Genomic DNA, 72,089 nt, shown 5'->3' with positions numbered 1-72,089 from the left:
ATAAATCAATTGTAATGAAACACAAAATGAATTGTCTAAGATCAGAAAATCATGAGATGTACATTAATGAAGTTGAAAAAACTAGTTTAAATCCATTTGATGATAAAAGGCATATTTCAGATGATGGTATAAAAACATTACCTTATGGCTATTAAAACATAAAATCAATATCATCATACTCGAAATCACTATTGGCTTCTTCATTTTCATTTAATTGTTCAGGTTCTTCTTCCATTCCATTTTTCTCATTTAAATAAAGTTCTATCTTGTTCCACATTTCATCTCGCTCTCTTTGTTTCTTTTTGTTTGTTAATTCATCAAATGGAATTATAATATCTAGGTTTAAATAATTTACAATCTTATTTAAAAAGAATTCATAATTTATTGAATCTGTTATTCTATTTTCCAAATGATACATTAATATTTGTTTAAATATTTTTTTTATATTTTCCATATCTTCTTCTGTTAATTTAGGTTTTTCATAATAATCGTTAAATAATAAATATAAATACATTTTCTTTTGTTTTGTGTTAAATGTTGGTGGAATAATTGTTTTTATAATATCTTTTTTAGTTATTTCACCATTTTTATTTTCTATTATTTTCATTTTTTCAAGCCATTGCATATATTCTGGTGTATGATCTTCTATAGAAAATATTTTAAAAATTTCATCTAGATAATTTAATTTTGGTTCTATGAGAAAATCTCTAGTTTTTTCTTCACCCCATAAATTCTTTTGCCATCCACATTCAACACAAAATAACACAGTACCTTCTTGTCTTAAGGTCGCATAACTACATTGTGGGCATTTTCGTTTATAATTTATTGGTAATAGATCTTCATTAAGCTCTTGGTATTTTCTTACGTTTTCTTTATGTTTTATTGTTCTATTATGTAGATTTGAATTACTTGTTGTAATAATCAATTTACAATATTTACAATAATATGTTTTTCTTGTTAATTCATTATATTGTTTTTCTAACTTTTCAACTGTTTCTTTATTATCTGGTAACGTTTTCTCATATTTTATTTTTTCTAATAAATTATTTTTTCTTTCATTGAATTCAGTTTCAAATTTATTAGAAATTTTATCTATATGTGCTTTACGAAATTGATGATTCTCCCAATCTTCTATATTTTCAGGGCTATATTTTACTTGACAAGGCTCACAGAAATGATCTTTTATATTATCCTTATCATAGAATAAGAAAGGTCTTTTCCAAATAACTTCAGGTTCAACTTCAGCAGAATTACTATCAACATTAGCCGTTGCGCCATTAATTCTACACTTCTCTGAATGTTTTTTAACATAATTTCTTGAGAATAATTTATTACATTTTGGACAGTTTATTTTAGGGGGTTTATAATTTTCATCATGTTTTTTCATATGTCGAGCCATATTACTTTTTCTTAGAAGTTCACCACAAATTTCGCATGCTATCTTCTCATCCATTTATTAAGGAAAAATTTTATTAAAATTAATTTTTAGTGATGAGCGGTAATTTTTTTGTGTTATAAATAATGGTAGAATTAAAAGAATACAGAATATTTGTTGATTCTAGAAAACTTACAAATTATAAATCTCATAATTTACTAGTACAATTAGATAGAGAATTTAAGAATTGTGTAGATTTAAAATTAGTTAATATAAGTTTATGTAATTCTTTTTACAATGTATCGGATAAGTCTATTGAACATAGAGTCATTTTAATTAATATTAGAAATAAAAATGAATGGGTCTATATATATTTAAAACCAGGGTTATATAATTTAGATACATTAGCACAAGAAATTAATAGAAAAGCCTGGCACAAATTAGGTAGTAGTTCTGGGTTTAGTATTAGATTTTTAAAAAGTGAGAGTTCTGATAGAATAAAGATAAGGTTGTCTAATAGTGAAAAACATAAACTTATGGTAAAAAAACCTATAGCTAAACTGTTAGGAATTCTTCCAGATAGATCTTTTACAAATATTGACGCTACTACACCAAACTTAATACCTTACACACATTTTTATATTTATTGCAATTTAATCGATCCTACAAAAACATTCGAAGCAACTAAAGATATAACTTGTAATTCTGGTTTACTAAACATTTTACCATGGAAGAATGTTAAAGAATTTGGAACGCAAATAAATTATAATTTAACAGATTGTGATTTCAAACCATGCATTCCTAGTTTTAATAATTTTAGATTAGAAATTAGAAATCATAATGGATACTTAATTGATTTGAATAACTTTCCTGTAATTTATGAATTAGTTATAAGATGTAAAGAGTAATTTTTCACCTATATAAATGAATATAACTGTTGGACCGAGTATATGTTTTGGGTTTGATTTTAAACATGGTAAAGAAATGAGAATTAAACTAAATGATGTAATTACTGATATAAAAAGTAAATCATTTAACAATGCATCAATGATTGATGAAGAAAAGTATAATATAGAAAAAGTAATTGATTTAATTAAATCACCTTTAGAATATTATGAATTAAATGAAGATGGAATTATTGAAGATATTAAAAACATATTATCCAAAATATATGATAATCATAAAACTAGTAATGAAATAAATGTTGAATTAATCATAAATAAGTTAACTAAATATTTTGATGATAGTAATTTTTTTGATAAATAAATGAATGATAATAAGTGGATAATAACTGGATTATATAATGGTGCCTTACTATCAGTTGGAACTGTTGGTTATTCAATGGTATTAAAAAAAGTATTCAAAATGGGAAGTGTTAATGTTGATAGATTTGATATAAATGATATTTTAAAGTTAACATTAGCAGTTACTTTATCTAATTTAACTATTGATTATTTGGAAAAACAAAAATATATTCCTCCCATATAAATGCATAATTTTTTTGTTAAATAAATGGCTTCTGCAATTATAACTATTATAGGATCGGCAATTGTTAACGCTTTAGCATTTACTGGTGGTGGTTATTTATTTAAACATATTGATAAAAATAGTTCATTAGGAGAACAAAGAAGACATAACTTAGCGTTAGAGAAATACAATAAAGCTGCAGAAGAATATAGAGAAAAGAGACAAAACTATATGGATTACATCAATAAAGAATTATATGATCAGAAGATTTCACATAGAGATTTTCAATCAGTTGATGATGCAATGAGTTTATATAACGCAGTAACAAATAAAGAAAAATTACATCTATACAAACCTAAATTATCAGATTATTATACCCCAAGTAAAGAACAACAGAAATATGAAATAATATGGATTTTAGGTGGAACAAGTTATTGTTATATTTGTTGCTTATAAATTTACTAATAAGTAATTTTTATTCTAAATAAATGGAAGATAAAGTTGATAGTATTGATATTATTCCTCATGATATAAATAAAACTAAATTAAAAAAATATTTAGAAAAACAAATATTAGAATTTGAAAGTGACTTAAAAGTTAAAAAGAAAAAATATTTAAAAAGTAAAATTATATATTATTTGATTATAAGTGGTTCGGTTACAATTAGTTCTGTAATAACATTTTTAGCAATATTCAGTCCATTAACACCTTTAGCTATATCAATTGGTGTATTAGGATTAAGTTCAAGTGTTTTAACTGGTATAAGTTCAAAATTAAATATAAAAAGTAATAAAGAAAAAATTAAAACTAATATAAAAGAAATTAATAAATTAAAGAACACACTAGATTATATAATAAGTTTAAATGGTCATATAACAGTTGAAGAACAAGATAAATTATTAAAAGAATTAATAAATTATTAATTTTTTAGTTATATAAATGGGGTTTCCAAAAGCTTTCCAATATAATAAATCAATTAAATATAATATTCCGGCAATAGATTTTAAGAAAAATATTACATATAAAAATATAGTTTTAAATTCATTAACTAATTTAGAAATTTATGTTAATGAATCACAGTTTTTTATTTCTAAAATGGAAAATATATTTAATACATATGAAGTTACTTTTACTCGAGATGAATATCATATATATAAAGTAAAATCTAATATGAAATATTGGCAGAATCAATTAAATTTTGCTGTTTATTGTGCAACAACAGGATGTGGAATTAGTTGGAATGATCATTTAAATAACTTAGATAAAAATTTGAAGTATTCTGATTTAAAATTAATTCACACAATATTTAGATTTCACACATATTTTCAAATCAGAATAATATTAAATGAATTAGAATGTCCTTTACCCGGGTCTAAATATTTTAAAGAATTGGATAATAATATTAATATATCCAAGTTTTATAAAATATGTAATGAATTTAATATAAATATTAATTCCGATTTTAGAGCGCATGGTAAATTGCAAGGTGTTGGTGAAGAGTATGAAATAAAAAGAATTGATTATATGCATAGAATTGGAGCTTATCATAATTATAAAATTGATAATAATAATAGTTGGGTTAATTTCATTTTAGAAAATGGTGAAGGTTTTACAAAATCAGGTATACAAAGAATAAATCAATCTATTAGAATTTATTTGATATGTATTTTAGGCGCTCAAGTTGAAACAAGATCCCCAATAATTGGAAATGATAACACTTCATTCGATGCGCAGAAACAGTTTAAAGTTTTATTTGAAGATTCAATTCATAATGATAAAAATAGATCGATTCCAGAAAACATTATAAGATATCAAAATTATTTAGATAAATCTCATGTAAGACTTAATTATTGTATAGGCCCTAATCTATTAATTATTTCTAAGGATTTAGTATTGAAGATGGGAAATATAATTGGTTATAATAATCTAATTAAAACTGCAACAATAAATAATTCATTTGGGTTAAATGATATAAATAAAAAGATTATCACTGCTCCAAAATTAATGGAAGGTGAAAAAAATAAAAAACATATTCAATCAACAGAAACTAAAACTAAGAATATTAAATTAAATAATGATTCTAAAATAAAAGATTACAATACATCAGAAGATATAAAAACTGATAAAATTCAACATGATATAATTAAACTAAATGATGATAATAAATCCCATGAAAATACTAAATTAGCTATAACTTGTATAGGAATTGTAATCGGAGGAATATTATATTTTAAATTTTAATTTTTTTATTATATAAATGGAAGTAGAAGGTGGAGAAGATATTGGAATGGATCCTTTTGATGAACCTGGTATAACTGATGAACAACCACCTGATTTTGATGAAACAAGTTTCAGTAACGAAAATGAAACAGCATATAATTCTAATTTAGCAAGACCTGATACCAATGAATATGTTAATAAAGCACGTTCAAGATTGGACATTGAAAATGAAAATCCAGATTTAATGAAAAAAGAACTAGAATATGACGAATTAACAGATAAATTCAAACCAATATTAGAAAAATCTGGATTCAATATAACAAATAAAGGTGTGAATTATTTAGTAAAAGATTTGAAATATTTAAATGGTGATTATTATTGGCATTTGAAAGATGACTATTATTTTAAGATTTCTTCTAATAAAAGTCTTGATAAAATAATAACAAAATCAACTTTTATTAAATTAGAACAATCTAGAATTAAAAAAATCAATAATGATGTTATAACTGATGTTACAGAAGAAGAGATAAATCAAAATAGAAGAGAATTTAATCGAAGAAATAATGATTTTTTGAAGATAATTAATGAAAATTTAGAACCAGAAACAATTCCTAAAGAAGATAAAACTTCCAAAACTAGTAGACCTAATTCAAGAGAAGTTCAAACTGAAAAACTTTTACCGAAGGGATTACTTGATGCAACAGATCAAGAATTAGAAGATTTAGATATATTTTCTGATAAAGCAATTAGAGATTAGTATAAGACTTGCATCTGATAAAATTGCACATAATAAAAGTATAAGAGATTTTAAAATTAGAACTTTAGAAAAAGAATTAACTGATAAAAATAAAGAAATAGAACAATTAAAGTCTGATTTAGATCATCAAGTAATTGATGAAATAGAATATAGGCAAAAAGAGTTACGTTTAGAAAAAGAAAAAGATGATTTAGAATATAACATAGAATTACAAAAAGAAGAAATTAAATTATCGTTAAAATCGTATGATTATAATATAAATAGATTAAAAGTTATTTTTAAAGATTTGTTGATAAAACCAAATTCTGAAATATCATTGAAAGATAGAATAAAGTTATTATTTAAATTAGAAGGAATAACAATTCTTTCAATTCTAACAGCTGTAACTATGTTATTCACAACAATTGGTTTAGCAATATCAAATGCTTTGAAATCTACTCCTACTCCAAATAAACCAGATAAACCTCCAGGCAATAATTCTATACAAGATAAAGTTAAGGATGGTTTAAAGAAATTAGCAAAATATTTAGCATTGCCAGGAGTTATTGCTTCAATTGTTGGTTTTATATTGAAATCTGCTGGGAATATTCTTAACTTTGCTGCTGAACATATTATTTTATTTTTAATCACAGTTGTTAGTGCTATTATTTTTGGGTTAGTGAATATGATATCAAAAAATATCAAGTAAACCATGATATCAAAAAATATCAAGTAAACCATGATATCAAAAAATAAATAATTAATTTTTTTGTTAAATAAATGAGTGGGAGTTATATAAGTCCTTCGAAGAATCATAGAATATCTAATGCTATTAAAGCAGAAAGATCACATCATATAATTACTCATAACCCTTCAAATATTAATCCCGATGAAACTTTATACGTTAAAATCCCTAGATTAACACAAAATACTTTTTATGTTCCAAATAGTATTTATTTATCAGCCGATATAAAAGTAATCGGTAATAATAATAATTATGTCGTTGATAATGTTGGAAGATATTTGATTAAAAAGTTAACAATAAAGATTGGTCCGGAAACAGTTTTCTCATTAGATGATTATAATTTATTTATGCATTATAAAGATTTATGGTTAACTAAAGAAAATAGAAATAATATGATATTTCAGGGTATTCAATCAGAAAACCAAAATAAATTAAGATCAGAAGCTAATAGCGCAATATTAACAAATGATGTAGATAAATTGATAAAAAGTATATATGGAAGCAAATATAAAATTCCATTAGACTTTGAATTGATAAATAATAATGCACCTTTATATAAATACGCAATTCAAGAAGATATTATATTTGAGATAACATTTGCTCCTGTAAATGAAATCGTAATATCTAGCGTTAATAAAGATATGAGTTATAAATTATCGAATATATGTTTAGAATATGATATAGTAACTGATGAAAATATTTCAAGTATAATTCAAACTAAATATAATCAAGGGTTTTCATTATTATATGATTATATTGATAAATTTAAAACTGTAACTATTAATGCAAATGATGAAATAATTAATGTGAATATTAACTTCCCTAGAAGATCTATTAAAGGTATATTAATATTTTTTACCATTGGAACGTATACTAATGGCGCAATAAATGTTGATAATTATTATAATCCTGAAATAACAAAAGTAGAAATAACTATCGAAGGAATAGCGAATAAAATATTTTGTCAAGGAATGAGAATGATTGATCAATGGGTAGAAATTAAAAAACATTTTATGAATGAAAAAATAAAATCATTTGAAAATTGTAATATTAATCAAATTGATTATTATACCGGTAATAAATATGCATTATGGTTAGATTTTAGAACAACTGAAGATAATTCATTACATGGTTCTGGAAAAAAACTACAAAATACAAAAGATGGAATACAATTATTCATGAAAAAGAATAAAGGAATCAAAAATTTTAAAATGCATATTTATATTATATCTGACGCACAATTAAATATTGTAAATTCACAATTAGATAGTATTCAATATTAGAAATATAAAGTTAAAATTAAGGATATATAAATGAGTGGTAAAAAAACTCCTAATATTAAAGAACAATATTTAAGAAATTTATATTACAACCCTGAGAGTTCGGTTGCTTATTCTTCTACTAAAAATATATGGCGTAAAGTAAAACAAGATAAATTAGATAAGATAATCCCACAAAATTTAGTTAAATATAAAGATATAAATGAATTTATGTTAGAACAACCAACATATACAACACATAAAAAAATTGTTAGAAAATATAAAACTCGTAAAACTATGGTAAGTTATGTAGATCAACAGTGGCAAGGAGATTTAATTGATATGAAAAATGTTAAGAAAGATAATGATGATTATTGGTGGTTATTGAATATAATTGATATTTTTAGTCGTTATGTATGGAGTTTCCCACTTTATAGAAAAGATGCTGTACAAACATCAAATGTTTTAAGAAAATTTCTTTCGGATGATAAACTAAAACCAGAAAAAATACAATTTGATGATGGAAAAGAATTTGATAATTCACTTGTTCATGGACTTTTAGATTTTCATAATATTAAATATTTTTCAACAAAATCGGATAAAAAAGCAGCAGTTGTTGAACGATTTAATAGAACATTAAGAACAAGAATGTGGAAATATTTTACAGCAAATAATACTTTTAAATGGATTGATGTTTTACCAAAATTGATAGAAGGATATAATAATTCTTATCATTCTTCTATTGGAATGAAACCTATTGATGCTAGAAAACCTGAAAATGCTGAAATTGTTTGGAATAATTTATATGGAGCATTTCTTGTAGATGATTTTGGTGAACCTAAATTTAAAGTTGGTCAAAATGTTAGAATTTCTAAGTATAAAAAGATATTTGATAAAGGATACGATCGAAATTTTACTAGAGAAATATATAAAATAAAAAAGGTAATAACAACTAAACCATATGTCTATAAATTAGAAGATTTAGATGGTGAAGAAGTTGATGGATATTTTTATGAAGAAGAATTAAGTTTAACTACTGAAAATATAGAACAAGAATATAAAATTGAAAAAGTACTAAAAACAAAAACTATTAAAAGAAAAAAATATTCTTTAGTAAAATGGGTTGGATGGCCAGATAAATTCAATGAATGGATATTATCAAGTAAAATTAAAAATATATAAATGAATAAGGAATTATTCATATTTGAGCCTCATAATATGTTAATTTCTGGCGTAACAAATTGTGGAAAAACTTATTTCATATTAAATTTATTAGAAACTGTTTACAAAAACTATTTTGATAATATAGTATTATTTTGTCCAACATATGAATTTAATCAAACTTATGATAGAAATATTACTAGGAATAATAAATTTATTATATTAGATCCTAAAACAGTAAAAGAAAATTTAGATAATTGTATAAAAATAGCAATTGATATTTATAAAGGATCAAATACATTATTTATCATAGATGATTGTGCAAATTTACATGATTCAAAAATTAGAGAAAGTGAGTTATGCTATTTAGCTTTCTCTGGGAGACATTTTGGGATAACAACTTGGGTTTTAAATCAAAAATATAATTCAATTGTGAAAGATTTTAGAGAGAATATAAGATTTCTAGTTTTATTCTACAATAAAGATAGAAAATCAATGAAAAATGCACTTGAGGAAAATGATATTATTCCACATGATTTACATAATGAATATATGGATAAGTTGAAAAATATTAAAAGATCAAAATTACTATTTAGATTACAACACCCATTTAAATATGAATTTATTTAAATTCAACTAGCTTGTTAATCTAATTGAATTCTAGTTGAATTCTAGTTATTGGTAGTTGTAACAAAAATCAACTAGATTTAACAATATTTTAACTAGCTTGTCAATCTAGTCTAATTCTAGTTACATTCTAGTTGAATTCTAGTTGTTAGTAGTTGAAACAAAAATCAACTAGATTTAACAAGAAATAAACAAAAACAACAATATTTCAACTAGCTTGTTAATCTAGTTGAATTCTAGTTACATTCTAGTTGAATTCTAGTTGAATTCTAGTTGCAACAACACAACTAATTTATTTGTTTTATAAATGGGAGGTGAAAAGAAAATAAAATCTAAAAATGGTGATGTTCCAATTGAAAAAACTTTAGATAATTTAGGAATAACAGAAACAAAATTAACTCCAGATGATGGTGCTTTAAATAATGTTACAACAAATAATAATTATGAATATTATCTTTATTGCAAACATCAATTAGAAATATTAATAGCATCTGGAAAATGTAAAAAATTTGTTGATAAAAATTTAACTTATAATGAATTAGATACAATGAAATCAGTTGAAATTATTAGATTATTTAAGATTTATGAAGCCGCGAGAACAGCTAAAATTAATGACGCGATATCAGAAAATGTAGTAAAAGGTTATAGTAAATTATGTAATTATATACTACCAATTGTAGATGAAAATAGATTATATTCCGATTTAAAAAATGATTATTTAGTTATGACTGAATTAAATAAATGGATTGGATATTTATCATTTCAATTAGGTGGATTTATGACATTATTATCAACTGGGGTTATAACATTTTCAAATATTGAAAGTAAAAAATATTTCTATAATAAATGAGCGAAGTGAAAGAAGTGAAGGAATTAACTGTGAAGAAAAAACCGAGAACTCAGAAACAAATTGAATGGTCTCGACAATTAGGAATTAAATCACAAGAATATAAAAAAGCTGTAAAAGAAAAAATAAGTAATAAAAATGTTAATAAAAATGGTGAAAATATTGTTATTTCTACTCCTTCTGATAGTAGAATATTTGATAAATATTTATATTTTACAGTTGGATTTGTAATTGTATTCATTTTGATTGGGTGTAATTGGTATAAGAAATCAAATAAAATTCATGATATTAGTAATTCTGAACCAACTGCTATCAAAAATGAAAGTACTTCTGAAATTCCAAAATTGATAATAAAAAAATGGATTAATATTTTAGAAAAAAAGCAAAAAAAAAATAATTTTTTTTAATTAATTGAATATTAATTGAATATCTCACTACTTTTGTCTATCTATGTGGAGCAATTAAATTGTCCAGATAAGTCATTTCGGATTCTAGATATTCATTATTTTTATTAATTTATTTTTTTTTAAATTTAATCAACAATTTCTAAATCATGATGACCGTCTTCATTTTTCCCATGATATATTATTTTAAATCCTACTAAATCTTTCAATTCCTCCGTACTCAATGAAACCCATTTATCAGGTAAAAACACTTTAAATTCTCGTGATGTACTAACATTACAGTAGCTTAAATTAGCTGATACTTTCTCTCCATATTTAGTTTTTATCTTTTCTAATTTCAATATTTTATGTTCAATTTCTTTTGTAACATCAACTAACTTTTTTATTTCAAATTGTTTTTTTGCTGGTTTTATTCTGTTATTTATTGTTGCTAAGAATGCTTTTCTATCTCCCATTTATTAGGAAAAAAAATTACTTGTGGTGATGAGTAGGAAAAAAAAAATTACTTGTGGTGATGAGTGGTGTCTCGCCCTCTCGCCCTCTGATCTGAAACCCCACTTTTCTAATTACTCATATACCATATACAAAAACTAATGACCTTGAAACTCACCACAATCATAGAACGTGTCAGCAGATTTTGTAATTGATTGTGATAAAAAATATGCCTCGTTACCATTTTAATATGGAAATACTAAGTAATTCTACTATTCAACGCCCCGTGGTGACCATATGCGAAACCCAATGACCTTGAAACTAACCACAATCATAGAACATGTCATAAGCAACAAATTTGTAATCGATCATGGTAACAAAATATGCCTAGGTACCAATCTAATAAGGAAATACTAAATTATTCTACTATTCAACGCGCCCTGGTGACCATATAAAATATAATAATGTCCTTAAAACCAGTGGTAACAAAATATGCTTAGGTATCAATATAATGTCAAAAAACGTTTTTCCACCTACGAAAGAGTACTGACAACACCAAGATGGCCGCCAATGGCGTCATGATTGGCTGATCAAAAATACGTACCTGTCTCTCAGGTATAAAACATCCCTTTCCAAAGAGTACCAATGACAAATTGCAATGAGAAATGGCAAACCAGTAGGAAGCTTCAGGACTCAGAATTCGGGCCAAAATCGACAATTTTGGCCACTAAAAATGTCATAGGACGGCCATCTTGAGTCCGATCGACCCAATTTTTCTTACGCTGGAATGGGCTTTTGGAAGATTCAAATATATACGACAGATCAAGCTAATTGATCAATGCGTCTACAAAATTTTCCTCAAAAAGTTCAAAACTGTGTAAAAAGTGCTGATGTTGACGAACAACAATGGCTGCCAGTCGGCCATCTTGATTCTGACAGGGCCAGTTTTTGGGTTGAAGATGTGTCTAGTGTAGATACATGTTTAACCCAAATATCAAGACATTACCTTGAAGCGTCTTCAAAACTTCCCAAAATAACTGGATTCCGTCTACGGACAGACGGACGAAAAGTGAACGCAATAGGCTTAAGTCGCAAGTGGGCTAAAAATGATTATAAATATTGTGATCAATGTAAGCAGTTATTGCCTTTAATTCGTTATATAATTCAATATAAAATATCAAGAATTGTAAATGTTGTATTGAATTTGATAAATCTAATTCGATTAAAATATATTTAGGTAGATATGCATGAGGTACGGTAGGTAAAATACGTAGAAATGAGGTAGGGTAGGTTAATTTCTTTCTTTATAAATGCAGAGGAAACAAACCAAAGGGAAAAGCAATGAAATCAAAGAAATTGAATAAATTAAATGCAAGATTCGCGCCTAAAAATTAGAATTTACATTTAAAAAATTAGATAAATTATCAAAAGATGATGAATATCATATTGAAAAACTAGAAAAAATTGATACTAAATACTGGAAAAGAATAAGTGCGCATTGAAACTCCGTCCGAACCGTACGTATAAAACCTGGGGAAATATTCGAAATATTGCCTTTGTGAAAGTGAAACCGTACGCAAATAGCGCAGCCATCTATCACAGCGCAAAACCCAAATAGTGCCATCGAAAGTGATATCGCATCAAATCTGGTTCAAACCTTCATTCCATTGGGCCCAAGTGGAACTTTCGAAGAAACCAGTAACGCATGTATCCCAAGCCAATCGCGCTAACTGCCTGTGCTGCCGCGCACAGTCTCGCATTATAAAAGTCTTTCAAAATGTGGGAATTGACTAATTGATTCTTCTAATTGCATTACTATGTCACCAGTCATACCAATGGAAGAGTATGAAAAAACTATGACCTACGGGTGCATGCACCTACTCAAGAAGATATAAATTGGGGGGGGGGGGGAGGAATCAGGGTCGATCATTTGACTCTAAAACGATATTTATGCACGGGTCCATGTCGTAGCATTAGATCGAAAGTTCGATTATAAGTAATTAGAAAAGTGGGGTTTCAGGCCAGAGGGCGTGAGGGCGAGACACCACTCATCACCACAAGTAATTTTTTTTCCTAATAAATGGGAGATAGAAAAGCATTCTTAGCAACAATAAATAACAGAATAAAACCAGCAAAAAAACAATTTGAAATAAAAAAGTTAGTTGATGTTACAAAAGAAATTGAACATAAAATATTGAAATTAGAAAAGATAAAAACTAAATATGGAGAGAAAGTATCAGCTAATTTAAGCTACTGTAATGTTAGTACATCACGAGAATTTAAAGTGTTTTTACCCGATAAATGGGTTTCATTGAGTATGGAGGAATTGAAAGATTTAGTAGGATTTAAAATAATATATCATGGGAAAAATGAAGACGGTCATCATGATTTAGAAATTGTTGATTAAATAAGAAATAAAAATAATGAATATCTAGAATCCAAAATGACCTTAGTCGTTTTATAAACAACTATAATCATACAGTACATCTGTTACATATTATTGTAAGAGAGTGCTTCATTTGAATATTTATCAATCAAACAGGTGTTGCACAACGTTGTTGTTATATAATAAGCACACAGTACATACAACACACACAAGCCAGTTAGCTGGTATTGAATTACTACGTTTTCATTAGTTGCTGAAAACGAGGTTTATTTAAATTAGCTCAACCGTGACAACAGGAGGATAGTCATCATTCTATCGTGATTAAAAGGAATATTTCAATGTTTTTATGGTAAGTTTTAGCAAAACCACCCGTCTTGACTCGCAGAGTTTTTAGGGGATAAGCATCCCGTTATTGAGAGGCGCCACGAGATACCTATCCCCAAGCACTTCTACTTACACCCCTGTGACCCACACCTCACCAATTCTCCTTCAATGGTTGACAGGAAACACATTATATTAAAGGCGCCTGATGCATTTCCTATCAACCCCTTACCCCCGAAAGGAGGATCGAAAGTCGAAACTGAAGGAGAACCACGGAGCAAAGGTGCATTTTCGAAATGCCCCTGCAAGCCAAGCCCGGCGGCACTCTAGTGGTTGAATGAATTACCTTATATACTTAGCTAAAACACCTAAGTAAATGTTGTTGGTGTTAAAAAAATATGTGAAATTTGAAATTATAAATTATTCTGAATGAAAAGAATGTAAGAATGAAACTGATAAATGAATTATGTATTTTTAACTTCATTATGATATAATTTTTAATCAAATTAGTGATCAATTACTATGTTAATTGATTAACAAATTCAAATTCAAATTCAAATATTCATTTTAGCATCACACCCAGTGCTGCCATCTTTCAATTTAAGAAAAAACTAATAATAAGAAACGACTGTAATACAATATTCAAGTAAAAACAAAATAAAATAATAAAAATAATGAATATCTAGAATCCGAAATGACTTATCTGGACAATTTAATTGCTCCGCATAGATAGACAAAAGTAGTGAGATATTCAATTAATATTCAATTAATTAAAAAAAATTATTTTTTTTGCTTTTTTTCTAAAATATTAATCCATTTTTTTTATTATCAATTTTGGAATTTCAGAAGTATTTTCATTTTTGATAGCATTTGTTTCAGAATTATTAATATCATGAATTTTATTTGATTTCTTATACCAATTACACCCAATCAAAATGAATACAATTACAAATCCAACTGTAGAATATAGACATTTATCAAATATTCTATTATTAGAAGGAGTAGAAATAACAATATTTTCACCATTTTTATTAACATTTTTATTACTTATTTTTTCTTTTACAGCTTTTTTATATTCTTGTGATTTAATTCCTAATTGTCGAGACCATTCAATTTGTTTCTGAGTTCTCGGTTTTTTCTTCACAGTTAATTCCTTCACTTCTTTCACCTCGCTCATTTATTATAGAAATATTTTTACTTTCAATATTTGAAAATGTTATAACTCCAGTTGATAATAATGTCATAAATCCACCTAATTGAAATGATAAATATCCAATCCATTTATTTAATTCAGTCATAACTAAATAGTCATTTTTTAAATCGGAATATAATCTATTTTCATTTTCAATTGGTAGTATATAATTACATAATTTACTATAACCTTTTACTACATTTTATGATATCGCGTCATTAATTCTAGCTGTTCTCGCGGCTTCATAAATCTTAAATAATCTAATAATTTCATCTGATTTCATTGTGTCTAATTCATTATAAGTTAAATTTTTACTGACAAAATTTTTACATTTTCCAGATGCTATTAATATTTCTAATTGATGTTTACAATAAAGATAATATTCATAATTATTATTTGTTGTAACATTATTTAAAACACCATCATCTGGAGTTAATTTTGTTTCTGTTATTCCTAAATTATCTAAAGTTTTTTCAATTGGAACATCACCATTTTTAGATTTTATTTTCTTTTCACCTACCATTTATATAACAAAAAAATTAATTGTGTGATGTTGCAACTAGAATTTAACTAGAATGTAACTAGAATTCAACTAGATTAACAAGCTAGTTGAAATATTGTTGTTTTTGTTTATTTCTAGTTAAATCTAGTTGATTTTTGTTTCAACTACTAACAACTAGAATTCAACTAGAATGTAACTAGAATTAAAATAGATTAACAAGCTAGTTAAAATATTGTTAAATCTATTTGATTTTTGTTACAACTACCAATAACTAGAATTCAACTAGATTAACAAACTAATTGAATTTAAATAAATTCATATTTAAATGGGTGTTGTAATCTAAATAGTAATTTTGATCTTTTAATATTTTTCAACTCATCCATATATTCATTATGTAAATCATGTGGAATAATATCATTTTCCTCAAGTGCATTTTTCATTGATTTTCTATCTTTATTGTAGAATAAAACTAGAAATCTAATGTTTTCTCTAAAGTCTTTAACAATTGAATTATATTTTTGATTTAAAACCCAAGTTGTTATCCCAAAATGTCTCCCAGAGAAAGCTAAATAGCATAACTCACTTTCTCTAACTTTTGAATCATGTAGATTAGCACAATCATCTATGATAAATAATGTATTTGATCCTTTATAAATATCAATTGCTATTTTAATACAATTATCTAAATTTTCTTTTACTGTTTTAGGATCTAATATAATAAATTTATTATTCCTAGTAATATTTCTATCATAAGTTTGATTAAATTCATATGTTGGACAAAATAATACTATATTATCAAAATAGTTTTCATAAACAGTTTCTAATAAATGTAATATAAAATAAGTTTTTCCACAATTTGTTACGCCAGAAATTAACATATTATGAGGCTCAAATATGAATAATTCCTTATTCATTTATATATTTTTAATTTTACTTGATAATAACCATTCATTGAATTTATCTGGCCATCCAACCCATTTTACTAAAGAATATTTTTTTCTTTTAATAGTTTTTGTTTTTAATACTTTTTCAATTTTATATTCTTGTTCTAGATTTTCAGTAGTTAAACTTAATTCTTCTTCGTAAAAGTAGCCATCAACTTCTTCACCATCTAAATCTTCTAATTTATAGACATATGGTTTTGTTGTTATTACCTTTTTTATTTTATATATTTCTCTAGTAAAATTTCGATCGTATCCTTTATCAAATATCTTTTTATACTTAGAAATTCTAACATTTTGACCAACTTTAAATTTAGGTTCACCAAAATCATCTATAAGAAATGCTCCATATAAATTATTCCAAACAATTTCAGCATTTTCAGATTTTCTAGCATCAATAGGTTTCATTCCAATAGAAGAATGATAAGAATTATTATATCCTTCTATCAATTTTGGTAAAACATCAATCCATTTAAAAGTATTATTTGCTGTAAAATATTTCCACATTCTTGTTCTTAATGTTCTATTAAATCGTTCAACAACTGCTGCTTTTTTATCTGATTTTGTTGAAAAATATTTAATATTATGATTATCTAAGAGTTCATGAACAAGTGAATTATCAAATTCTTTTCCATCATCAAATTGTATTTTTTCTGGTTTTAGTTTATCATCCGAAAGAAATTTTCTTAAAACATGTGATGTTTGTACAGCATCTTTTCTATAAAGTGGGAAACTCCATACATAACGACTAAAAATATCAATTATATTCAATAACCACCAATAATCATCATTATCTTTCTTAACATTTTTCATATCAATTAAATCTCCTTGCCACTGTTGATCTACATAACTTACCATAGTTTTACGAGTTTCATATTTTCTAACAATTTTTTTATGTGTTGTATATGTTGGTTGTTCTAACATAAATTCATTTATATCTTTATATTTAACTAAATTTTGTGGGATTATCTTATCTAATTTATCTTGTTTTACTTTACGCCACATATTTTTAGTAGAAGAATAAGCAACCGAACTCTCAGGGTTGTAATATAAATTTCTTAAATATTGTTCTTTAGTATTAGGAGATTTTTTACCACCCATTTATATATCCTTAATTTTAACTTTATATTTCTAATATTGAATACTATCTAATTATGAATTTACAATATTTAATTGCGCATCAGATATAATATAAATGTGCATTTTAAAATTTTTGATTCCTTTATTCTTTTTCATAAATAATTGTATTCCATCTTTTGTATTTTGTAGTTTTTTCCCAGAACCATGTAATGAATTATCTTCAGTTGTTCTAAAATCTAACCATAATGCATATTTATTACCGGCATAATAATCAATTTGATTAATGTTACAATTTTCAAATGATTTTATTTTTTCATTCATAAAATGTTTTTTAATTTCTACCCATTGATCTATCATTCTCATTCCTTGACAAAATATTTTATTCGCTATACCTTCAATAGTTATTTCTACTTTTGTTATTTCAGGATTATAATAATTATCAACATTTATTGCACCATTAGAATATGTTGCAATAGTAAAAAATATTAATATACCTTTAATAGATCTTCTAGGAAAGTTAATATTCTCATTAATTATTTCATCATTTGCATTAATAGTTACAGTTTTAAATTTATCAATATAATCATATAATAATGAAAATCCTTGATTGTATTGAGTTTGAATTGTGCTAGCAATATTTTCATTAGTTACTGTGTTATATTCTAAACATATATTCGATAATTTATAACCCATATCTTTAACAACGCTAGATAATACAATTTCATTTACAGGAGCAAATGTTATCTCAAATATAATATCTTCTTGAATTGCGTATTTATACAAAGGCGCATTATTATTTATCAATTCAAAATCTAATGGAATTTTATATTTGCTTCCATAAATCTTTTTAATCAAATTATCTACGCCATTATTTACTACTGCGTTATTGGCTTCAGATCTTAATTTATTTTGGTTTTCTGATTGAATTCCTTGAAATATCATATTATTTCTATTTTCTTTTGTTAACCATAAATCTTTATAGTGCATAAATAAATTATAATCATCTAATGAGAAAACTGTTTCTGGACCAATCTTTATTGTTAACTTTTTAATCAAATATCTCCCAACATTATCAACAACATAATTATTATTATTACCGATTACTTTTATATCGGCTGATAAATAAATACTATTTGGAACATAAAAAGTATTTTGTGTTAATCGAGGAATTCTAACATATAAAGTTTCATCGGGATTAATATTTGAAGGGTTATGAGTAATTATATGATGTGATCTTTCTGCTTTAATAGCATTAGATATTCTATGATTCTTCAAAGGACTTATATAACTCCCACTCATTTATTTAACAAAAAAATTAATTATTTATTTTTTGATATCATATTTACTAAACCAAAAATAATAGCACTTACAACTGTAATTAAAAATAAAATAATATGTTCAGCAGCAAAGTTAATAATGTTTCCTGCAGATTTCAATATAAAACCAACAATTGAAGCAATAACTCCTGGCAATGCTGCAGCAGATTTCTTTGATAGTTCCCATAAATATTTTGCTAATTTCTTTAAACCATCTTTAACTTTATCTTGTATAGAATTATTACCTGGAGGTTTATCTGGTTTATTGGGAGTGGGAGTAGGAGTAGATTTCAAAGCATTTGATATTGCTAAACCAATTGTTGTAAATAACATAGTTACAGCTGTTACAATTGAAAGAATTGTTATTCCTTCTAATTTAAATAATAATCTTATTCTGTCTTTTAGTGATATTTCAGAATTTGGTTTAATCAACAAATCTTTAAAAATAACTTTTAATCTATTTATATTATAATCATATGATTTTAATAATAATTTAATTTCTTCTTTTTGTAATTCTATGTTATATTCTAAATCATCAATTTCTTTTTCTAAATATGCATTTCTTTTTTTAAATTCAATTTCTTCAATAACTTTATTATCTCTATCTAATTTTAGTTGTTCTATTTCTTTATTTTTATCAGTACTATCTTTTTCTAAAAATCTAATTTTAATATCTCTTTTACTTTTTTCATGTGCAATTTTATCAGCTGATTCTTGCGTACCTTTAATTTCTCTACGTGCTTGTTCAGGAAATGATTCTAATTCATCATCAGTTAAATCAAGTAATCCTTTTTCTAGTAAATATTGCAGTCGATTTATTCCAGCACTATTCATCTCTTTTTCTGAATCTCTTAATCTATCAATTTGTTTTTCTAATTGTAATTGTAATTGTAATTGACTTGAATCATTATCAATTGGTTGAGTGTCTCTTCTCGATGTTTCGGGTGTTGAAGATCTTAATTTATCTAATCGATTTCTATTCTCTTCCATTTCTGGTTCTAAATTATCATAGATTTTCTCAAATAACTCATTAATTCTTTGTTTAAATAATTTTTTAAAGTTATCTATTTCTTCTTTTGTTACATCTTCTAGTTTATTATTATAAATAATTTTCTTAATTCTATCTGGTTCTAACTTAAGCAAAGTTGATTCTGCCAATATTTTGTTTTGATTTTTATAAGAGATATTAATATAATATTCACCATTTAAATTATCACCATCCAAATAATAATAATATTCACCATCTAAATATTTTAAATCTTTTACTAAAAGTCTAGCGCCTCTATCATTTATATTATAACCAGATTCTTCAAATAAAGGTTTAAAATCATAAATAAATTCATTATATTCTAATTCTTGTCTTGCTAAATCTGGATTTTCATTTTCAGTATTTATTCTCTTTCTATTTGTTCTATCAAATTCATCTGTTGATGGGATTTTAGAACCACTATCTGCTAAATTAGAATTATATGTTGATTCATCATCATTATCAATATTAGTTTCATTAAGATTAGCGCCTGCATCATTATAATCATCATCAATATATCCTTCATTATTATTTCCCATTTCTTTCATTTCATAATCTACTCCACCTTTTGCCATTTATATAATAAAAAAATTAAAATTTAAAATATAATATTCCTCCGATTACAATTCCTATACAAGTTATAGCTAATTTAGTATTTTCATGGGATTTATTATCATCATTTAGTTTAATTATATCATGTTGAATTTTATCAGTTCTATTATTTTCTGATGTATTGTAATCTTTTATTTTGGAATCATTAACCAATTTAATATTCTTAGTTTTAGTTTCTGTTGATTGAATGTGTTTTTTATTTTTTTCACCTTCCATTAATTTTGGAGCAGTAATAATCTTTTTATTTATATCATTCAATCCAAATGAATTATTTATTGTTGCAGTTTTAATTAGATTATTATAACCAATTATATTTCCCATCTTTAATACTAAATCATTAGAAATAATTAATAGATTAGGGCCTATACAATAATTAAGTCTTACATGAGATTTATCTAAATAATTTTGATATCTTATAATGTTTTCTGGAATCGATCTATTTTTATCATCATGTATGGAATCTTCAAATAATACTTTGAATTGTTTTTGCGCATCGAATGAAGTGTTATCATTTCCAATTATTTGGGATCTTGTTTCAACTTGCGCACCTAGAATACATATCAAATAAGTTCTAATAGATTGATTTATTCTTTGTATACCTGATTTTGTAAAACCTTCACCATTTTCTAAAATGAAATTAACCCAACCATTATTATTATCAATTTTATAATTATGATAAGCTCCAATTCTATGCATATAATCAATTCTTTTTATTTCATACTGTTCACCAACACCTTGCAATTTACCATGCGCTCTAAAATCGGAATTAATATTTATATTAAATTCATTACATATTTTATAAAACTTGGATATATTAATATTATTATCTAATTCTTTAAAATATTTAGACCCGGGTAAAGGACATTCTAATTCATTTAATATTATTCTGATTTGAAAATATGTGTGAAATCTAAATATTGTGTGAATTAATTTTAAATCAGAATACTTCAAATTTTTATCTAAGTTATTTAAATGATCATTCCAACTAATTCCACATTCTGTTGTTGCACAATAAACAGCAAAATTTAATTGATTCTGCCAATATTTCATATTAGATTTTACTTTATATTTATGATATTCATCTCGAGTAAAAGTAACTTCATATGTATTAAATATATTTTCCATTTTAGAAATAAAAAACTGTGATTCATTAACATAAATTTCTAAATTAGTTAATGAATTTAAAACTATATTTTTATATGTAATATTTTTCTTAAAATCTATTGCCGGAATATTATATTTAATTGATTTATTATATTGGAAAGCTTTTGGAAACCCCATTTATATAATTAAAAAATTAATAATTAACTAATTCTTTTAATAATTTATCTTCTTCTTCAACTGTTATATGACCATTTAAACTTATTATATAATCTAGTGTATTCTTTAATTTATTAATTTCTTTTATATTAGATTTTATTTTTTCTTTATTACTTTTTATATTTAATTTTGAACTTATACCAGTTAAAACACTTGAACTTAATCCTAATACACCAATCGATATAGCTAAAGGTGTTAATGGGCTGAATATTGCTAGAAATGTTATTACAGAACTAATTGTAACCGAACCACTAATAATAAGATAATATATAATTTTACTTTTTAGATATTTTTTCTTTTTTATCTTTAAGTCACTTTCAAATTCTAATATTTGTTTTTCTAAATATGTTTTTAATTTAGTTTTATTTATATCATGAGGAATAATATCAATACTATCAACTTTATCTTCCATTTATTTAGAATAAAAATTACTAATTAGTAAACTTATAAGCAACAAATATAACAATAACTGTTCCACCTAAAATCCATATTATTTCATATTTCTGTTGTTCTTTACTTGGGGTATAATAATCTGATAATTTAGGTTTGTATAGATGTAATTTTTCTTTATTAGTTACTGCGTTATATAAACTCATTGCATCATCAACTGATTGAAAATCTCTATGTGAAATCTTCTGATCATATAATTCTTTGTTAATATAATCCATATAGTTTTGTCTCTTTTCTCTATATTCTTCTGCATCTTTATTATATTTCTCTAACGCTAAATTATGTCTTTTTTGTTCTGTTAATGATCCATTTTTATCAATATGTTTAAATAAATAACCACCACCAGTAAATGCTAAAGCGTTAACAATTGCTGATCCTATAATAGTTATAATTGCAGAAGCCATTTATTTAACAAAAAAATTATGCATTTATATGGGAGGAATATATTTTTGTTTTTCCAAGTAATCAATAGTTAAATTAGATAAAGTAATTGCTAATGTTAATTTCAAAATATCATTGATATCAAATCTATCAACATTAACACTTCCCATTTTGAATACTTTTTTTAATACCATTGAATAACCAACAGTTCCAACTGATAGTAATGCTCCATTATATAATCCAGTTATTATCCACTTATTATCACTCATTTATTAATCAAAAAAATTACTATCATCAAAATATTTAGTTAACTTAGTGATGATTATTTCAACATTTATTTTATTACTAGTTTTATGATTATCATATATTTTGGTTAATATGTTTTTAATATCATATATGATAAAATCTTCATCTAATTCATAAAATCTTAAAGATTCTCTAATTAAATTAGTAATCTTTTCTACATTTAAAGTTTCTATATTTATTGTTGTTTCATACTCAAATGTTGTTTCATTAGAAAATGCAATATTTTTGATGTGTGTAATTACATCATTCATGTTAAATTTCATTTCTTTCTCACGTTTAAAATCAAATCCAAAACATATACTCGGTCCAACAGTTATATTCATTTATATAGGTGAAAAATTACTCTCTACATCTTATAACTAATTCATAAATTACAGGAAAGTTATTCAAATCAATTAAGTATCCATTATGATTTCTTATTTCTAATTTAAAATTATTAAATTGAGGAATACAAGGTTTGAAATCACATTCAGCTAAATTATAATTTATTTGCGTTCCAAATTGTTTAACATTCTTCAATGGTAAAATGTTTAATATACTAGAATTACATGTTGTATCTTTAGTTGCTTCGAATGTTTTTGTTGGGTCAATTAAATTGCAATAAATATAAAAATGTGTAAAAGGTATTAAGTTTGATCTACCTTCTGCGTATGCTGTAACAATATCTGGGTTAATTCCTAACAGTTTAGCTAAAGGTTTTCTTACTGTAAATTTAAATTGTTCGTTATTATCTAACCTAATCTTTATTTTATTAGAACTATCACTTTTTAAAATTCTAATACTAAATCTGGAATCACTTCCTAATTTAGCTCGAGCTTTTCTATTAATTTCTTGTGCTAATGTATCTAAATTATATAACCCCGGTTTTAAAAATATAGAGAACCATTCATTTTTACCTTTTTTAAAAATTAAAAAAGCTCTATGTTCAATAGTTTTATCCGATATATTGTAAAAAGAATTACATAAACTTATATTTACTAATTTTAAATCTACACAATTCTTAAATTCTCTATCTAATTGTACTAATAAATTATGTGATTTATAATTTGTAAGTCTTCTAGAATCAACAAATATTCTGTATTCTTTTAATTCTACCATTATTTATAACATAAAAAAATTACCGCTCATCACTAAAAATTAATTTTAATAAAATTTTTCCTTAATAAATGGATGAGAAGATAGCATGTGAAATTTGTGGTGAACTTCTAAGAAAAAGTAATATGGCTCGACATATGAAAAAACATGATGAAAATTATAAACCCCCTAAAATAAACTGTCCAAAATGTAATAAATTATTCTCAAGAAATTATGTTAAAAAACATTCAGAGAAGTGTAGAATTAATGGCGCAACGGCTAATGTTGATAGTAATTCTGCTGAAGTTGAACCTGAAGTTATTTGGAAAAGACCTTTCTTATTCTATGATAAGGATAATATAAAAGATCATTTCTGTGAGCCTTGTCAAGTAAAATATAGCCCTGAAAATATAGAAGATTGGGAGAATCATCAATTTCGTAAAGCACATATAGATAAAATTTCTAATAAATTTGAAACTGAATTCAATGAAAGAAAAAATAATTTATTAGAAAAAATAAAATATGAGAAAACGTTACCAGATAATAAAGAAACAGTTGAAAAGTTAGAAAAACAATATAATGAATTAACAAGAAAAACATATTATTGTAAATATTGTAAATTGATTATTACAACAAGTAATTCAAATCTACATAATAGAACAATAAAACATAAAGAAAACGTAAGAAAATACCAAGAGCTTAATGAAGATCTATTACCAATATATTATAAACAAAAATGCCCACAATGTAGTTATGCGACCTTAAGACAAGAAGGTGCTGTGTTATTTTGTGTTGAATGTGGATGGCAAAAGAATTTATGGGGTGAAGAAAAAACTAGAGATTTTCTCATAGATCCAAAATTAAATTATCTAGATGAAATTTTTAAAATATTTTCTATAGAAGATCATACACCAGAATATATGCAATGGCTTGAAAAAATGAAAATAATAGAAAATAAAAATGGTGAAATAACTAAAAAAGATATTATAAAAACAATTATTCCACCAACATTTAACACAAAACAAAAGAAAATGTATTTATATTTATTATTTAACGATTATTATGAAAAACCTAAATTAACAGAAGAAGATATGGAAAATATTAAAAAAATATTCAAACAAATATTAATGTATCATTTGGAAAATAGAATAACAGATTCAATAAATTATGAATTCTTTTTAAATAAGATTGTAAATTATTTAAACATAGATATTATAATTCCATTTGACGAATTAACAAACAAAAAGAAACAAAGAGAGCGAGATGAAATGTGGAACAAGATAGAAATTTATTTAAATGAGAAAAATGGAATTGAAGAAGAACCTGAACAATTAAATAAAATTAAAGAAACCAGTAGTGATTTCGAGTATGATGATTTTGATTTTATGTTTTAATGGCCATAAGGTAATGTTTTTATACCATCATCTAAAATATGCCTTTTATCATCAAATGGATTTAAACTAGTTTTTTCAATTTCATTTATATACATTTCATGATTTTCTGATCTTAAACAATTCATTTTGTGTTTCATTACAATTGATTTATATAAACACTTTATATAATCTTGAAATTCTATATGATTATCAACCACAAGTTTTGTTATTCCTTTTAACTTTTTAGCTTCATGTTCTTTAGTTTTATATGAATACATTTTACTTCTTATCCCAACAAATTCAATCATTTCATCACCTCCTAATTCATCTTTAAATTTACCAGGAATCTTTTTATTATCATTGCTAAATAGTTCATGATCTTTAGGATAATTGCTAAAATCAAAATGATGTTTTAATGTTTTTAAGTCTTTTGTTATGTCATTTGTCTTGATTTTTAGTATGTAGGCATCCGTATTGACTGCTATTAATGGAAATCCACAGTTAAATGTACCATCTTCAGTTGATAAATCATAAACATAATCTGTTGGGTTATATATTTCAAATAAATCTTTAACTTCTTCTGTTAACTCATTTTCTACATGGCTTAAATTAAAGCAATTTGGTTTAGATTTAATCAATCCAATATTCATATTAAATCCTAATGAACTGCATAATATATTCAATCCTGATATAGCAACTTTTCCTTTTTGAGCTAAAGATATTGTTTTGCGGTTTTTGAAACTTTTTGAACCATCTGCAGCATAGAATCCAATGAAGAACCATTTTCTTAAATTATTTTTTGCATTTAATACGTAATCTGGAACTATCTTTTCTTTTGTTGAAGTATTACTTTTCACTATTGCATGAATATAGAATTCATTATTATATTCTGTAGCAAAATCTTTAGGATTATTTACAAGTATTCTATAAACCGCGGATGATTTCATATGGTCCATGATTCTAAATGTTTTATGTGAATAAACTTCTTCACAGAATTTCTTAATTCTTTCTAATAATTTTAAGTCTTGATTGCATAAATACCAACAATATTTAGTTCCACTAACATAATTATACACACCTGCTGAACCATCGCCCATGAAAAATCCTTTGATAAAATATTCTTTTTCTTCCAATGTTTCGGGTTCTATATTATAAATATTATCAATTATTTCATCAAATGACATATGATTCATTCTTGGGTAAAATCTTTTATGTAATAATTCATCTCTAATTTTTATATCAGTTGGTTTTATTTCATCACCATTTTGTTTAATTAAACTATGATCTTCTGTAACATCTACAAATCCTAATTTAGTTCTAACTCTATAGATTTTCTTATTTGTTTTATGTCTAATAATATTCTTTAATTTTTTCCATCCATTTCTTGTCCAAACATCCATTAATCCATTTATTTGTATTAATTCTTTTTCACCATATGAAATATAACATTCATTTTGTTTTGGAATTATTTCTGAAATTCTTCTTACCAATATTTTATCATTACATTTTAATAATATTGGGGTGTCAGCTGTTACAGAATCAAAATATAATATTTCTATATGTTTTTCTCCAAAAAGTGGTTGTAAAACATTATAATAAAAATCATACATTAATAATTTTGATACTTCTAAAACAGTCGAACCAATAAATATAGGTTTATTAAATTTCATTGATGTTCTTTTTAATTTAACTGCTGTTAAATAATCTTCAAATCTTTTATTTCCTAAATGTCTAGGACTTGATTGTAAATGTCTTAATCTTTCAGAATTATTTACTAATTCAATATCATTTCTATTTCTAATATTTTCACATGTTTTACCATAAAAACTATTGTTCATTAATTTAAAGAAATCTTTTTCAAAATCTGTTTTTGATATGGTTCTCTGTTGAGTATTGAAATCTATATATTTTTCTAACTACTTCGATTGATTAAATTCAATATATCTATGTACTTTCTTTAATTTCATTCCTTGTTTTAGATAAAATTTTAACATTCTATAATGAACAATATAATTGTATTTATTATTTTGAGTAAGTATTAATTTTTCCGTAAAAACATGATCTTTCGGTTTTACTTTCTTCTGGTATTCACTTAAATAACTATCATCTACAGTTAAATGTTCAGGGCAATAAGGTAAGTTTCTAGATTTAAATTTAATATGTTCAGGATATTCTAAGTCTATAACAAAGAAGTAACCAATTGGCGCTTCATCTTTTAAACTCGTAATTGCGCTTTCCCAATCAGTTTTATCATCATTTTCAACTTCTGTTAATATAAAATTTTTATATGGTTGAGGTTGCATCATTGCCCAACCATATAAATTATTGGCGTCAATATATAATAATTTATATTCATCATTTGCTTTAAAATACCTATCTCCCATAACACCACTAATTCCACCTCTAATTGATTTTTCAAATAATAAAACCATATCTGGTTCTTTTAATAAATCTAATTCTACATTTGTATATTTTAAACCACATTGCCAGGTTAAACCAGGACTTGAATAACAATAACAAGGGTCAACATTAAAATGGTTTAGATTAACTTCTCTAAACTTTTCAAATATATCTGCCAATATCATAACATCTGATTTTAAATATAAATCAACTAATTCGCCATGATTTTTCATCTTAAAATGGTTCCAAATATTTAATGTTCTATTAAACACTTCGTCTTTCACATACTCCTCTTTTAATTGATCATAAAATTGATCTTTTAATAATTCTGTTACATTAAAATCATCATGTGTTTTATAAAATGAATAAGGAATTGCGCCTTTATATCTCAATAATTTAAAATCTTGTTCATTTGGATAATAATATCGAGTTATAATAAAATCATTATCAACTAATGATTTTGATAAATTATCTAATGAACTTGCTAGAAATCTATAAGAATCTAAAAATCTAATGCAACCAAATTGAAATGAAATATAATTTTCAGATGTTTTAGCTAATAGTTTAAAATCATATTTTCTTACATTTGCTTCATTCATAGCATTATATTCTTCTATTTCTTGATTAATTGCACCCAATTTTCCCGATAATTGTTTTATAAATAGATGGGTATCATAGCCTGATAAATTATGAAATAATATTGGTACGAAATTAACTTTCTTAGCTTGTAAATTGCAATCTTCATGAGCAGCTCCACGATATTTTGAATTTAAATGATCATGATCTCTAACTTTTTTATCAAATGAATAAAAACGTTTTTCACAGTAACAACAATGAGTTGCATAATTAAAATCAATTTCATCTTCTTTTGTCATAACTATTCTTTTATTTTTGTTTAATAATTTTGCAAAATCACTTTCTAATTCAATCATTTTATCACAAAAATCATTAACTACATTTTCACCTCTAAAAGAAATATATTGACTTTCATATAATTCGGGATAATTTGATTTTATATAAATTCCATAAGCAGCAGCTCTTTGATGAACTTTTTTAATTGTATTTATAATTGGTGGGTCTTGAATTATATCTTCATTTAATTCATTTCCTTTATCCATTGATTTTAATAATTGCTTTTTGTTATATATTTCTTTTCTATCTTGATCAGTTAATTCTTTATTCAACGATTCAAAATCCCCATAAATTACAAATGGAACAATATTTTTAAATTTATGATTAGTAAATTTCAATTTATAATCTTTTTCTGTTGGCATTATTAATTTACAAAAATCTTTATTATCACATAATTCTTTATGTTTTAATAATGTATTCTCAGTCATAAATTTAGATAAACATTTTCTACAAAGATAAATTTTACGATGATGATCACTTTCTGTTGTTCTAAAGAATAAATCAATTTGTTTTAACCACATATAATGTTCATTTTCATCTTTTTTGTAATATAACAAATCTATAGCATTTTCATCATCATAATATTCTGTTAAATATAAAGCTTCCAATGTATAATCTTTAATATTTTCACCTTTTGTCTTTGGTAATTGCATTAATTCAAATACATTTATTTTTAAATTATTAACTTTTTCTATTTTAGGAATCATTTTTATAGTTACTGGATATTGATCAATTTTATATAATGTTTCATATTTCCGGTAATCTGTTATTCTATAAACATGTTCTTCTGTTGGATGTAAGCAACTAATAATTGACCATAGAAAACATTTATTATCTTCATTTTGAATATTTATTACTGCTTTTGTTATAAATGGTAATTTGATATAACTTGATGCTTTCATATCTTTTTCTGTTATAAAGTTTGAATCATTTTTAAACATTTTATTACTTTTTGATGTTTTATTTCTTTTTGTATTATAAACATTTAAATCTAAATATATAATTTCATTCAATGTTAAACCAGAACCCTCAAAATATCTTTCTTCAATATGACGTTTAAATTCATTTAATATTTTTTCTAACTTCTCTTTTATTTGTGTTTTTGAAATTATTTCTTCAGAGAGTGTTTGAATATTATAATCCATTTTTTCTTCTGACTTTATAAAACTTACTTTCCCAGAGATACTAATTTTTGGATATTCAACATCTGTTATCAAATCTAGTATTTTTTCTATTATTTCATTAAATTTACTATAATCTTCTATTGTTGTGCCTTTAAAAAATCTAAATATAATAGCTGCAGGACCAATTTTACTATGTAATGTTTCTAAGATTTCAATTGTATCTTTTATTTCTAGTGAATCAATATAATTTCTAACATTTTCCATGTAGGGTTTATTTGAAATGGATTTAGTTTTTGAAGTTGATTCTTTTACTTGTTGAGGTTTATTATCAAAATATTCTAATCCTAAAACATTTTTATTTAAATTTTTATAATGTTTTTGTGATTCGAGATGTCTATTATAATTCCTTTTTACTATAAATTCATTACAAACTTCACATTTTATTTCATCCACATTCATATTTTCTAATCGTTCTTTTCTTTCATTAGAATTTTCTGGAGTTTCAAAATCTATTACATTTTTTATATGATTTGCAGTTTTTTCATGTCGTGTTTTATGAGATGTATCGATGTATTTTTTACAATATTGGCAATAATATTGATTTTTATTGACATTATTGTTTTCTGGTTGGTGTTCATTCTCCCCCATTTATTAGGAAAAAAAATTACTTGTGGTGATGAGTGGTGTCTCGCCCTCACGCCCTCTGGCCTGAAACCCCACTTTTCTAATTACTATTATAGCCTAGATTACGACTTTTTCCTCAGGAGCCTATGACTTTTCCAGATCACCAAACAGGCCGGGAACTTATATACACTGTAAGATGAAAGTGAGCTATTTTCAGATAGCGTCGTGAAACTCTCTTTACTTTCGCTGTCAGTCGTTAGAAATTAATGGCCAGTCGCAGATACTTTTTTGAAAAATTCCCCAGTAGATATCTGCCTTCCTCCTTGCAGGCCTTCTCTTGCCTCCCGCCTGAGAAGCTCACGACAACGAGCCAACACGAGCTTCGGCGGACACAGGTTCATTAGATTTTAACCCTCCTGGTCACCGTCCTCCTCCGAGTCAGCGGACAGGGGACTCACCGAGAGAGTAGTAGTGCGGCGGTACTGAGCGAAGGCGGTGGCCAGGAGCTTGGCGGAGACATGTAGTCTATCGGCATCTGGGAGCACTGTGCAATATGGATGTTCTATGATAAAATTTACTTTGGAGAAACTGGTAGTGATTCAAAAACTCGAATTTCGGAACACAAAAAGGGTACAATAAATCAAAAACCAGCTAGTGGCGTTGCCAATCACATTTGGAACACTGGTCATCGTTTTAGTTTTGAAAAAGCCGAAGGCTTATTTATACTTTGTGATCCTGCAACCCACTAAACCGCCACATAGTTGAGTCACTCACCAATTTAAATAATGGCTTTTCTCCGCACAATTCCCTTCTTTCTAAGTATATTACTTCATGCCTTGCCAAACAATACTAGATTACCTACTCACTTGACCGATTTACAAACATGTTCTCCTCTGTATATACCCCTGTTTTTAGTCTATATCTCACACCTGACGATGATCTCTTGGGTGAGATCCAAACGTCATGTATTTTATATATTTTAGATTGTTCGAATAAGTAAATTTCTTGTTTTTAAATTCTTTTAATTTGTAGATAGTGGCCGGGTTTTATCTTAGTACGTTCACCACGTTTGAGCGTGGTTATCGTTCTATAGGGACGTTGTGACTTGGATATTTTCGGAGTTACCCTTTGTTTGGTTTAACAGCGATCGGAGCGTCCCGATTTTAACTCTACGCGACAAGGTCAACTTCGAAGTTTCAATTTTCCATCGATAAACCGATCCATTATTTACGAACCATGGCATCAACTGAGCGACAATTTTTCGTTGGTGGAAACTGGAAAATGAATGGAACACAGAAGAGTATCGACGACATCTGCAACTTTTTACACGGCGATCTCGACTCAAAAACGGGTGGGTTTTGTTTTTTAATTTACTCACAGTTTACCACGTCCACAGGGGCTTGTAAACTGGCTTGGATTTTACTTCCGGGTTGTTGATAATCTCGCGAGAATGGCCAGTCAGGAACACTTTCCAAAAACGGCTTATTCTGCCAATTTCGGCGTTTTCCGCCAATTACGGCAGAATCAGCCGTTTATGGATCACTCAGTTTTGAAACTTTCACAGTCGTTTATGGCTTAATCAGCCAGTTTCAGCTCACTAAGTTTCGAGTTTTGCTTTAAAGTTTTTTGCGCACTTCCGGTTCAATTAGCGCATGTTGCCGATGACGTCATAATCTCGAGCAGACGATAAGCTTTCATATGACGCTAGGATGGAAATTTTTGAGCTAGGTAAAGTGGTCAAATTTACGTTTTTCTAAATGATTACGTCATATGAAGCCCAAAAACTCCGGGAAAACTCTCAAAACTACTACAGCATGAAACAAGTTTATTAATCATGATTTTTGTTAAAAATAAATTTGGGAACTAGTTTTAAAAACTATTATAAAGTTTTCAAGTAAACGTTGCCATGGGTACACATAAAAACATTCGCCATTTCTGGCGTATTCCGCCGTTTTTGGCATAGTTAGTTTTATAATCATAAACTATTAAGCCATTATTGGCAGTCCACTTGTTATATATGAGGATTCCCCCACCCACTTAGACGTTTCCCCAGTGTCTACACGGTACTTTTTTCGGAATAAAATAATTTATTTGCTGAGGTGAACGGATGTGTAAATATTATATGTTAAAAATAAAAATAAAATTATTATTATTATAATTATCATTCTCATAAGACAAATCAATCATGGATGTATAAACTAGTGTATCAAAAATCTAGTTTTAAGTTTTGCCCATGGTCTTATCTTGCCTAATAAAGCATAGAATGGTTGAGGGATATATTGGACGGCATATGATGTTGGTTAATTGAAGGTAATCAACATCTTCGATGCCTCCAAGCTAATTGATGGATTCTTGTGATGGATAGTGATTGAATGAATTGGTGGCCGATGACGTTACAACTCAAAATCGATACAGCTGTATCTAGACTCATTTCAAAATACAACAAACATTTTCGAAACAATTTGGGATACATGTATGTATATATTTATTTCATAGAATACAGGTATACAGAAAGAACAGAATTCAAATACATTTGCCATCGGAAGCCCATACATTTATATTTAATTCTTTCTTGAAGCCTGGAACGGATCAATGAGATTAATTTTTCGGCGCAAATATACAAATGTATGCCAGCAGAAAAGCGATGATGTCATAATAGGGACTCCCATCGAACTAAGCATTATAAATAGCACCTGTAAAACTATCTAAGCTAAAAACGCCGTTTCTGGCGATGTAGTTTTAAAAACTGTAACAGCTGAAAACGGCGGAAATGGCGTTTTTTAAGAACAAGCCAAAAATGGCAGAAAACGCCGATTTCGGCTAAATTGGCAGAAGCAGTTTAAAACTGAGTAATCCATAAATGGCTGATTCTGCCGTTATTGGCGGAAAACGCCGAAATTGGCAGAATAAGCCGTTTTTGGAAAGTGTTCCTGACTGATGGCGCTAAATTTAAACTGCAAATAAATTCAAAATATCACAGAAATACCTCTTGTTGATGTTGTTTATTTATCCACTATAGAGTTTCGATAAACAATTAGCTGTTAAGGATCAGTATCAGCGGGCGCGACGCCTATATTAAAATAACAAGGGATGAAACGGCTTCGCTTTTGCCTGTGACCGTATTGATGCGGCGGAAACCACTGCGCATGCGCGGCAACTTTCCGAAAGGTTAAGATCAGTTCAAGTTCAATTGATTCTTCTCAAAAACCTATGTCAAGCCAAGGCAATCACACTTCTAAGGAAATTATCAATTTTTGAATTGATGTAGAAAAACTATAATGTGTAGTTTGAATGACAGCTCACTAGCGCTCGGAAGTTGCCGCGCATGCGCAGTGGTTTCCGCCGCATCAATACGGTCACAGGCAAAAGCGAAGCCGTTTCATCCCTTGTTATTTTAATATAGTAAGTCGTCGCGCCCGCTGATACTGATCCTTAACAGCTAATTGTTTATCGAAACTCTATAGTGGATAAATAAACAACATCAACAAGAGGTATTTCTGTGATATTTTGAATTTATTTGCAGTTTAAATTTAGCGCCATTCTCGCGAGATTATCAACAACCCGGAAGTAAAATCCAAGCCAGTTTACAAGCCCCTGTGAGTTTACTTTTCGAAGTAGTTAAGTTAGTTACCTAACCCTAATCCTAACCATAAACCTAACCACTAGTCCCCTATTCTTGAATCTTACCGTTGGTAGTAAGCTTTTTATAATCGGATGGGCTTATACCAACGTTAGGGATGACTGACAAGGGCCAAAACACGGTTGAAAAAAGTGACACTTCAAAAATTAGTCTGAAATATAGCTGCTAAGCAGCGATGACGGGTTTTCTGCAAAGCCATTCAGAAAGATGGGAATTGTAGTAAATTGGAGTATCGATACATAGAATAAAAATGCATTGACAGATTCGAACCTAATATGCTACCACTGTGTTAACGTCAAATATGATTCACCTTTGAAACCGAACATACGCGGACGTACAATCAACAAATATTAATTCATTTGACCAGGCATTTATTTTGGCATTCAAACATCATGATACTGTATTATCACCATGCTTAAAAATGGATCTGTCCTATTAAGAACTCATTTGAAGCACCTGCTGAGTCGATAGATTGAGTGAATTTACAGATAAGAACGTATTATGAATTAGAATAGATTTAAGAAGTTAATGTTTTTATTGAAATATTTGAATAAATACATATATTGTAGTGTAGATTCAATCAATAAATTATGAATTGATCTGGTCTGGGTTTCCGGCTGATTCCGGCTTTTATGGATTACAAATTCTATAGTGATAAACAATTGATACCTGCAACATGTGTGTAAATCAAACCTATTCCACTAGTTGCGTGTGTTTCCTAATAAACGGGAGAGTCACTCTTGATCTGAGTTATTAGAAAAATGATGGTCATTTAGTTATAGACATTCATTGCCTTTTTGGAAATTCTGTAATAATATTTGTTCTGTCCTAACTTTTATTACTGTATGAACTAATGATATGCTTTGTAAATATGATGTAATATAATAAATTTGAATTTGAATTAAATTTGAACATGAGAATCAAGCATAACTTGTGTTTTTTCAACTTGTCTTTTGTTAACAGTTCCAGAGTTTCAATTACAATCAAATCCAAATTGGCTAAAAAGTACATAGGACTAAATGAAATGAACCGTTAGTTACTGCAAACCCATTCCAGTGTTATGTCGATCGTGTTGAATCACTTTCCTTGAGTTGAAAGAATCAGATCTTCTATGGTGCAACATCGGTCGAAGAGAGATATCTTGGTGTTGACTGTCCATCTAACTTCATGCGTTTGACATTGGAATCAGCATCATACTCATTTGAACTGCAAAATATTCATACAACATGAAAACCTACAGTACATGTATACAGTAGGCTAATCAAACTTTCACTGATGTTGGATATTTGAATGAACGTTGGGCTTATTTCAGTATTCTAAAGCAGGACGAAATAATAAGCCCAATCAATAGGCCCTATTCCCATTGGAACAATTGTATAATGCGTACGCTATACTATACACTTATCGGTCAAGAATGGAGAAATCGGTATACCAAACCTACGAACAGCAAAATGTACAGGCCTACAATGATTTCTGGTATACAAGCCGTGACCATATGAACGTTTTGGATCTAGGTTTGACTATTAATGTCAGGTCAGAGAAGGCCTGGCCAAATTTAATCACATGGCTCAAATCAATTGGCCTTTCTGCTTGTGAATACTTCACTGTATTGTTTCAACTAGGGGTCCAGGGACACCATGCCCACTTGGGAAGTGGTTCCGAATGCTCAACAATCTAACAATTTCAATATTCACACCCCCTGGTGACCATATTCAAAACCCACTGACCTGGAAACTCACCACAATCATAGAACATGTCACGAACTATAACTTTGTAATTGATCATCGTAACAAAATATGCCTAGGTACCAATATAATAAGGAAATACTAAGTTATGCTACTATTCAACACCCCCTGGTGACCATATAGAATAACTATTGGCCTTAAAACTTGCCACAATCATAGATGATGTCATGAACTACAACTTTGCAATTGATTGTGGTTACAAAATATGCATTGATACGAATATAATATAGAAATACTAAGATATTGTATTATTAAACGCCCCCTGGTGGCCATATACAAAAACCAATCACCTTCAAACTCACCACAATCATAAACCATGTCATGAGCTACAACTTTCCAATTGATTGTGGTAAGAATATATGCTTAAATATCAACAATATAATGTGGAAAAACTTTTCCCACCTACGAATGAGTGCTTATGACACCAAGATGGCCGCCAATTGCGTCACAATTGGCTGATCAAAAATACCTGTCTCAGGTATAAAACATCCCTTTTCAAAGAATACCCATCACAAATTGCAATGAGAAATGGCCTACCAGTAGGGAGCAACAGCACTCAGAATTCGGGCCAAAATTGACATTTTTGGGCACTAAAAAGGTCATAGGACGGTCATCTTGAGTCCGATCGACCCAATTTTTGTTATGCTGATGGGCCCTGGGGGGATTCACATACATCCAAAAGATCAAGGTAACTGATCAAAGCGTCTTCAAAATTTCCCTCAAAAAGTTCAAAAATGTGTAAAAAGTGTTGATTTGGTGAACAACAATGGCTGCCAGTCGGCCATCTTGATTCTGACAGGACCAGTTTTTGGGCTGAAGATGTGTCTAGGGTAGATACATGTGTAACCCAAATATCAAGACATTACATTGAAGCGTCTTCAAAACTTCCCAAAATAACTGGATTCCGTCTATGGACCGATGGACGACGGACGAAAAGTGAACGCAATAGCCCGCTGGGACCAAAGTCCCAAGTGGGCTAAAAATAAGCCTATCGAGTGAATTAGTACATACACTGAATTAGACTTTAGGCTAGTCCTGACCAAATCCTATCCATGTTATAATGGCACCAGTTATTAGTAACATCACTGTAGGGCCGACGAGAGGGGAAAAAGTTGTGTTTGTAGCACATAGGCATGGTAGGCTTGTCGCACTCACTTAATACTTAAAACGCTGTTGTTACCTGTACGTGACTGTACGGTGATTTCTACAGGTTAGCCATATGTGAGTACGTTGACGCTCAGACATGCAATATTGGGATTCGAAACCAAAGAAAAAAAAAAAATCCAGTGGTAGTCCAGTGATTTACCCACTGTGCCACAGAACGTAACTGCAGGTTAGATGAAATTTGATTTACAAATAGCCTAGCCTCACCTAACCCAAACTCTATTCTTTTACGCACGCGTGTTTGCAGATTATTGGAACTCACGTACGGCGTTAGTAGGGAACTCACGTATGGTTAACCTGTGGAGATCACCGTACAGTCACGTACAGGTAACAACTACGTACTTAAAATGCTATTGGGTACTATATAATAGGCCTACATACCGGTAGGCTTTCTTAGCTTCCACACTTCACAACCGAACCAACTGAACAACCAGTATATTTATTCCCAGTACTCACCGACCGGCACAGGCCTAACACTGTTTGTCAACTGTGTGTACCGTAGTAGGCTATCGATAATCACCTGATACTTTTCTGTTGTTTGTTTTCTCTCTGAGACGAACGTAATTCTAATAGCCCTCCGCGACTCAACGACCTTGATTTAAACTTGATCAATTCAAAATCTGTTTATTGACGCTTTTGGTTACATGAACTGATCAGCAATATACCTAAATGAAATAACCGGAATAACAAGAAATCAAAAATATTAAAGAGGTAACCAACAAATGCCCGTAAACCTGTCAGACACGCGAACGCTGGACTCGTAAACTCTTGGACTCGGACCCGCTGAGCAATAAATTCATAAAATTGACTTTGAAATTGATTGTGGAGAAGAGAGGGAATAATTCGATAGCTCTTCCTCATAAAGAAGAGAGAAATTTCGGAAAGAAAACACAGCATGGCTACTAATTGAACGGAGCCAAATTTCCGATGTTTACGGCTCGACAGTGCCTTTATAACGTGGATTTATCAAAATTCCCATGCAGTATCTGGAGATTGAAGTGAGCTGAAGGATATCATACGGATTGTATCGGCGACAGCGGTAAGGTAAGGAAGCCTTTACACTTTTAACAAAAACTGTGTGGAAAAGGGAAAAAAAAATAATAATCACGCGAATTTCAATAGGGTTTTCTGTGAAGAAACAGAAAACCCTAATTATGGAAGACCTCAGACGACATTCGAGATATGAGATTAACATACGAGATATGAGATATAACATACGAGATACCACATATAGGCCTAACATACGACATATTACATCCTATGAGATACGACTTATTTACAGTCCGTCCGCTAGCGCCACCGCAGTGTATGTTTTTTCAATATTTACTGCATTTAAATCGTTTAACATGGTGACGCGTATAGTCATCGTCAATTATATGAAAACCAACATAGTCAACATTTTATTCAAACCAGAAATATATTTCTTTTGGATAATGGACACCTGGACCGGACACAACGATTAGGCAATACTGTGAACACCCTGGACTAATGTCTATTTCAACCTGACTTGGGAGCATTCCTGGTGGCCTAGCTCAGTCAGTTTTGGTAGTACATACCTGATAGAAGTCTTATTAGGAACAGAATGCATTGGCATATGACCTAAAATATCGTTTTCTAATCTACTTTAAACCGTATTGAAGGATATCCAAAAAATCTGCATTGAGAGGGGTTCCTGAGAGAAAAGAGACTCCATGATTTGAAAGTTTAACAATATGTCTCCATGCCTACCTACTGAAGTTTGGTACGCAGGCATGGAAACATATTGTTAAACTTTCAAATCATGGAGTCACTTCTTTTCATTTAACCCCTTTCAGTGAAGACTTTTAGGATATCCTTCAATACAGTTTCGATGATTTAGGTCGACTGCCTGTCCTTTCTGGTCCTATTAAGACCTTTGTCAGGTATGTCTCACCAAAAATTAGCGAGCTAGGCCACCCGGAATGCTCTCAAGTCAGGTTGAAATAGACATTAGGCGCGCCGGCTGTTCCTCTCCTGCGGGCGATGAAAAGTTTTTCAAATCACAAAGTTCATGATATTATGCTATTTCTTGTCTTCCTTTGGTCTGAAAACGGCCTTGTGTTCAGGGGCCGGGGTTCCGGTTACTCACCGCCTGCAGAAAAAATAACTTCTGTTCACCACCCGCCGTAGACCGGCCGGCTTTTCTGCATCAGAAATCAAAATTCTAAAAAAAAACTCCACAGCCGGAAATCCCAACCCTCTTGTGCCCCTCCTCCGCTGTTTGACACCCCAGCCTGAGTTCTTGAATCCCAAACAACCCGGGAACCCGTACATCGCCCTGGTCTCCAGATTAAGAACAACCGTGCTCTCTCTCAAGGTTTGAAATCCCCAACTAAATGCCATCCCTAAAGAGCTACCGGGGCAGACTGGTGAGTCAACTAGACCAGCCGTTGAGAGTCGAGACGAGCCAGTTTTCGCTAACCGTCAGGGCAGTATGCGGCACTGTCTTTCTGGGTAGCCATAGTATAAGCCATAGTCTGGGGTCCTCCCCTGAAAATTTGTTCAATTTAGGTACATGTACTTGTGTATTCTGAGGGCATTTTGGCTATCTTTCTTTTCTGGCATCTTTCATGAAAAGGGCCAAATGGCTGAATCTGAATAACTTTCATAATCGGAGATTAAGATCATTCTTATCAATTAACATGGCCAGTTTTAAAACTGTTTATTGACAAAACTACCATATAAATAATACAGGAATATATAATATATACAGGAACCACATAAATAATAAGCCTTCAGCAAAACACAACTGCTCTTACATTTGTAAAGATAAGAGATCCATGGAAATATCAAGTAAAATTTTTCTAGACTGGGAATTAGCGGAACTCCGGAACTTTGCTTGTATGGTGCGTTTGCACCCATCGCAAAAAGCGTCGTGATAAACGAAATCAGCTGGACTAGGGCCAGGAGCTGAGAGTGATACAGTGGAACTCCATTCTGATAATGAATAATTCATTCAATATATTTATGTTATCTTTAGTATTTTTAATTCATATCCATGTTTCAATTCATTCGTTGAAAATCATAGTACACTAAACAGATTCCGCATGTGTCGGACTTTTTTAAAAACTCTTTGGTCATCGGCATTCGTAATACATACATCTTTCATTCTTCATCGAAAACCCTCGATTGAACGCGACGTTTAAACCCTTGACTAGGCGCAATTCTTAGCACCACCAATTTGAAGGGGCCATGGCTAACTCTTTTTGAGGGTTTTTTGTAGGCCTACACTCAAAAATGGATTTTGAAATTTGAGGGGTTTTTGGTGGATTTAGGGGCTGTAGCCCTGTATTTGGAGCCTATTCTAATCACCGGACCATCGGTGTCTCACACTTAGAGTCGCCCAGGATCGACGTAGCGTGAAGCCGGTCCCCGGCAAGAATGCCTAGTTGTCGGGAGCTATATAGCAGTTGATCGACAGGGGATCTCACAAATTGCGAAAGACGATGCGATACGATTTCAAAATCACCGCTGTTGATCAGACCCGCCGACGTAGGACCAGCAGCTGGGTGCCTCACTCACGCTCGACACTGTCCACAATGCCCGGGCAGCCGCACTCGAGTCCCACCGACGCGGCGCGTTATCAATGATCCCAAATTAAATCAAATTCAGTTTACACTTCTATGATCAAAATATTATTTTGTTTTAAATATTTTTCGTTTCAAATGAAACGTTTTTCGCATATTGATATTCATAGTTAATGTATAGGGGCCTACGCCACACCGCCTGCGCACGTGTCGTAGTATACGCCGAGTAAATGTTGAAAAAAAACACTGCGGTGGCGCTAGCGGACGGACACCCGTATTGTAAAACAAGTCGTACCTCGTATCTCGAATGTCGTCTGAGGTCTTCAGTCATTGTTACCGGTTCCCTACAACGTCTGATGCTAAAGTATCGTATAGAAGTTAACTCACTGTTTATTGCAATGCAACAACTGATTTTAGTGTCAAATCAAACCTGTGTACTAAAATAAATAAATGAGTTACCTTGTTGACTTTGAAAACCTGTTATATAATAATATTTTTGATGATTTAAATCGTGAACCGGAGATTTTATTGATATGATTTGAATTGAATTGATTGCCACAATCGGGATTTTCAATAAGGACTAAATTAATAAAATGTGAAAATTCAATATGCCTCTCTGAAATTACTCTTAATGTTATTTTTAGCCCACTTGGGACTTTAGTCCCAGGGGGCTATTGCGTTCACTTTTCGTCCGTCGTCCGTTCGTCCGTCCGTAGACGGAATCCAGTTATTTTGGGAAGTTTTGAAGACGCTTCAAGGTAATGTCTTGATATTTGGGTTACACATGTATCTACCCTAGACACATCTTCAGCCCAAAAACTGGCCCTGTCAGAATCAAGATGGCCGACGGGCAGCCATTGTTTTTCGCCAAAATCAGCACTTTTTACACATTTTTGAACTTTTTGAGGGAAATTTTGAAGACGCTTCGATCAATTACCTTGATCTTTCAGATATATGTGAATCCCCCCCCAGGGCCCATCAACATAACAAAAATTGGGTCGGTCGGACTCAAGATGGCCGTCCTATGACCTTTTTAGTGCCCAAAAATGTAAATTTTGGCCCGAATTCTGAGTCCTGTAGCTTCCTACTGATTTGCCATTTCTCATTACAATTTGTGATGGGTATTCTTTGGAAAGGGATGTGTTATACCTGAGACAGGTATTTTTCATCAGCCAATTATGACGCCATTGGCGGCCATCTTGGTGTCACCAGTACTCATTCGTAAGTGGGAAAAAGTTTTTCCACATTATATTGATACCCAAGCGTATTTTGCTACCACAATCAATTAGAAAGTTGTAGCTCATAACGTGTTCTATGATTGTGGTGAGTTTCAAGGTAATTGGATTTCGTATATGGCCACCAGGGGGCGTTGAATAATACAATATCTTAGCATTTCTTTATTATATTCGTACCTATGCATATTTTGTTACCACAATCAATTGGAAAGTTGTAGCTCATGACATCATCTATGATTGTTGCGAGTTTTGAGGACATAAGTTTTTCTATATGGTCACCAGGGGGCGTTGAATAGTAGAATAAATTAGTATTTCCTTATTATATTGGTACCTAGGCATATTTTGTCACCATGATCAATTGCAAAGTTGTAGTTCATGACATGTTCTATGATTGTGGTGAGTTTCGAGGTCATTGGGTTTTGAATATGGTCACCAGGGGGCGTTGAATAGTAGAATGACTTAGTATTTCCATATTTAATTGGTAACGAGGCATATTTTGTTATCACAATCAATTACAAAATCGTAGCTGCTGACATGTTCTATGATTGTGGTGAGTTTCAAGGTCATTGGTTTTTGTAAATGGTCACCAGGGGGCGTTGAATGTTGAATTTGTTAGATTGTTGAGCATTTGAAACCACTTCCCAAGTGGGCATGGTGTCCCTGGACCCCTAGTTTGTTGATAAAACGCATAGATTTTGGTCAATTTTAACCTTAAGGATTTGAAACAAGAACGATGGTACTAGACTAGTCAAGTGGTATTATTCGTCACACTTTCCTTGGATTTTCTAAATCGCGCACCTCTGTGCGCATGCGTGGCATAAATCAGCCAATCAGTGACAGTTATTAGCGTACAGTTCCTAGTTCCGTACGAATAGCCTCCAGAGTAATCCGTACGGATCCGTACGAGTAGCCACAGCGTTTACATTTTACCCAGTCCTGTAGTGTGGCTGTCTCCGCAGTGATCTCTGTTGCTCTACGATCCTATTGTACCCACCTACCCAGACCACAGGGGCTGGTATCAGAGTTGTAGGTAATGTAAAAATGATAATCTGTTAATCTTATGTATATAACATACATAAGATAACAAGGGGGCTAATGACGCTCACAAACTACTCAACTTCAGTCACTTACTATTTCGTTATTTCTCATCCGATTTCTATAATCCAGGCATGATATGAGAGCTAATAGCTTCCTGCTTCTAACGCAACTAATCCCGTTAACTTCCAATGAATAGTTCATGAATTATATATCTTTTAACACGAAATTAGGGCCGAAATCACCTGGACCGAAAATGCTATGATACCGGCTTTGTCGATTTTGAAATTTAAAACGTTGATTTCGACACGAAATCGTTCACCAATTTTGATGATCGAGGGCTTCAAATGCGCACAACATTCTTTCATATCAAGCCTGGAATATCGAAATCGGATGAGAAATATGAATGTGTCACATTGGAAATAGCCATTACCTTCCAAAATATGATATTCATGGGTTCAAGATCGCTCTTATTGTTCGGGAAAACGCTTTTAATTTCTAAAATTTTCATTGAATCGTTCTGTTTTTGTTTTCATTATTCAGCAATAGGGCCTTGATAAATCTTGATATAAATCTCTTGGCTGGGACATGATGGAAAACATCAGAATAAACTAGTTTTGTCTTTTAAACAAAATAGCATTAATGATGTTTAACAGTACAATTAGCCTAGGCTTAATCGTTCGGCAAAAATATGAAATTCAATTCTTAAATCTGTGGTCCTCCCAATCAACATCGTCAAAGAACATTTTCCGGCAGATGTTAAGCATTAACCACTTAATACCTTACCACAGTATAATCTACCAATGCTGCAAGGCCCATGGGCCTCTTGAAGCCCCCTAGTTCTAAAATCAATTTTCTTTCATATTTGGCTATCTGAGCGGCTATCCCGCGCTCACTTCCTAGTGAGCATCTCAAAAACAGGCCTAACCAATTGATTCTGTTTATTGCAGAGGTTGTTGTCGCGCCACCAACAATCTATTTGTCTTATGTTCAAAGCAAGTTGAAAGATACAAAAGTTGGTGTTTCGGCCCAGAATTGTTACAAAGTGGAGAAAGGCGCGTTTACTGGTGAAATCAGGTAAAACAAAGACAACAATTGATGGCTTGAATACTAAGAATTGCGCTTGAAAATTTGTAATTTCTTTCCCTCTTCTCTCTAATGACACTTTAAAGTCTGAAAGGTTGAGCCCTGAAATAAGTAAGCACACTACTACATAATTAGCCTGACTTGGTTTTAGGATTACCCCAACAACTCAGCCGACCACGATGTTATAGGCCTAGTGGTTCGACTTATGGTTCATTTTCCCAGTTTTCTTTGTTTTTGACACAAGATAGCTTTGTAACTGGATTAGTCGGTATGAAATTGGTATGAAATTTATTGCAATGACGAGTTTGTTGAAAGAAAGAATGAATTTATTTCTGAAAGAAGAAATGGAAGGAATTCTATAAAATAATAATCATTTTCCCGCCTACCGTCATATCAGGATGTCCCAACCCAGTAACTATGAGAGTAGACTTGAACACATAATCTTCTGCCCCTTCAGTCAGATCAGTGGCCCTGGCCCAGCATTGGATTCTTTGGTTTGCTTAGACTCGTAAACTATCGTTAATTTTGAATGGTCTTACGATTCAGTGCAAACTGATGTAGAGTTATCTGCAACTCAAATTATTTGAATGTCTTTGATCGAACTGCAATTGCTATCTTGTTGCTAACCTGACCAGATAAAAAGACTCTTTCTAGTTATAAGATTTAGAAAGGTTTTCCATTACTATTATTATTCTCTCTGCCATTGATCCTTAAATATACGTATTTGTCATGTCTTTGTTTCGCTGCAGTCCGGCTATGATTAAAGATACTGGATGTCAGTGGGTGATCTTGGGACATTCAGAGCGCCGACATGTTTTTGGAGAGCCGAATGAGGTAGGACCGATTGATCATCACATCAAATATAAAACTACAACTTTCTCTTCGTAAATACCGACTACGATATGTGACAGTAGCAGAGTGGTCCACTGTCTGGATCACTGGATGCCCAAAATAAAAGACAAAAACAATAGTAGCTCCGCTATCAAGCTCCTTTATTTGACAATCTCCACAACAACAGAATTCCTTGTTTAAAAAATTATAAAGCACGCACACACTGAGAGTTCCGCAACTAAATACTTAACGAACTTCGAAAAGAAATAACGGGGAGAGAAAAGACCCTGAAATATAATTTAAAATGCAATCAACGTACCGCTGGTAAAACCAGTGGAGGCAACGTTTCAAAACCCCAAAATTTATGTTATTGACTGTAAGATACAAATAATTAATGATAATTAATATTTCCCCTAATTAAAGTAAATGAAAACCCAAGTATTAAGTTTAAACTCACCAAAAAGAGATTGATACAAAAACTCCTTAACAAAAATGGGAGGGGAAGAGACTTCCCACACATGTCTGCTTCCAGAAAGTTCAAAAAACGGTGTGCCCAATAAAACGTCTACGTGTAGGCCAAATTAAACAATTCATTCCAGAGGGAGACATTCTGAATTGATAGAACCCTGCACCTCCACGAGTCTTATCAGGGACCTGTGATCCTAGTCACGTAGACAAAATGCTCCAGTAACCCAGGATGAGCAGTAACCAGGACATCTCTGTATGCGCGCCACGGTGTAGGTCGTGCGTAAATGATTTGTCTTTGATTTGAGTGAAGATATAAGCTTAAAGCAATCCTATCGTGAAATCATTGAAGACCATGTCAGTCGATAAACTTTGTTTCATCAGTAACCGGCACTGGCCTCAAATTTGAAGAACTTGGGAGCTTCTGTCCTGATCGGTCCCTATATGATAATGAAAAACCTCCGATGAAACCCAAGCTCTCACCAAGTTTGTACCGTATCTTAACGGGTCACTCATAGTTTTAGTTGTTTCAGGCCATTCAAGGGATGTATTGAAATTATGATTCTTGTTTCATTTTCAATGAAATGAATTTTTGCGTACCAGTAGGCTACATGACAGATTTTTTACTTCCCCACACCAGTTTGGCGAGCCACTGGACCATTGGTCCTATATATTCTTTATAATTAAGTTACCGTGGGACAGTCACGGAATTTCATCGTTTGTCCCGCTGTCCCGTGAAGCATTAAAATGTCACGGATTATTAAACAATAAGTTTTTGTCACGGAAATTGTGATGGTTTTTATTAATTTCAATGTTTTCAATGGAAAGTTGGCTCTTTTTCGCTAGCAGTATATGTAATCGATATACACAGTGAGTGAATATGATGAGGCAAATGTTCACTGTGGCACTAGCAGTCAGTACTCAAGGCTTGATATAATATGGCAAGTGAGCTAGCTGTCAGTACTTGACTTTCTCACGCATTGAGTTAGATTTCCTGTTTCTTGAATTTTAAGAAACATTCATCCATAATGCTGCTCTCTTCACCTGGGCACAAGATAGTGCTTGATTGTAAGTTAAAAAGCTAAAATGCTGAAATTCTTGGATGTCCCTGAAAATTGATGGCTGTCTGGAAAATGGGGATCTCTGTCGCTCAAAACAATTTTCAGGGGTTGGCAGCTCTGTCATTTATTTATCCTTCACTCCGTGCTCCATACAGCCCGCGGTGCCACCATTTTTAGTATGCATGGCCTATGTATAATCGATAAAATAAACATCATTCGTTCACCGTATTCACAGACCTACAGCGCTACTCACTTATATACCATTAACATGACATATACAATGGTAGCAACTGTATATAATGGTATACAACGATAAAATATCACAAGAAATGTCTAGTGAAAGTACTGGAAACTGCAGGCGTTTGTCAGAGATGACGTCAGAAACGCGCAGGTCTGCTAACATAAACAATAACAGTGAGCACGTACTGAAACTGCCGATTTGAATTCAAAAGCATTTAAACAAAAGTGCACATCAAAACGTTAGGGTAACTGAAAACCCAATGTTCACCACACCGTTAACGTATCTGTAAAAGTTACACAAACTGTTTGAAAACCCAATACAGTAGAACTGGCGTAAGTCAGACAGCTTTAAGTCAAATTTTTCAAGCAATGATTATTTATTATTTCCTTTCTAATATAGTTAATTGGTGCGAAAGTTGCCCACGCTCTCTCAGCCGGCTTGAATTTAATACCGTGCATCGGAGAAAAACTGGAAGAACGTGAAGCTGGAAAAACAGAAGATGTTTGCTTCACTCAGTTGAAAGCAATTGCAGGTTGGTGTATTTAGTGTATTTGGCTACTTTGGTTATTTATATCAGTTTTTATGTCATCTAGAAAAGATAATCTGATCAATACAAGAGGAAGGTGTAACACAACACATCCATCGGATGTTGCTATGTATCTGCTTCCATGATTGCCTTGAGCTATATGCAGCTATAGGCTGGCTTATGTCGGCAAGCAATGCGACGCCTACCGACGCAACTGCATTTATCGCCGATTAGCGGCAACTAGCGGCCTACTAGAGACAGCCAGTTGCTGCTCTATCGGCTCGATATAATCCGGCTCGCCATGGCAACCCAACGCCTAACCGACTCGTCGCAAGTCGTATCTGGCTAGTTGCCCAAGTTCTACTTAGGCCTACGGTAGGCGGACTGTAGTTAGTTACCTAATTGTTGGTGGTAAGCTTTTTATAATCGGATGGGCTTATACCAACGTTAGGGGATGACAAGGGCCAAAAGTCAGTTGAAAAAAGGACTTCAAAAATATACTTTCTATTGACTTCAGTCCACAATCAATGGCTTAAATCACAAACTAACACAGGTACCTTTCGAAATAATCCAATTTTATGTATGTTTCGAGCGATTATTTTGAGAAATTAATTAATTTCTCCACAAATACCGCCATTGGCTGCCATTTCTCTGTATTGCACACATTTGGCATGATAGACAAGTTGACCTACAAGGATTTATATAAAACGTACAAAATGAAACAACAATTTCTGATAAGTGCTCGCGCCTTTGGCGCTCGTTCTCGCGTACATACTGCCCCTGAGAATTTATGACAATAGAGAACACTGGACAGGTGAGTGACTAGGCGGACTGTTGCTTTTGATCGCAACCGAATAAGCTCATCTGCGATGTGACGGAACTGAGCGAAGGGGTTCCAACAAATAAGAGACTGCATATACATAGTACAAATTATGACCGCTAGTTAACCTCATTTGTAATTAGTCATAAACTTTCAAATCCAATTATAGTTCAAAAATGTTAACTAAAACCTTCAGCAAGGCAGATGACTGGACCAAAGATCTAGAAACGAAATTGGCAGCATTATGGTGTGAGCGGCCATCTTTAAATGATGTCGCTAGCACATTGTATTCAAAACAGAATCAGAAAGATAAAGATCTTAAAGAAATAGCTTTTCTATTAGAAATATATTTCCCAATACATGTAATTCAAATTTATTCTCAAAATGCTTATCACATAACCATCAGGACTGTTGCAGTTGCCAGTAATTGTAAACGACATAAGCAGGGAAGCAACTGGGAGGATCTTGTATCCCGCTAGTCGGCCTCAGTTGCTTTGCTTGTCGACATACGCCAGTCTTATAAGTGCACATACAATGCATGCTACTAGTATTGTTCTTCAGGGACCATTCATTTACTACATATGCAAAAATCTGCCAGTTTTGACCCCTCCGCCGAAAAAATCCTCTAGGTAAAGATCCAATTATCTGAGGGGGTGGATTATAACGATACAACACACAATTGTTGTTGTGACAAAGGGCAGATCGACAGCTGCATACATACTGTGGACTAAAAGTTATACTCAAAAGATAATCATTTTTAATGAGCTTTGAAGAGCTTCTTTAATTATTTCAAATTGGTAAAAATATTTTTTCTTGAATTCTCTCCTGAACAGATAATGTAACCGACTGGAGCCGTGTTGTTATAGCGTATGAACCTGTTTGGGCAATCGGAACCGGCAAAACAGCCACCCCTGATCAAGCTCAAGAGGTCCACGATCAGATTCGTCAATGGTTAAACAAAAATGTCTCTGCCGATGTGGCCAAAACAACTCGAATTTTATACGGAGGTGAGAAATGATTTATTATTAAAGCCCTATTATATTCTTAGTGTTTATTGTGAATTTTTCACCGTTTCCCTCTCCTAACTCAAAGATGTTTATGTTCGAAGGTTACTCACGAAAAACCCATCAATATTAATGATAATGTCAATGTCCTAATAACACCATTCACTGCTCTTTTCTAACGTGAACCTTTTTCAGTGAAATTTCTCGAATTTTATTCAATTTCTGGTATTGAAAAAGTCTTGAGTGTCGGTAGTAAACAAAACGCCAAGGCGAACATTTTATTCTTTTAAATTTGCGTGTTGTCGTTATTTGTAGGTTCCGTCACCGCAAGTAACTGTCGTGAACTTGCCCAAAAAGCCGATGTAGATGGATTCCTCGTCGGTGGAGCTTCACTAAAGCCAGACTTCGTTCAAATCATTAACGCTACACGTTAATGTTCATAACTCTAGATTGTTTTAAAGCGCACATAAAATTTTGCAAGAGTTTTCATCGCGGTTTGATCGTTCTTCGTTGAAAGATGAAACTTGAACGCAGCTTGTGTGCTTATTGTCTCAATTCCAGCTGTGCACTGAGAAATGGCCTGGTCTGTATTAGACCCTTCTGGAAAAGATGCACGCCTCCATTGAAAGGTTTATTTATATCACTGATAATGCTGGCAAATGAAATGACATGACGTCTGTGAACCAAGAATGACACGGCATTAGTTAAGGTAGGGACACGAGCGTGTAATTCGTCGGCCGACTCGATCACCGGTCGCTCATCTGCCTGCACTCGGCTAATTCCGCCGAGCGATCCAATTTTACCAACCAATAGGATGCATTGTGCCCGCTCGTAATAGGCGTATAAATTTGTCAGCGAATTTAATCGCCGCGATCGGGTGAAAAAATATGCTCGTGTGTCCCCCCTACCTTTACATTTCTTTACTGTGATGGAAAAGGGCAATTAAATTTGAAATATAGCGGCCATCTTGTGCTGGAAGGGTCTGATGGGATTTCGTGAAAGACCTTAAATGCATCATTAAGCTTGACATATAAAGAATACAAAATATCGTACCTCTTCATGAAACCCCACTCCAGTTGTAGCTTCCCCAATCCTAGACTAATCTAAATTGTGTACAACTTAAAAAACTTGCATCAAATTAAATCTTTTTCTTGTCTAGTTTCAATGTGAATTATAATACACATGTAGGTCTATTAAGCTGTTATGAGAATGGTTAATAATATATAAATTTCTGATCATTTTGGTAGTTTATTCGTTAGAAATGGGTTGTAGGTTTTCCCCGTTGCAAAAATGTGCTATGGAACAAAAGGTACTAATTACAACTAAAACAAATAAAGATTATGGTAACAATAGATTTGTATTTTGTCTTAGTTTATCGTAATTTTTATCATCATACATCATGAATAGGGTTTTTAAAAATTAGTTTGTCGCATTTACAGTTGACCCCGCATAAGTCGTAGCCCTCGGGACTGACGATTTGATGTACGAGTTATGTGGTCGTATCCTGAGCTGGCAGTGCATATCCTATATCGCTGAAATCTACCCTCAATCTATCAATTAAAGCTGCCACGTGCACTATGTAGACATTAAGAAGGTTACATGTAACTGTCTAAACACTTCCATAGACAATATCGTAGGGTATTTTTATCTGCTGCCGGCATATCGGGCTACGACTTACTTTATTTTGAATGGAATAAGAAGATTTGGCTTCCAAAATTGATACAACTTAAGTGAAAATTCGACTTACTGAGCGCGAGTTATAAGCATAATTGGGTTTAAAGAAGAAAAATATCGGGACCAAAATAATTATACGAGAGATGTGATGATACGACTAATTCGATGTCCGACTTATGCGGGGTTGACTGTTTATTAGTTTTCTTTACAAGATAACACTTTAGCACCTTCAAAGATATGTGTAGCGTTAAATATCACAAAAAATAGGTCTGGTACTGTGGAGTTACAGAGATCAGGTAGTAAAGGGAGTGAATGGTAAATTATGCACCAGTGAGTGAAGTACACTGCTGGGGGGATGGGGCATGAAAACGGGGATCAGCGCTGACACTAGATGATCGCTCAACGGGTATTCATTGCGTTGCTAGCAGTGACACAATTTCAGTACATATTATGTTTGTGCTGTGCATCACCCCTCCAAGCGGGGAGGTTTGCACTACAGATCACACATAATGGCGGGGATATTGTCCAAGTGGAGCGTTATGAATCATACGCAATGTTCAAAGTTGACGATAAAGAGATGTACCCAATAAGCCCTTAACCGGCTAAGGACTATAAACTAAAACAGTATGAATTCTTCACATAAACCACAAAACATTAATTTAGAGTTACCGGTACTGATCGTTTCACCAAGAACCTTAGTGTCAGATGTATCACAGAGACTAGGATGGTAGAGCGATGGAGATCACGGGAAACAACCACTTCCAGGACTGGGTACACTGATTATACGATTTATGCAAGCAGTTCACTGCAAAATGAAATCATTGTTTATAATGCAGTGTAATGCGGTACTACCTGGGGAGTGTGCTAATGCGTGGATGTTACCGCATGGAATCCATGATATTTAGTCGCTGGATCGCCACTGAGTCTTAAATAGTGCTAATCCCCCCACCTCCCTCCCCCAGGGCGGTGCATTTCACTGACTGGTGCATTATCAGGCCTAGAAGTAAATCTGCACAATCAAAATGAAAAATTAATACACATACACTGAAATACGTACACTCATAGAAAACAGTGCTAAAACTCGGAATGGCAACATATGTGCTGCAGTTGAACAGCCGTATAAAACAAATTTTGGAAGATATCTTTTACATTCCGCTTCAAAGGGGCGTTTATGCGCACTGTTTCTCAAATGTTTTAATTTAATTTCTTCAAAAATTATTTATAGAAATAAGGAACTTCTAAGTTTTTACAAATTTGGCCAGTTTTTTTTTAAATTTCTCGGTATTAAGATATTTTTGAAGAAACAAACTCAAAAAGATACAATTTCAGACGGGATGAGTGTCAAATTGATCAGTTTTCACAACTTCCGTCTTGATGGAAAGGTCAACCTTAATGGAAGGCAGGAGTCTGGACCCCCCTAAATCTGCCCCTGATTTACACGATTAGAATGTTGCCAAAGCTCGACATCCATCTCTGGACCAATGGAATACAGTCAACCTCGGTTAATCCGTATCACTAGGGACTGAGCTTCTTAGTACGGATTAAGTGATATACGGATAACAGATAATTCGTAATTGATACGAATTAACTATTACCCGTATAAACTTTGAATTTATGTGCACAATCCGTATAATAGCTGGTTTAGTCATTACTACTACAGTAGAATGACGTTGTAACGATCTGTTGGAGGGGGGGAATAAAAAGTTCATAGTATCCGATGGTTCATTACTTAGATCCATTTGATATCATTAATACATGAAAAGAAAACACCCCCTGGTGTGACATTGATGGATAAACTTCAGTGTTTTCTGGAGTTTCTCATATTTCCTACTGGCCACATTAACCTCATTAGATTACAGATGTTTATAATTTTTGCATGTGCATGTTCCCGACAGCTGATACGGATTACAAATAAGGATTTTCATATAAATTGGGCAACGGGACCATTCATTTGTCTACGGAATAAGTGAAAATACGGATTATGGAGTACGAATTAGACAGAGAATATTAAAGGGAATAACGTTACCGAACAAGGAGCCTGTCGGCTTATATAGCTCCGCTGTGTGATTTGAAGAAATAGAAGCTGCATACCTAGGGGTGCCCCCTTTTGGCCAAATACAAAAAGGGCTCTGTACTGTAGGTATTGGTCCATAGAACATTCATACCAAATTTGGACTTGATCTGATTAAAACTGTAGGACTAGTAGCAATTTGAAGAAATAAAAAACTCCACCCCCAGGAGCGCCCCCTGAGGGACAAATCCAAAAATTGGCAGTGTGACTTTATAGGCCTAGGTCCATAGAATATTCATACCAAATTTGGAATTGATCTGATTAAAACTAGGAAAATTAGCGATTTGAAGAAATAGAAATGGCACCCCCTGGGGGACGAATCCAAAAAATGGCTCTGTAACTTTATAGGCCTTGGTTGATAAAACATTCATACCAAATTTGGAATTGATCTGATTAAAACTGTAGGACTTGTAGCGATTTGAAGAAATAGAAACTCCATCCCCAGGGGCGCCCCTGGGGGACAAATCCAAACTAGGGGTCCAGGGACACCATGCCCACTTGGGAAGTGGTTTCAAATGCTCAACAATCTAACAATTTCAATATTCAACGCCCCCTGGTGACCATATACAAAAACCAATGACCTTGAAACTCGCCAAAATAGAACATGTCAGCAGCTACGATTTTGTAATTGATTGTGATAACAAAATATGCCTTGTTACTAATTTAATAAGGAAATGCTAAGTTATTCTACTATTCAACGCCCGCTGGTGACCATATGCAAAACCCAATGATCTTGAAACTCACCACAATCATAGAACATGTCATGAACTACAACTTTGCAATCGGTCATGGTTACAAAATATGCCTTGGAACCAATCTAATAAGAAATACTAAGTTATTCTACTATTCAACACCCCCTGGTGACCATATAGAATAACTAATGTCCTTTAAACTCACCACAATGATATTTGATGTCATGAGCTACAACTTTGCAATTGATTGTGGTAACAAAATATGCAGAGGTACAAGTATAATATAGAAATACTAAGTTATTGTATTATTCAACGCCCCCTTGTGGCCATATACAAAACCAATGAACTTGAAACTCACCACAATCATAGGACACATTATGAGCTACAACTTTCCAATTGATTATGGTAACACAATATGCTAAGGTATCAATTTAATGTGGAAAAACTTTCTTCCACCTACGAATCAGTACTGATGACACCAAAATGGCCGCCAATTGTGTCATAATTGGCTGATCAAAAATCAGGTATAAAAGATCCCTTTTCAAAGAATACCCATCACAAATTGCAATGGGCCAAAATTGACATTTTTGGGCACTAAAAAGGTCATAGGACGACCATCTTGAGTCCGATCAAACCAATTTTTCTTATGGTGATGGGCCCTTGGGGGAATTAAATATATTACAAAACATCAAGGTAATTGATCAAAGTGTCTTCAAAATTTCCCTCAAAAAGTTCAAAAATGTGTAAAAAGTGCCGATCTTGGCGAACAACAATGGCTGCCAGTCGGCCATCTTGATTCTGACAGGGCCAGTTTTTGGGCTGAAGATGTGTCTAGGGTAGATACATGTGTAACCCAAATATCAAGACATTACATTGAAGCGTCTTCAAAACTTCCCAAAATAACTGGATTCCGTCTACGGACGGACAACGGACGAAAAGTGAAAGCAATAAAAGTCCCAAGTGGGCTAAAAATGGCTCCCTAACTCTATAGGCCTAGGTCCATAGAACATTCATACCAAATTTGGAATTTATCTGATTAAAACTGTAGGACTAGTAGTGATTTGAAGAAAAAGTTGACAGACGCACGAACGGACAGACGACGACGGCTCACCCCCTTACCTTCGGTCACAGTGGAGCTTAAAATGGGACCATTTTATTTATACGGAAAAAGTACTTATACGGTGTAACCGGAGATTGATTAACCGAGGTTGACTGAATGTGATAAAACACGCATCATAAATAGTTTTTAACAAAGAAAAAAGATGACCCAACGATCTAGGACTAAAGCACCCTGACAAAATGGCGGCTAGCAAATGTAAAAAGTTTATTGAAAATCAGGCTATTTCAAAATCTATCCACCTGGAAGGAACATTGTACAATCAAACCTCCTTACTAAAAAGTTCTGGGGGCAAAACAAAAACTGTTGTATCCGATACTTCGTTGTAAAGGTTGAAGAAAAAAAAATAAATCGTAGCTTCTAAACATCATGCTCATATAGACGAATCGAGCGTTTTACAACTAATTAACTCAAGGAAAGTTCTGAGGCACTGTGACTTTTATGCCGGACCATTCAAAAGATCTCGCACAACGTATCACAGAACAAGCTATGAAACAACCAACGTCATTTCCTACCATAAGCCGAATACAGGATTCGAATCATCTGTAGTAGGAATCTTATGTTTATTGGACACATTTTGGACCATCCATTTATTACCCCCGACACATGCATAAAGGTAATGATATTACATTCAAATCTTTACAACAAGATCGTTCTCATGGGTTCAAGATCGCTCTAAGTGCTCGGAAAACGCTTTTAATTTCTAAAATTTTGAAACGCAAATGCAATTGCTAGCTTGTGTTGGCTAAAAATGGTGGTACTGAATCACAGCTTAATCATTCCTTGTATGCAGCCTTAAGCTTTTTGTATCATGTCTTTTTCAATTTGTACAATCTTTGGAGCATCAATGATTTCAATCCAGTAGCCATCTGGATCTTGAAGGAAAGCAATATTCTTCATTTTTCCTGTGAAAAGAAAATTAAACAACCTCATTACAACGAACTTCATGGAAATTCAGTCATGAGTTAGAGTTAAGCCTAACTCTTGAGTTTAAATTGGTTTGTTTTCAATCTCTTTTATTCTCTCATTCAATTTTTTTCATTCTCTTGAGTCAGAACTGTGGAATTGGGTCCAGGGACTTAAGTCCTGAGTGGGCCAAAAAAGACAGCAGTATTAAAACTGGGGCCAGTAAGATGATGGAGGACCAGTATCAAATTAAATCCTCTGGGCCAGTGGAATTTATTCCTTAAAACTAACAACCCTGAGAATGACGTGTATTAAACATTGTTTAAGTATTATTTCCGCTGATTCAAAGCAATGATGTGTGCTAGGCTTTAGCATGTAACTTACCATCGTTAGGTTTTTTGACGAATGTAACTCCAAGTTTTTCAAATCGCTCACAAGCAGCATCAATATCATGAACACCTATTCCGATGTGACCTACAGCAAACCAACGCACAATTACAAGCGTGCTAAAATTTTGGATCCTAATTCTATACTAAGGCCACACCAAAAGAAAACCCTGTTTCTCGGGCCCGATCGACCCGATATTTCGTCATTTCAAATAATTATTTTCGAAATAAAATAAAATTGCCTACCGGCCCTATTTCAAAATTGTGGATGAAATAACTATTTTCAAAAATACACATGTGGCCGACCGACTACAAAGCTCTCCATTCTCGTAAATATTATTTCTTTTTCGTGAAAGCGTGATGTCGGCACCGAGACGACATGATAAAAATATCTTATTACATCGGATTTAACAATTTTATTCTGGATATGGTACTTGTGTGCTCAGACAATGTTGCTAATCAGATATTAATGGCGACCTTGGATTGTAAAATTCCAGGAATTCCGTATACAATATATTATACACCTATTCAAGATTTTGATGTTTTTCTTTTTATAAACAGTTTCCAAGCGTGAAATATATACAAAAACATCAACTTCCCTTTATTATTGTGGTCGTCTAGCTGCTAATCACATTTTTAACTGGAAATTTGGTCCCGTAAAAAATCATTTACGGCGACCTACCCACTGTCAGAAGAATACTCGAAATTTTTTTTCTATAAAAAGAAAAAAAAATTCCCTACCGACCTACCCATTTTGGTGATTACCCCGCCCGAGCAACAGGATTTTTTTTTGGTGTGGCCTAAAATATCACTTACCAAATCCCTGAGGATCCTTATTACCATTGTGATATTCAAATTCCAGTTTGTCTTCTGTGCCCCAGTTGCTGTAGAAATTGTATAAATTCATGAAAATATAAGTTGTTCTCCCAAATTGTACATGAATGAATACAAGACGAATTTTACTTTTACAGGTTAACCTGTTAATTGACGCACAAGCTTTCGCTACTAAAGTATAGAACCTACATCAGGTTTATGACTCAGTTGTCTCTAATAAGTGTCATCTGCCTATAAATACTGTTGTTTTTCCACTGACTATACTCATCACCTGATGAAACTACAATGCACTAGTAATGGAAGCTTATACGTCAAATAAACTGTAGTAGACTTTGCTCAAGTCATATCTTTTGGGTCAGTAAAAATGTGCCTGACTTAAGTGATATGTGAGTGGCCATTGATATGTATTTTGTATTTTAGTGTCAAAAAAAAAAATTTTCAAAAGACATCCGAGGTGAATGGTTATCCGAGTTAATCAGATCCAACTCAGGCGGAGTCTACTGTCGTTAACCTACTATTTGTGTTGTATTTATTCTAAACCAGATTAACACAGCGAACCTCTACGAATCTTCAAATTGTACATTTTTCATCAAAAGCAATCTTTGTCAATGTACATTTACCTCGGATGTTCAATTGTTCAGACAGGGATTTTCAGTGACAAATGACAACTAGGTAGCTGCGTAATTAATAATGTTTAATTTAGAAATGATTGATGAACTTTCGTGGTTTCGAGGTAAACTAGGGGTCCAGGGATACCATACCCAATTGGGAAGTGGACAAATCTGAATTTCAATATTAAAGTTTGGGCGCCAAAACATCACAGGACGGCAATCTTAGGTTTTCTTATGCTCATGGCCCTAAGGGGATGCATGTATATATATAATATATATATATATATATATGTATATATATAAAATATATATATATATATATTATATATATATATATATATGAAACATCAAGATAATTGATCAGTGTTTCCGAAATTCCCCTAGAAAACTTGAAAAATGTGCTGGATTTCAACGACGAAAATGGCAATTTTGATTCTGATTGGGCCAGTTTTTGGACTGCAGAAATGTTTAGGGTAGACACGTGTATGAACCAAATATCAAGACAATCCATAGAAGCGTTTTTAAAACTTCAAAAAAAATGTTCCGATATTAGGGTGGGAAAGCAACTCCCAAGGCTATCTGACAATTACTTACTGAGTTAGCTCTAATGTTGCTTTTCTCGTGAAACAGAATTGAGTCCTCTCGCTTTCATCAGAAGGAATATCCTCAGCGTTTTCAAAGCCCATGAAATAAAGACTAAACTTCATTTGATCAAAATCCAATCTTTTGAGAAGTCTGAAAACATAATAGAAATGGCATACGTAGCTGGATAACTAACATTTCCATCTTATCGTAAAAATTGCTGATACAGTCAAATCTGCTCGATTCTGATCAGTTTAATCCGTTATCATTTATGAACAACCTATACATGAATGTGTGTAGAATACATTTAACCCTACCTGCACTGCCCAGTGCGTACTGCATTTGCCGAAAGAAAAATTTGGAATTTTCGTTTCAAAAATTCTCAAATGTATTTTTTAACTGTTTGCTCTGTGCAGATTTAAGCTCAATAGATGCATGGCATTTTGAAAATGTCATACGCACAGCATCAGGTGTCACTCACATGATATTTTTAAAACGCCATAGGCCAGAGATGCTAGGGCCAAAGTACCAACATTCCGGAATTTAGAACGGGGGTCTTTTTGTGTTTTTGCATCGCCGGAAATGCGTTCTAGAGCGATCTGGGTATCTGAAAATACGACGGCAGGCATTCGTTGTGCTTCACATCCCTTGCTGCTTATGCTTATCCGGGTGACGAAGAATATCTTTTTTCCCGCAACTACCGTATTTGACCTGGTCTTTACAAACGATGCAGTACGCCACGCCAGCTAAGTCTAACTTACGAATGTAGTTCGATAAGTAGTCCCCATTACTGTCCTTACACTCTAGCCAGTGCCAGTTAAATTTATTTTTTATACCGCTGTCAATTGCCCTTATATCGGCCGACTCCCGACTGACAATCTTTCCATGCGTGCTCATTTTGCAGACCGTCCCGCTTGACAGCTGCAGGCAAAAAGAAAGTTACAAAGCTGCGTGCCTCAGGACATAGCACGCACGTGGTAATAATTAAGATGATATTTATTAGATATCATCTTAATTATTACCACGTGCATCTTCACATTGTTGGCCGTCAGCAGGACGATGTACAACGGCGCGTAAAGATAATTGACTTTTAATTGGAAATGGCGTCACAACAGTGGCGCTCCGCCTACGCACGCACAGATACCACAACAAGCACACATATATACATTGTAGCAGAACGTCCTCAGAAACAGAGACCAAGATAAAATAACACAGAAGCGACGACGAGTACAAGCAAATGAACGCTTTTACGGTGCGTGCCATTACTGGTCGCCGCGAGGAATTCTCACCCAATTTCCGGAATTGACATCGGCGATCCTAAATTTCCGGAATTCCGGATATTTCTGGAAAACTAGCATCTCTGATAGGCCTAAGCAGCAAAAGCGTTAAAACAGATTGCTCATAAACCGGAAGAATTTCATCAAATTAAGCGGGTTCCACCGTAAAAATGTTCAATTCTTAATGATATGGTGCCTACAATCGGAAAACACCGCATCGGAAAACGCATATCGCCTAATTCATAGTAACATCCAAGAAATTGACCTAAATCCCTATGTGAACTATGTACGCAACGTTACATAGTTCACGTAGGAGAGCGTGGAGTCCCGCTTGTTCCATCTTTGATTCTACTATCGTTTCGACGCTCGTTTTGTTACACAACCAAAACACAGGCTTATCTATGTTATCATTTCATATTAAGACAGAGTATTATGATAATAAAAGACATTTATTTCATGGAACATATAGTTTATCATTTTTTGTTCAAGGAAGTTCAGGGGTTGGACATTATTTAGTCTCTCATTGGTTTGGTAGGCCTAGGTTCACATAAACGTGGTTGTGAACCGTTTTGGAGGATATTTTGAGAAAGGCTATTTTATCAGTCTTTGTGTGTGTTGTACCTATGAGCGTAGGTTGTACCATATTTATGCATTCCGGTTTCAAAATTCAAGAAAGCTGGTTTATAAGCGCGGCGTTTGTTTTCGGGTTATGTAATTAATTCTAGCATCATCCTATAATGCAGTTTATAGAGTAGTAGTCTCATTTCGTGAAGCGTAAAACACATGTATTTTCAAACTGTTCCGTTGATGATTATAATTGAGTTGGATCGTGAGTCTCAGTAGAGTACAGTAACGAAATTAGGTCATTTTCTAGGAATTAGGCGTTATGTGTTTTCTGATTCTGTTTTTCATTAGGCGTTTTTCGAGTACCGGCCTATAATGGCATAAATACCTCATTCCCAAAATTTCAGAGTAGAATTTTACAGAAACCCTCGGATCTTTAACTCTTATCATAGTCTGTTGGAAGTAGAAGCCCTGAAATATTCAACAAATTGTCATTGAAAAATTTAACTGGTTTCTACCATACAGCAACACAGCGCTAACTTAGGATCTTATAGTTAGTTACCTAATCGATGGTGGTAAGCTTTTATAATCCGATCGATGGGCTTATACCAACATTAGGGATGACAAGGGTTGAAAAAAAACGGTTGAAAAAAGTAACACTTCAAAAATAGACTTTCTATTGACTTCAGTCCACAATTGATGGCTTAATTCACAAACTAACTCCACAATTGATGGCTTAATTCACAAACTAACTCCAGTACCTTTCGAAATAATCCAATTTCATGTATGTTTCGAGCAATTAATCAACTGAGAAATTAATTTCTCCACAAATTCTGCCATTGGCCGCCATTTCTTTGTATTGCATCCATGTGGCATGATAGACAAGGTGACCTACAATAAAACTTCCAAAACGAAACGACTATTTTTATTTTTGATGGTTTTCCAACATGTATTTCAAATCGCCATGTTTTTCCATAATGAATAATGAAATAATAAATTCTAGTTGAAGAGAAATGTGAATAAGTGTTGATTTCTTAATTTTCTCAATTTCTTCATTTCGTTTCTTTAGTTTGTGTTGTTGTCCTGGCCTCAGTCCACAGGTGCCAGCACGCTCCACAAGTTTTCAAAATGGCCGCCGTTGAATTGACGGAAATTTACTCTCACTTTACGGCCGATTTGCACATGGATTAAGATCGTCAGGTGAGGTGTTATAGGTATCAAACAAACAACGAATCTGTTGTGCGTTGATTACAACAAAAATTAGACAGATATCTCAAAAGACCAGAAAATGCCAGGCAAATTTCTCGTGAGTCAAATGACTCACGAAAATTTCATTGAAAAATGACCTTCCCATTCCTGACAGGTTTGTGAAAATATCCGCTCGTGAAACTAAACCACAGACAGGTTACTGACTAGGATCTTAGTCCAGGTTCTAGAGTTCTTTGTTTTCTGTACTTCATTATACAGGGATTGGTCATTGATACTTCCAATCGTGCAAGTCCCTGTCACAAGGGTTTGTCGATGGGCTAGGATAGTATTTTTATACAGTTGCTTGGAGCAAAAAATGAATATATCGCTGGATGATTTGCTTTACTTACTACCCCGGAAGTGATTACGATGTATATGTTAGACATTCATATATTATCGATCGTGTCTTACTAGGCTAGTAAAAATCATGATTTCATATGAAAATAAAGTATTAGGCCCCTACTATATTTCCATAAGAAATCATGATTTTAGGGAAGTGGGTACCTTAAAGGTACGCACTAGTTACGACCTGTACGCCCAATTTCGCCATGCAAGCTATAGACTAATAGACGGATGTCGGGCGCCCCTTTGATAAACGCGTATATTATGTGGATACTTTGAAGTGTCTTTTTAACCGAATCTGACTTAACTGACAAAGTCAGAAACTAGGGGTCTAGGGACACCATGCCCACTTGGGAAGTGGTTTCAAATGCTCAACCATGATTTTAACAATGTTTTATTCAGTATTTTCATTCCATATGGTTTCATATTTCTAGCTCTTAAGCCTTCAATCTTCCTAGCACTAAAACGAGAGGAATAATGTCACACACAGTACCAGTTTGGTGATAGACAAAAGCTGTACGCATATTTCTATGATTTTCAATTGAAAGCATACGCTGGATAGGAGCATTGTGATAATTTGTGACAGGTGTGTACACAAGGTAGGACCTCATAAAAAACGGCAAATTTTGCGTACGTAATAAATGAATGACCCCTTACAGAACAGTCAGTGTGAGGTAAGTTGATGGTGTTTGAAGTGGTGTGAAATAGACACTCAAAGCCTCGTCCCTCAAAATTAACCTTATATGTGCACTTTGGCCCTAGACGTTGTTTGGGGAACAACAGCTACTAGGTACTGATGTCTATTTCAACCTGACTTGAGAGCATTCCGGGTGGCCTAGCTCACTCATTTCTGGTAGTACATACCTGATAATGGTCTTAATAGGACCAGAAAGGACTGGCAGTCGACCTTAATCATCATTTTTTTCAAAAAAAAAATTATGTCAGAGTACGTCCGGTTTGAAGTTCATGGGAAAATCGGAAGTAGAATTATGTCACGCTAAAATCCTGCAGCCCATTAACTAAAATAAGGCAATTTATGGATCGGGTTATTTCAGAGTTTATTTAGGCTATTTCATGAAATTTTGAACAAGATTGGGTCGATGAATAGTTTAACAATGAACCGCACTGATCGAACGAGTTGAAAATATCTGAAATTCCCTTAGCAACAGGAGCGAATTCATAATAACAAACGCGCCGGCTTCGGCATTGCGCACCACAGGTTCGAATCCTGGAGAAATACGTAATTATTTGATCAAATTGCATGACCCGTAAACTGCGATGAGAGTCGCGTTAGAATCGTATGATTCGCTTAAAATTTCACGGCAGCGCAGAGGATTGGCACAGTCTCGCTCCGAGCAGCAGCAACATCACGGTCGGCAAAAACATTAGTCTCCGCCCCTTTCACCAAATAAGGAATTTGGTTCTGCTGCTGGCGACGTGCACTGTTTATTTAGATTCCCGGTACTCTATATTCCGGAGGATTAAAAACATATTTTTCGCAAGAGAAATCAATTTTTGTACTGACATTTGTATCCTGCTAATCCGATATTTTTTCTGGCAGAAAATAATTTTCCGATTGAACCGAGTGTAGGCCGATTCCATTTTTTTTCTCTTAGAATGTACATACTTAAGAAATGCGTTGTAATATTTTCGTCTTCCTTCTATTTTCAAATGGAGCTTATTCCTAAATTAACTACCAGGTCAAAATTCTTCTATCTTGCAAATCCCTCTCAGTTTCACCATAGAATACATTATGGTTTCCAGGTTAGGGCACATCTCAAAATTTCAATAGTTCCCTCAATTAGAATAACTGTCTAAATGGTTTTATCGATTTTCTAATGAGAGACCACAGGACATTCTCACGAGTGTTCGATCACAACTTTTAATTGAAAAATAAATTAGCAAAATTACAAGCGGAAAATGTATTAAACTCTAATAGACTTTATAAACAAAATCAAATATATTAAAAATACCAAAGCATATAAGAAACGGTTAACCTCTTCGATACCATAGGTAATGTAACGCCCCTCACCAGAGCATTTTCCCATATTTTGACATATTTTCGTGTTTCTATTTAGATCTCAGAAAATACGAATTATCACCACTACAAACCATATATATTTTTAAAGCCAAGGTGCTCAGCTATCAGATGGTATTTTTTAGAATCAAATCGATTAAATCAGAAATTGATCACCTATAATTATTGATAGATTTTTTGATCGATTTGTGGATTGATCAATGGATTTTGATTGAATAACTTGTAATGATCCATTTCCAGCACGTTTTTTGTATTCTTATCGTGTAGTGATTGACTGTCTACTACATTTGGACCAGGATGACATTTTATAAAAGAAACAGCTAAAAAATACAGACATAAAAAATCATGCACTCATGCCTTCTTGTTTCGCGCGTAAAGTGGTGCATGTTGTCACTCAAGCATAAATTCAATTCGATTCAGTTCAGTATTTGAGGCACTGATTCGCAATCTAAGAGTAAATAGTGTAACTAAATTGAAGCAGACGATCATCTAGTACATCTATACTCACCACACCAGCAATTGTAGTCAATGAATATATTTGCGACGTAAATATACGTCACGCATGGTGAGAGGTCATTATTTGTGACGTAAGTAGGGCCTATACAACACGCATGGTAGCGAAGAGGTTAAATCTACTGCTTGTAATATATATATTTGAAACTGCAATTCAATTCAATGTTATCAATAATTAGCAATAAATTGATAGTTCAGCAGTCGTGATGAATCCGTGGAAGGCCTCAAAATTCTTAATCCACTTAATTTAAATCGAATTAGTAATCTTTTAGCAGACAGTGGTAAAGAGACCTAGGTTATATCTAATTAAGACATATTTCAAGTTTTTTTCTCGCAGAAAATTTAATTTCATTTCATCTGTTTCCTCATAATTTTTTCTTCTTATAAGCCCAAATTTCAGAAATGAATCAACCTTAGAGTTACAGTTCCATCTTCTTTTCCAGCCACCCCTTAATTCTGGCATTAGTTTTAAATTTTCCAAGTTTTAACTAAATTAGACTTGATTCAATTTCTTTCATTAATTCAATGCTTTTGGCCCCGGCAGTACGATTTCAATTAGATTGATTTTCTTTCCAGTTTCATTGACAACATCATGTTGGTTCAAGTCCAGTATAGCGTGGAATAGTTCCCCGCTCAAAGATACATTTATAGAAAAGGGGTTATTCGGCTGCGACCGATTCTACTCGTCGACAATGTCTACAACCCTGATTGTCGACTGATTCTACTTGTCGACAATGTCTACAACCCCGATTGTCGACCAATTCTACTCGTCGACAATGTCTACAATGCTGATTGTCGATTGATTCTACTCGTCAACAATGTCTACAACCCCGATTGTCGACCAATTCTACTCGTCGACAATGTCTACAATCCTGATTGTCGACTGATTCTACTCGTCGACAATGTCTACAACCCCGATTGTCGACCGATTCTACTCGTCGACCATGTCTACAATCCTGATTGTGAAAAGCAACTGACGGAAGCACGCAGCTCCTCGATCCCAGCCACTCTATGTAAGGGTAATCCATGCACACACGCAGCCCCTCGATCCCGGCCACTCATTATAAGGGTAATCCACGCACACACGCAGCCCCTCTATATAAGGATAATCCACGCACACACGCAGCCCCTCGATCCCAGCCACTTTAAATATGGGTGATCCACGCACACACGCAGCCCCTCGATCCTGGCCACTCATTATAAAGGGTCATCCACGCAAACACGCAGCCCCTCGATAGCAGCCACTCAATATAAGGGTGATCCACGCACACACACGGCCCCTGAATCCCAGCCACTCAATATAAGGGTAATCCACGCACACACCACCCCTCGATCCCAGCCACTTTATATAAGGGTAATCCACGCACACACGTGGCCCCTCGATCCCAGCCACTCTATATAAGGGTGATCCACTCACACACGCGGCCCCTCGATCCCAGCCACTCTATATAAGGGTAATCCACGCACACACGCAGCCCCTCGATCCCGGCCACTCTATATAAGCGTAATCCACGCACATACGCAGCCCCTCGATCCCAGCCACTCTATATAAGATTGCATACACATGATTGTAGACATTGTCGACGAGTAAAATCGGTCGACAATCGGGGTTGTAGACATTGTCGACGAGTAAAATCGGTCGGCAATCAGGATTGCAGACATTGTCGACGAGTAGAATCGGTCGACAATCGGGGTTGTAGACATTGTCGACGAGTAGAATCGGACAACAATCGGGGTTGTAGACATTGTCGACGAGTAGAATCGGACGACAATCGGGGTTGTAGACATTGTCGACGAGAAGAATCGGCCGACATTTAGGATTGATAGATCTCTACTTTTACCTGTTCTGGAGTTGAGCCGCACGTCCTATGGCGTAATGTCGTAAGATTCAATCAGTCCATTGGCGGATTAATTCCAAATACCAGTCCAATGTGATAAGTCTCTGCTGGAACTATTTAATGCTATAATGGACTAAATTAATGAAATGTGAAAATTCAATATGTCTCTCTAAAATTACTCTAAATGTTATTTCTTGTTGATAAAACGCATAAATTTTGGTCAATTTTAACCTTAAGAATTTGAAACAAGAATAATATCTGCATTGGCATCAATGTCGGTCCAAGTTTAAGCCCGAATCCGTAATTTACACTCCCATCATGCACCACGAAAAGCCGCCATATTTGTTATGTTGCTTCACTTCAACTGTTTTTTGAGGCGACTAGTCAAAAGTTTTGAGCTACTACGATCGTCAAAAGCTACTTAGGATTACAAATTTATGCACAAACAATAGTTAACTTCCATCTGATTACAGAACAGTCAGTTTGAGGTAAGTTGTGGTGTTTGAAGGGGTGAAATAGACGCTCAAAGCCTCATCCCTCAAAATGAGGGACGAAAATCAACCTTATATGAGCCACAGGGACCTGACAAAAAATTTTGACCCCAGTATCCTAGGTACTATATATAAAAAAACAAGGGAGCCAACTCTCTGTCAGATCGGTCGATAGGTATGTCACTTCAACAGTTCGTAACTTCGTTATTGATAAACCAATCCGCTTCAAGTAAGATTATTCTTAAAGATAGCAAATTTCTGCGTTAGACTGGGTGGCTTGAGAAAGATTTTAGTGCCTTTGAGATTGTTAAATCGTTCGATTAATCCGACAAAAATCGGCAAAATCCGTCTGTACCGCACCAGCCTGGGAGTATATATGACCATGATTTCTGAAAACAAACGGCGCTTTCGACCAGAAATTTTTAAACCGATTTTTACAAACGAGGGCGCGGATCGCCACTACGCTCCCGTCGGTAAAGTGGCTGTTGAAAGAGGGAGGCGACTAATGGGATGAATTGAGGCTTGTGACGGGCAAGAATAGAGGCACGTGATGGGACAATGAGGCTCCCGAGGGGATTTTCCAAAAGCAGCAAAATTGAAATATATATAAAATATTGTTGAAATTTAGCGCAAAACAAAACAAATGGATTATTATTTAGTTACTATTAGTAGTATTATTACTATTGCTTGGTTTATGTTTCTGAACCGATTGATTTTATTATGATATCATGAATATATTTCAAATTTCAGCGTTTTGAGCTAGGCCAAGCCTAATTTTCTGCTTTTCTTAACTAAAAGTTCATTTAGCAAATAATATATAAAATTTTTATAGGCCTATGTAAATCAATTTGCAATAGGAGCCCTATGGCTATAGACCTAACTGACAGGCCTTGATAATCATGTTTATTCATTTCAAAAATTATGTAGTGAAAAAATTATTTCATCTGAAATCATATCAATATTTCTCACTATTTCACATTTTTTTTGTTGCCGTTACCATGGAAACCTAAAAATAATAATCTATATAATAATAGATATTCCTAGATAAACTTAGGGCAAACATAAACTATTGATAACTAATAATAACTATTAGTTATTCTATCCCCTTTCGACATCATAACTTTTGATCTAACATCAATATTTTCATTACTTTACCATTTTTCGGCTGGTTTCCATGGAAACCATAGGCATTTGGAATCAGATAAAAATTTTGGGTTTTTAAACTGTCACCTGAAAGTGCTATGAGTGTATTGCTCTTTAAATTTCTAGTCTATCTCTTTTAGTTTAAGAGATATTGAAGTTTGTTTACATGAAATATTGCCTTCTTATCACAGTTTTTGTGTATTGAAACATGAACACACTTTTCGCTCAAATTTTCAAACTTCAATTTGCGGTATCTCGAAAACTACTGAAGATAATTCAAAAAGCATATTGTTATTTGAGCCCTCCCCATTCCAACAAGCTTTTTTTCAATAAGATTGGAGCTATTTGAATTTTTTATGGTAGCTATATCCATAAAAAATTCAAATTCGAAAGCTGAAAGATATATATATCTAATGTATATTTATTAATTGATGAGACCTGTTTTTCTGGGATATTTTGCTTACTTTTTGGGGTACATACCTCATTTATGTCTTAACAGAATGCCAAAAATCGCGGACAACAACTGAATATCCGATATATTTCCAGTTCTGTACCAATTAGATGGATTGGCAAAAAGACTCCTTAAGTCCAATTGAATGAGAGAGAAAATCCTCCATTTTGTCAAATTTCTTGGATTTGAACATTGTTACCATGCCTACGCCACCCTGATTTAGTTGTTGAGACCCCACAAGAAAAATAACTTCATTTCGTAGGCATGGTGACAATGTAAAAATTCAAGAAATTTCACAAAATGGAGGATTTTCTCTCTCATTCAATTGGACTTAAGGAGTCTTTTTGCCAATGCATCTAATTGGTACAGAACTGGAAATATATCGGATATTCAGTTGTTGTCCGCGATTTTTGGCATTCTGTTAAGACATAAATGAGGTATGTATCCCAAAAAGTAAGCAAAATATCCCAGAAAAACAGGTCTCATCCATTAATAAATAGACATTAGCTAACTCAGTACTGATCTTTGAACTTGTTTAATGTTTGTTTATTCACTGTTCGAGGACTGACAGGTAGCAAATGAATATTCAGGGTTAAAAAGTTAATTAACATCTTGTATATCTAGATGAGTGAATAAACGACCTGTGTTTCTGGAGATGGATCGACCAGGGCGGAATTTATGTCATCTGTTGAAACCGGTGCCGCTGCAGGATACGCCATCTTGAACGCTGTTCGTCGCGCAAAAGGTAGAAAGTTACTAATGTCCGATTACGATTACGATTACGATTACGATTTATTTACACTCCAACCATTTCCACCGGTAGCGCCGCTACTTAGCAATAATAAGAACTAATGTTATTGACGATGTTTTGTTAAGTGGAAAGACGCCGAGTACCAGTATATATCCGATAGGTTCGAATCCCCAATTTCTTCGGGATGATTTGATTTTAAAATAGCGATCGTTTTAATAGATTTGGTGTACCTTATTAAACTTACCCACCGTCAACACACCTGCCGGATGTGAAACAGGGGACGTCCTATTCCAATGACGCTAAAGATTTTGTGTGAATTTTATGGTACTGTAACGGCGGTATGAATTAAATTCAGCTTAGACTGAGAGTAAAGTATTTTAAGGCAAACTCTAATGGGCTAACTGCACATCGTCGAAAGACTTCTCATCCATCGATACTTGATAAAAATGAAATAAAACATCTAGTTCCAATTATCTCATGTAAGCATAACATTTATTTTGAAAATCTCAACCATACATCAAAACATTTTAAAGCCTTCTATATCAAATGCAATCTTTTGCTAACATAAACAATAGACAAATGGCCATATCTCTATCATATTAATTATATCACGAATGCTAAATATTGCGATATTATGAAATCGTTCAACCAACAAATGAATTTAGTTAACATAATATCATCACAAACCATTCATATCCTTGGAAAAGGACTTATAAGCTTTTAGAATATCCAAACAGGAAAACTTTAGTCTCATTTCTATGCGAGTAGAAATACATTATCATTATCTTTGCATTATATATAACATCCATATCTGTGCATTATATATATGTTTATAATGTCATATCTCTTAATAATAATCAATCCAATAATTAGATTAATAATACTAATTTATTTATAAATTAATAATTGGTAATTAAACTATCAACTCTGCTATAATTGAGTTACACATGAGGTAAAAAAATTATGACATAAAAACTCCTGTCAGAGTAATAGAAGTAACTGTCTAATACATGAAATAACACATTTTATACAATGAACTGAGCTCTGAATCTGATGAAAATATTCAATCTGAGATCTTACGAATGATGTTATTTTAGCCCTCTACTTCTGAAAACTGAATAGCGCGCTGTGAACTTCAACTTCAAAACAAATTTGTTGAACAGCATCGAAAAACTGTACGTACAGTGTACCGCGAACTGAACGCGGCGTCTTCTCACTTAGAAAATTATCGACTTGACAGATTAGTTCGATTTTCGACCGCAGCGGCGCTATACGACATTGGACAAAAGAAACTTTCTACCTTTTGCGTTCGTCGCTAGGGCCAGGGTTAGGCCGAGACGGGACACTAATGTCCGGATTGGGCTTGTTTATGCGGAATCGGACTCAATTCAATCCATTGAATGCAAATATCGGCGGCCGTTCGACACCAGAGCCGGCAATATATTCCGTATACGATGCCCTAATCTAATTACTTTTTTATGTTTGAAACTAGCAGATTTAACGAACCTGCTAACTAAAAAATCAAACATAACCTACCAGGCATTACTGATGGGGTTCTCCGGTTTTAGCAGTCAGCACTCTTTCCAACGGACTGGGTACTTGTGTGGAGCGGGACGGTCATTTTGTAACACGCAGACCGCGCGCGCGCGTTATTCTCCGGGACTCGACCCTTAGTGATGCTGTGAAACCGGCGCACTTGTTATTCTAAAAAATTCGACCGCATTATGAGAATGCCGGTTTGCTAGCGTATCTATTTAACACCCGTATTGCTCGGGTGAATTTTACTACCAACGGGTGGCGCTGTGTGTAAATTTCACATAAATCAACGACTTTCGGCTATTAGCGGTACTTAAGACCACTTGAAAACATCATAGTCAATTACGGTAGTAGTGAAAATAAAAAGTTACAGTTCGGTGTACACAGCACCATAGCACCCATATAATACCACATACATTGTATTCAGACTAAGGACTTAGTTAACACTGATCTTCATTTCCATTAATTAATGATCTGTTGAATTAATTAGTAATTCAGTCTTTCGGTGGTTCGAGATAAAATGCCCGCAAAATAAGAACCAACGAACCAGGGCTGACCACAAATTGCCCAACAGATAAATTTTCGGAAACGACACAATCATGTTTAGTATCAAATAACTCGTGGCGTGGACCTTGGTCTATCAACTGACCAATGCATGACCAGTACTGGCTATATAGTAAATTATCTGTTTGCAAACAATTAAGTTGTTTGGTGTCAAATAACTAGATATAATGTGGACATTAAACTAAAAATTGTTTAACTGACCAATGCTTGACCAGTACTGACCAGTTACCACTAACTAGAACCCACCATATGTAATTTTTATGTTTAGTAAAGCAATAAAATCGTGTTTGGGCGTCGAGCTACTAGATACGGTGCGGGCTATGATCTAACAACTATTTAACTGACCAATATTTTCCCAATACTGACCTTAAAGCAATTTGTTTATTCTAGAAGCAACACAGTCGTGTTTGGTGTCAAATAATTAGAAATGGTGTGGGCTTTCATTTAACAACTATTCAAGTGACCAAATCTTGACCAATACTGACCACATAGCTATATTTATCTGTTTCGGACACAACTTAGTCGTGTCTCGTATCAAATAATTTCATTCGGTCTGAACGTAAATATAACAACTCTTTTACCTGTACAAGCTACACCAGTACTGTCTAATTACCGGTTAAATGTTTTTAGAAATAACACGGGGTATTGCCTGAATCCTTCGTCAGTACTACCCTTATTAAATGTGTCGTTTTAAAAGTCTTGTCCAATTTTTATTGTAGGAAGCGAGCTAACTTTGAAATTTCCCACTAAATGCAAAAGATTTTCACATCGGGTTTTGAACGAACAACGTTTCGATTTGTAATTGTAACGTGCGCATTTGAGCCTGTAACGTGCACATTTCACTAGTGTGAACGTGCGTATCGGTATCAATATGCGAGACTTGTCAAACATTTGCGTTCAAGACGTTTAAACTGAACACTAAAGGAGATATCATATCATATCATATCATATATATATGAATAATGAATAGATGGAAGATAATGTAGTAGTTTTGAATGTTTTGTAACTGCTGTCCACTGACCGCAGATCATCAAAGTTAATCGCCTCATATGAAATATATATTCGTTATAAGGGATGTAGTAGTTCAGTGAGAATTCAAACTTATGGGTAATTTTAAGTGATCACAACGCTGACCGATAGAGAAAGCTGTATCACAACAAAAGTGCGACTTACGTATCTTATTGAAACATTGTAAAATACCGGAGAGTAAATGGGAGAACCCTGAATTCGAAACAATTCCACACTCGGATCGTTTACTTTGAAAACACAAAATTTGCAGTTTGTGGGCATCCATTATTTCTGCACCAAAAGCATGAAGTATATTATCTTTGCTCGTAAAAATTTGAAATTTTGAGGAAGATTTTTGGCCTCGTTAACCTGTGAACACGTCCTTCATATATTTTCTAAGACTGATCTTGATATAATGCTGAGAGTTTAGAGAAAATTAT

General features: G+C 32.5%; 2 protein-coding genes across 3 annotated transcripts; one reads left to right on the top strand and one right to left on the bottom strand.

The window, feature by feature from the left end:
- The first annotated feature begins 31,761 nt into the window (after positions 1 to 31,761).
- On the top strand, positions 31,762 to 50,362 carry LOC141908616 (triosephosphate isomerase-like). Its single transcript, XM_074798719.1, has 6 exons — positions 31,762 to 31,965; positions 43,929 to 44,055; positions 44,814 to 44,898; positions 47,062 to 47,194; positions 48,842 to 49,015; positions 49,328 to 50,362. The coding sequence occupies exons 1-6, from the start codon at positions 31,851 to 31,853 to the stop codon at positions 49,444 to 49,446; spliced, it is 753 nt and encodes a 250-aa protein (XP_074654820.1). The 5' UTR covers positions 31,762 to 31,850; the 3' UTR covers positions 49,447 to 50,362.
- Positions 50,303 to 68,607, bottom strand: LOC141908617 (lactoylglutathione lyase-like). Of its 2 annotated transcripts, none has more exons than XM_074798720.1 (6): positions 68,432 to 68,607; positions 60,115 to 60,197; positions 57,898 to 58,038; positions 56,675 to 56,742; positions 55,857 to 55,946; positions 50,303 to 55,471 (listed from the first exon to the last, which is right to left on the bottom strand). In XM_074798720.1, exons 1-6 carry the CDS (start codon positions 68,507 to 68,509, stop codon positions 55,362 to 55,364), a joined length of 570 nt encoding a protein of 189 aa, XP_074654821.1. In that variant the 5' UTR covers positions 68,510 to 68,607; the 3' UTR covers positions 50,303 to 55,361. The 2 variants fall into 2 exon arrangements, with proteins under 2 accessions (XP_074654821.1, XP_074654822.1); XM_074798721.1 differs by lacking the exon at positions 68,432 to 68,607 and adding an exon at positions 65,709 to 66,279.
- Between the last annotated feature and the right edge of the window lie 3,482 nt (positions 68,608 to 72,089).

Source organism: Tubulanus polymorphus, chromosome 7 (assembly GCF_964204645.1).
Source record: "Tubulanus polymorphus chromosome 7, tnTubPoly1.2, whole genome shotgun sequence".
Taxonomy (NCBI): domain Eukaryota; kingdom Metazoa; phylum Nemertea; class Palaeonemertea; order Tubulaniformes; family Tubulanidae; genus Tubulanus; species Tubulanus polymorphus.
The sequence above is the reverse complement of the archived record's forward strand: the minus strand, read 5'-3'. Positions and strand labels throughout refer to the sequence as shown.

What these genes read in the sequence shown, in the direction of transcription:
- LOC141908617 (XM_074798720.1), bottom strand. Translation starts at nt 68,509, where the DNA reads ATGGCGTATCCTGCAGCGGCACCGGTTTCAACAGATGACATAAATTCC. An exon ending in TCTGAAATTTTGGGAATGAG is followed by an intron (nt 58,039 to 60,114) that starts GTATTTATGCCA and finishes TTATGTTTTCAG; the next exon opens with ACTTCTCAAAAGATTGGATT. An exon ending in TAAGGATCCTCAGGGATTTG is followed by an intron (nt 55,947 to 56,674) that starts GTAAGTGATATT and finishes GGTTTGCTGTAG; the next exon opens with GTCACATCGGAATAGGTGTT.
- LOC141908616 (XM_074798719.1), top strand. Translation starts at nt 31,851, where the DNA reads ATGGCATCAACTGAGCGACAATTTTTCGTTGGTGGAAACTGGAAAATG. An exon ending in CGATCTCGACTCAAAAACGG is followed by an intron (nt 31,966 to 43,928) that starts GTGGGTTTTGTT and finishes TGTTTATTGCAG; the next exon opens with AGGTTGTTGTCGCGCCACCA. An exon ending in GCGTTTACTGGTGAAATCAG is followed by an intron (nt 44,056 to 44,813) that starts GTAAAACAAAGA and finishes GTTTCGCTGCAG; the next exon opens with TCCGGCTATGATTAAAGATA.